We start from the raw sequence: 62,993 nt of genomic DNA on the forward strand, positions 1-62,993 counted from the left end.
TTGAGTCCTATGGGAGACTTTCCTTGGGCCAGGTTGGAGCTGCAGAGTGCCATTGAGCCCTATGGGAGACTTTCCTTGGGCCAGGTTGGAGCTGCAGAGTGCCATTGAGCCCTATGGGAGACTTTCCTTGGGCCAGGTTGGAGCTGCAGAGTGCCATTGAGCCCTATGGGAGACTTTCCTTGGGCCAGGTTGGAGCTGCAGAGTGCCATTGAGCCCTATGGGAGACTTTCCTTGGGCCGGGTTGGGGCTGCAGAGTGCCATTGAGCCCTATGGGAGACTTTCCTTGGGCCGGGTTGGAGCTGCAGAGTGCCATTGAGCCCTATGGGAGACTTTCCTTGGGCCGGGTTGGAGCTGCAGAGTGCCATTGAGCCCTATGGGAGACTTTCCTTGGGCCGGGTTGGGGCTGCAGAGTGCCATTGAGCCCTATGGGAGACTTTCCTTGGGCCGGGTTGGAGCTGCAGAGTGCCATTGAGCCCTATGGGAGACTTTCCTTGGGCCGGGTTGGAGCTGCAGGGTGCCATTGAGTCCTATGGGAGGCTTCCAAAATCATGCTAAGTCTGAAAGTTTCGCCCGCCGTTTACGAGCGCTCAATACGAAAAAGTTGCGACAAGATACGAGCGAATCGTAATGGCTACGAAAAACTCACGTTTTTTCGCGAAAATCGTATTGGTAACGAAAAAGTCGCGACAATTTCCGAAAAGTCGTAAAGGCGCCGAAAAAAATCGCAAAAATACGAAAAAGACGCAAAATGTTTGTTTTACAATCGGAATTTTTCCAATTCGGATTCGAATTCGTGTCTTAGTTAATCAGCCCCCAAGTGTGGAAAGGGTTTTATTTTACTTTGTTTATGCTCCTGAGTCTAATACTAGACTAGACTGTATAATAAATGGACTTTATTCACGCAAAAGAACTGTCTGTACTAGTGATGAGCGAATCTGTCCCGTTTCACTTCGCCATAAAATTCGTGAAACGGCAAGAAAATTTGCGAAACAATGAAAAATTTGCGAAACGCATTTGTCATGCAATTTTTTTGTCGCCCGCATCTATTTTTTGTCGCCTGCGGATATTTTTTTGTCACCCGAGGGAATTTTTTGTCGCCCGCGCCCAATTTTCACACAACCACGCCCAATTTGACAACCACCGCACCCTTTTTTGACGCAACCACACCCTTTTTGCCTCGTCCGCGCCCTTTTTTTAACGAGAACGCGCCCAATTTGACACGACCGCGTCCAATTTGACACACTGAAAAAAAAAAAAAAAAAACACGCAATGAATTTTTCCGCAACGAATTTTCATGGAAGTTTTGCGAAACAATTTGCCAATGGTTAAATGCGGAAATTTGCTGCAAATCCATGCCTGCCGAAAAAATTCGCTCATCACTAGTCTCCCTCACAAAACATATAGGTCATGGACCTCATAAGCAAGGCCAAGTGTAAATAATGGAAGAATTTGTCAGGTTGTTACCCTCAGTATTATTATTATTGTTATATAAATTATTATTATTATTATTATGCCCACTGCAAAATGCTGTGCCCATGGATGTGCACAAGTAATATTATTGGGAGGCTCCATATTATTTCATCTCTTGCTTCCTTTGCAACAGTTTGAATGAATCTTTTCACCAAGTGTTTTTAGAGCAATGGATCAAAGGGTGCATTCTGTATATCCATCTGGAGAGGGCACAAACGGGGCACAAAGGTAATTGACTTGATAGAAGCTGATAAAGGGCAGCTGATAGGCACAAAGCCCAGCAGAAGGAAGCTATTTAGGAACAGTTTGTGCCAGCCATAATGGTACACTTTGGTAGGCAATTCATACAACAGGTATAGGACCCATTATCCAGAATGCTCAGGACCAAGGGTATTCTGGATAAGGGGTCTTTCTGTAATTTGGATCTCCATACCTTAAGTCTACTAAAAAATTAATAAAACATTGATTAAACCTAATAGGATTGTTTTGCATCCAATAAGGATTAATTACATCTTAGTTGGGATCAAGTACAGGTACTGTTTTATTATTACAGAGAAAAGGGAATCATTTAACCATTAAATAAACCCAATAGGGCTGTTCTGCCCCCAATAAGGGGTAATTATATCTTAGTTGGGATCAAGTACAGGTACTGTTTTATTATTACAGAGAAAAGGGAATCATTTAACCATTAAATAAACCCAAAAGGGCTGTTCTGCCCCCAATAAGGGGTAATTATATCTTAGTTGGGATCAAGTACAGGTACTGTTTTATTATTACAGAGAAAAGGGAATCATTTAACCATTAAATAAACCCAAAAGGGCTGTTCTGCCCCAATAAGGGGTAATTATATCTTAGTTGGGATCAAGTACAGGTACTGTTTTATTATTACAGAGAAAAGGGAATCATTTAACCATTAAATAAACCCAATAGGGCTGTTCTGCCCCCAATAAGGGGTAATTATATCTTAGTTGGGATCAAGTACAGGTACTGTTTTATTATTACAGAGAAAAGGGAATCATTTAACCATTAAATAAACCCAATAGGGCTGTTCTGCCCCAATAAGGGGTAATTATATCTTAGTTGGGATCAAGTACAGGTACTGTTTTATTATTACAGAGAAAAAGGAAATCAGTTTCAAAATTCTGAATTATTTGATTAAAATTGAGTCTATGGGAGACAGGCTTTCCGTAATTCAGAGTTTTCTGGATAATGGGTTTCCGGATAAGGGATCCCATAGCTGTATAACTGAGGAATGGAATGAGCCATGGGCACATTCGGGAAAAATAAATACCTTCTTCCACAGATGTTATAAGAACACTACTTTCCCTTTATGATACTTAAAAGCTGGCTATCTGTTTATCTCAACTAAACCAAGCAATATGGCAGCTCACTTATATAAAGGCAGTAATGCAGAGAGTAATAGTCTGTATGGAACAGTAACATAACAATATCTTACTTTCTATTCAATAAAAATGAACACAGGTTAAAAACCCAACTTATCAATGGCATATTTCCCATGAGAATGATATAACAGAGAGATAAGAGTTTTAAGTACAAATTTCCCCTCAGATAACTCCCATATTGCAGCTTTATTGCAGAAAGGGAAGTCAAGGCCAAGATTAGAATTAAAGATCCAAAAATGTATCTGTCAACTCTACATATAAAACTGTCACCCTGTAATGTTATGTTGTCCCCAGAATTCAGTTCCCAGCCTCGGCCCTTGCTCAGTAACCTATAGCCATTGAGAAGATAGTGCTTATAATGCAGTTGCATTAACATGCCAATAAATCATCCCATATATGGCAGATCCAGTAATTATAATTGCAAACCTCAGATCCTGGAAAGTAATGCATCGGCATGTTACTTTCAGTCCCAAAGACCCTCAGCCGTGGGCTTCCCTGCTGTCCCCAGGTCAGTAGACTAGATCACCAAAAAGGACTACAATGGTGGCACCTTGCTCACTAGCATTAAGCATTAGGGTGTGCCCAACAAACTGGAACCTCCCTAGTGACTGAAACTTTCTTTGTCCAAGTTTCAAGTTAAAACGAGGCTAAACAGATCGTTATTGAGTTATTTGACTTCCTTTTTTACCACTTTCCAGCTTTCCAATAGGCGTCACTGACCACAGCAGCCAAAAAACTATTGCTCTGTGAGGCTGTATTGATGCTTTTTATTACTTGTTATCTATTCAGTCTCTCTGCTATACTAATTCCAGTCTCTGAATCAAACCACTGCCTGGTTGCTAGGAAAATAAGGCCACAGCAACCAGAAAGTTGCTGAAATACCAAACTGGAGAGCTGCTAAACAAAAAACTAAATCAGTGCTGTCCAACGTCTGTGGTACCGAGGGCCGGAATTTTCCGGCCTCCGTGGTGGAGGGCCGATAATGGAAGCTAGTTTTGACCACTCCCCTTTTTAAAACCACATCCACTTGAAACCACACCCATGTTATCGCATGACCATAGTCATATTAATGGTGGTAGTACAGCAAAAACCTGCCATACTCTGCCTTCCCTACCCTGCCTGTGTGTGCCATACTCTGCCTGCCCTACCCTGTCTGTGTGTGCCATACTCTGCCTGCCCTATGCTGCCTGTGTGTGCCATACTCTGCCTTCCCTACCCTGCCTGTGTGTGCCATACTCTGCCTGCCCTACCCTGCCTGTGTGTGCCATACTCTGCCTGCCCTATGCTGCCTGTGTGTGCCATACTCTGCCTTCCCTACCCTGCCTGTGTGTGCCATACTCTGCCTTCCCTACCCTGCCTGTGTGTGCCATACTCTGCCTGCCCTACCCTGCCTGTGTGTGCCATACTCTGCCTGCCCTATGCTGCCTGTGTGTGCCATACTCTGCCTTCCCTTCCCTGCCTGTGTGTGCCATACTCTGCCTGCCCTATGCTGCCTGTGTGTGCCATACTCTGCCTTCCCTTCCCTGCCTGTGTGTGCCAAACTCTGCCTTCCCTACCCTGCCTGTGTGTGCCATACTCTGCTTGCCCTATGATGCCTGTGTGTATGGCACACACAGGCAGCCTACAGTGACACAATGCTGGCACAGCTCCTACAGTCTGCACAATAACTATATATTAAAACACTTTTTAATTGCAGTACCACCTCAGTATATGTTCTTTTTATAGTGTGTAGGGTTTATTTGTGGGTTTCTACTGCGGGTTTCTACTGTGGGTTTCTAAGGTGTGAACAGTTGAAGAATGTGGGTGATTACAGTCTGAGCCTGAGGTGTGAACACTGCAGGGGGTGAACAATACAGAGATTAAAAGGTGTGAACAACACAGGGATCTGAGGTGTTAACCATGCAGGGAGCCAGTACTGATACCATTTAAATCTTACACAAAGGTAAGCCATCAAAGCAGCCAGACAGGTGGGGGGCCACACAGAGGGGGGTCGTGGGCCGCCAGTTGGACAGCACTAAACTAAATAACTGAAAAAACACAAAAGATAAAAAATGAAGCCCAATTGCAAATGGTCTCAGAATATCACTATCTGCGTCATACTAAAACTTAATTTATAGGTGGGCTACAATCCCTTCCATATGTTATGCTCATTCTACTCTTGGAGTTTAACATTAACTCCTAGATGGGTAAACATCGGTGAAGTGCAACCCACTTATACCCTTAATGGGACTGCACTAGGCAAATCCATAATGGAGAAGGACCTTGGAGTCCTTGTAGATAATAAACTTGGCTGTAGCAAGCAATGCCAGGCAGCAGCTGCAAGGGCAAACAGGGTCTGAGCTGTATTAAAAGGGGTATAGATTCACGGGAGGAGGGGGTTATTCTTCCCCTTGACAGAGCGCTGGTAAGGCCCCATCTAGAATATGCTGTTCAGTTTTGGTCTCCAGTGCTCAAACGGGACATTATTGAGTTAGAGAGGGTCCAGAGAAGGGCAACTAAGCTGGTAAAGGGTATGGAAAGTCTCAGTTATGGGGAAAGGCTGGCCAAGTTGGGTCTGTTTACACTGGAGAAGAGGCGCTTAAGAGGTAACATAATAACTACTGTATGTATAACTATATAAGGGGATCATATAACAATCTCTTTAATGGTTTTTTTACCAGTAGGTCCTTCTAGCAGACTCAAGGGCCTTTAACATCTCAGCTCACCTGCCTTTGGTTGTGTCTCAGGTGACACCTATGGGGGCCTTAGGCCAGTCCCGACTGACAGCACAGGGCTGCTTTAAGATGCCATAGACCTTACCTGTCATCAGTGAGTGTCTCCAACATGGGTCAATATTATTTTTGTCTGATAGATTAATGTAGAGAATGATAAAGGGAAATCTGCAGCTCATAAGGCCATGTGAAAAGAAACAGCATCTTGGTGTATTTTGCTTTCAAAGCAGTTTCTACAGAATTTCTTATTTTAACCCATGGAGATTGTCACAGCAACTTCCTGTGCTAACTAGCACATGTATTACAGAAAAGACCGGGCTGACTGGTACATCCTGGAGAAGTCATTAAATCCATCTAAAATCATTTTAACGGTGCCGGTACAGGTGGATTTCCATTGTAGTCAATGACAGACTCTGGCTGAGATCAGTTGAGGTGATTTTTCACCCTATCCGCTCTGAGATTATGGTATCCATTTGTCAGGAGCGTGCGGCTTCATAAGAAAGATTGCAGCCCCCATGGCCACATCGTCAAGTTGTGCTTCAATTCAAAATAAAAGGATATTAGTGACCCAGGTTCAATATCCGAAAAAAAGGTATTTTCTCTGAATGTTCCTGGGTGTGCCAAAATTGTTATTTTGACTAGATCTACAAGTTTCTGACCCTCTGCTTCATTCCTGACTATGCTGAATGCCAACTGCCACAATCTTACTTAAGGCTGATGGGCCATGGAGTGATGGTCCAGTAATTACACCAGCATCAATAGGAGTCACCGATGGAAAGGCCTACACATCGCTTGGCTTACTGAAGTCAAATAAAGTTTCCTCCAGGAGGCAACTTCACGTGACTTCGGAAAATCAAATCAATGTGTAGGCCTTTCCATCTGTGACTCCTATTGTTGCCGGTGGAAAGGTATTTTGGATCAGTTTGTCACCACAGAAGCAGAGCACTATTGCTTCATGGGCCATCAGCCTAACCCCTGTGTGTGTTGTGCACAATAGTGATAATGGAAGTGCATGAAAAATAAAAAACAAAATATAGTGCAAAACATACAATTGCAGCAGACCCGGCCCAAAAAGTGCTATAGTAAGCACTTTGGTTCCATGCGATAGTAGATTGAGAGAGTATTCACACACTGCATTTTTTGTCACCCTGCACTTTTCGGGCCGGGTCTGCTGCAATTGTACGTTTTGCACTATATTTAGTTCTTTATTTTTAATGCGCTTTCATTATCACTATTGTGCACGTTTCTGAGGCCCATCCAAAGAGGGTTTTTTTCCAAGAGGAAGCAGCAAATCACCGTGTATTAACACAGCACTGAAGATTTCACTCAAGGTTTAACCACCAGAAAGCGTAAGAAAGAGTAACCAAAAACATGTTTAATAGTGCGTATTGGACTTTCTGAACTCTGCTTCCTCCTTGGTCCTGACCTCGGCTTCCTTCTTGGTTCTGACCTTGGCTTCCTCCTTGGTCCTAACCTCGGCTTCCTTCTTGGTCCTGACCTCGGCTTCCTTCTTGGTCCTGACCTCGGCTTCCTCCTTGGTCCTGTCCTCGGCTTCCTCCTTGGTCCTGACCTCGGCTTCCTTCTTGGTCCTGACCTCGGCTTCCTCCTTGGTCCTGACCTCGGCTTCCTCCTTGGTCCTGACCTCGGCTTCCTCCTTGGTCCTGACCTCGGCTTCCTCCTTGGTCCTGACCTCGGCTTCCTCCTTGGTCCTGACCTCGGCTTCCTCCTTGGTCCTGACCTCGGCTTCCTTCTTGGTCCTGACCTCGGCTTCCTCCTTGGCCTGACCTCGGCTTCCTCCTTGGTTCTGACCTCGGCTTCCTTCTTGGTCCTGACCTCGGCTTGCTTCTTGGTTCCGACCTCGGCTTCCTTCTTGGTCCTGACCTCGGCTTCCTTCTTGGTCCTGATCTCGGCTTCCTTCTTGGATCCGACCTCGGCTTCCTTCTTGGTTCCGACCTCGGCTTCCTTCTTGGTCCTGACCTTGGCTTCCTTCTTGGTTCTGACCTCGGCTTCCTACTTGGTCCTGACCTCAACCCCGGTAAGGGAATCCTGACACTATTTACCTTTCTTTATCTCTCCAGTTTGCAATCCCTGGTCATTTAAATATGATCTAACATTTATTAAAAGTCATTATTTATTCACACCCTTTGGCACAGATCAGAGCTTGTAAACTATTTTTAAACTATTATAAGCTTATGGTAAATTAGCTTCTACTGTTACCACAAACCCTACCATATATCACTCGGGATGAGACTTATTCCCTCAGGCTTGAGTCCTCGCTTGAGGTGGAGGCCAGGTAGTTGTGTTACTGTAACTCTCAATAAACAGGCGCCAGTGGTTCTTAATGTTGAACAATCAACTGTTTATTTACACAGCCACTTGGGAGTAATAACAAGTACATATACATGGAGGTAGTAGCATCTCACAGGTCAGACAATACTCACGACAAATGGTCACAATGACTCTCTCCCCGCAGGACACAATGGGTTAACACCCAGCTTTCAGGTAATGGCTTCCAGTGGAACCTGGGCGATCAACTATCTAGCTCTAGGTCTCTACACTGGTAACCCTACTCTGGGCAGTATTACATCCGGGATAATAATCCCTTTGCAAATCCTTGTTGGAGCCAGAAGCTGCTCACTAGCTAGCCCTGCCTGTTTATCGCACCTAGTGTGATCTATTATAGGAGCTGCCTATTCTGTCTGGGCCTACCTATACCTTGGTTCCACAATATCTCTTCTGTTTGCTCAGGCAGAGAGCTTCACAAAATGGCCTCCAACTTCATGGCTGCTCAGCCTTTTATACTATACCACAGGGCCACCTTATGGCCAAACTGTGGAACTGCAAAAAATCATGCTATGACCCAGGAACAGGGACTTACCTCCCATTACATTACGGACCCTTTATAGCTGTCCAAATAACTAGGGGACTGCCAGTTAGAAAGGGCACAATTTACCAGTTCCCTACACTATTTTTGGAACTTGTAGGGATTCTTTGCCCAGTCTCCCTTGCAGATCATTTCTAATTACAGGTATGGGACCTTTAATCCAGAATGCTTGGGGCATAGGGCTTTCTGGATAAGGGGTGTTTCCGTATTTAGGTCTCCATACCTTAAGTCTACTGAAAAATCATTTAACTATTAATTAAACCTAATAGGATTGTTTTGCCTCCAATAAGGGGTAATTATATCTTAGTTGGGATCAAGTACAGGTACTGTTTTATTATTACAGAGAAAAGGGAATCATTTAACCATTAAATAAACCCAATAGGACTGTTCTGCCCCCAATAAGGGGTAATTATATCTTAGTTGGGATCAAGTACAGGTACTGTTTTATTATTACAGAGAAAAGGGAATCATTTAACCATGAAATAAACCCAATAGGGCTGTTCTGCCCCAATAAGGGGTAATTATATCTTAGTTGGGATCAAGTACAGGTACTGTTTTATTATTACAGAGAAAAGGGAATCATTTAACCATTAAATAAACCCAATAGGGCTGTTCTGCCCCCAATAAGGGGTAATTATATCTTAGTTGGGATCAAGTACAGGTACTGTTTTATTATTACAGAGAAAAGGGAATCATTTAACCATGAAATAACCCCAATAGGGCTGTTCTGCCCCCAATAAGGGGTAATTATATCTTAGTTGGGATCAAATACAGGTTCTGTTTTATTATTACAGAGAAAAGGGAATCATTTAACCATTAAATAAACCCAATAGGGCTGTTCTGCCCCCAATAAGGGGTAATTATATCTTAGTTGGGATCAAGTACAGGTACTGTTTTATTATTACAGAGAAAAGGGAATCATTTAACCATTAAATAAACCCAATAGGGCTGTTCTGCCCCCAATAAGGGGTAATTATATCTTAGTTGGGATCAAGTACAGGTACGGTTTTATTATTACAGAGAAAAGGGAATCATTTAACCGTTAAATAAACCCAATAGGACTGTTCTGCCCCCAATAAGGGGTAATTATATCTTAGTTGGGATCAAGAACAGGTACTGTTTTATTATTACAGAGAAAAGGGAATAATTTAACCATTAAATAAACCCAATAGGGCTGTTATGCCCCCAATAAGGGGTAATTATATCTTAGTTGGGATCAAGAACAGGTACTGTTTTATTATTACAGAGAAAAGAAAATAGGTTTTAAAAATGTGACTTATTTGATTTAAATTGAGTCTATGGGAGATGGCCTTTCCATAATTTGGATCTGTCTCCAGATAATGGGTCCCATACCTGTAGCATAAAGTAATGGCACAGTCCCTTCTATACGTGTGTTGGGCTCATTCTACTCTTGGAGGTCATCATTAACTCCTTTATGACTAGAGGATGGGACACTCTTACCCCTTATTCTGAAACAAATGCCCTACTTAAAGTAGAACTAAACCCTAATGCTGTATTTTATATACTGAAATTACTGAACCAGCCTAAAGTTTAGGAATCTCGGTAACAGTAACGATTCTGGCCTTCGAAGTTGTGCACAGGGGGTCACCATCTTGGATTTGGTTAGAAGTGTCACTGACACTGCACATGCTCAGTGTGCTCTGGGCAGCGGTTGAAAAGCTAAGCTTAGGACAGCTGCCGTTTTATGAAAATCTGAATAACTCACTAATTAACCTTGTATTATAACAATTATATTTTATATATATAGTATAGTGTAAGTGGGTCCCTATGCTCAGGTTATATTGTGCCATTTATATTCTATATATACAGTATATTGTGCCATTTATATTCTGTATATACAGTATATTGTGCCATTTATATTCTATATATACAGTATAGTGTGCCATTTATATTCTATATATACAGTATAGTGTGCCATTTATATTCTGTATATACAGTATATTGTGCCATTTATATTCTATATATACAGTATAGTGTGCCATTTATATTCTATATATACAGTATAGTGTGAGTGGGTCCCTAAGATCAAGTTATATTGTGCCATTTATATTCTGTATATACAGTATAGTGTGCCATTTATATTCTATATATACAGTATAGTGTGCCATTTATATTCTATATATACAGTATAGTGTGCCATTTATATTCTATATATACAGTATATTGTGCCATTTATATTCTGTATATACAGTATATTGTGCCATTTATAGTCTGTATATACAGTATATTGTGCTATTTATATTCTATATATACAGTATAGTGTGCCATTTATATTGTATGTATGTATGTATATCTTTATTTATAAACCGCTACTTATGTACGCAGCGCTGTACAATAGAATACATTAATACAAACAGGGGGCTAATAAGATAGTAGATAAATACAAAGTATAATAATAAATACAGATAAATACAGCGGCAATAAGTTAAGAGTCGAGGACACAAGAGGAAGGAGGTCCCTGCCCCGAAGAGCTTACAATCTATATGGGAGGGGTAACTAACAGACACAAATAGGCAAATATAAGTGCTGTAGGTCACAGTGGGTGACATTACAATATAAGTATATATTCTATATATACAGTATATTGTGCCATTTATATTCTATATATACAGTATAGTGTGCCATTTATATTCTATATATACAGTATAGTGTGAGTGGGCCCCTAAGCTCAGGTTATATTGTGCCATTTATATTCTATATATACAGTATATTGTGAGTGGGTCCCTAAGCTCAGGTTATACTGTGCCATTTATATTCTGTATATACAGTATATTGTGCCATTTATATTCTATATATACAGTATAGTGTGCCATTTATATTCTATATATACAGTATAGTGTGCCATTTATATTCTATATATACAGTACAGTATAGTGTGCCATTTATATTCTGTATATACAGTATAGTGTGAGTGGGTCCCTAAGCTCAGGTTATATTGTGCCATTTATATTCTGTATATACAGTATATTGTGCCATTTATATTCTATATATACAGTATAGTGTGCCATTTATACTCTATATATACAGTATAGTGTGCCATTTATATTCTATATATACAGTATAGTGTGACATTTATATTCTATATATACAGTATAGTGTGCCATTTATATTCTATATATACAGTATAATGTGCCATTTATATTCTATATATACAGTATAGTGTGCCATTTATATTCTATATATACAGTATAATGTGCCATTTATATTCTATATATACAGTATAGTGTGCCATTTATACTCTATATATACAGTATAGTGTGCCATTTATATTCTATATATACAGTATAGTGTGACATTTATATTCTATATATACAGTATAGTGTGCCATTTATATTCTATATATACAGTATAATGTGCCATTTATATTCTATATATACAGTATAGTGTGAGTGGGTCCCTAAGCTCAGGTTATACTGTTACATTTATATTCTATATATATACAGTATAGTGTGCCATTTATATTCTGTATATACAGTATAGTGTGCCATTTATATTCTATATATACAGTATAGTGTGCCATTTATATTCTATATATACAGTATAGTGTGCCATTTATATTCTATATATACAGTATAGTGTGCCATTTATATTCTATATATACAGTATAGTGTGCCATTTATATTCTATATATACAGTATAGTGTGAGTGGGTCCCTAAGATCAAGTTATATTGTGCCATTTATATTCTGTATATACAGTATAGTGTGCCATTTATATTCTATATATACAGTATAGTGTGCCATTTATATTCTATATATACAGTATAGTGTGCCATTTATATTCTATATATACAGTATATTGTGCCATTTATATTCTGTATATACAGTATATTGTGCCATTTATAGTCTGTATATACAGTATATTGTGCTATTTATATTCTATATATACAGTATAGTGTGCCATTTATATTGTATGTATGTATGAATATCTTTATTTATAAACCGCTACTTATGTACGCAGCGCTGTACAATAGAATACATTAATACAAACAGGGGGCTAATAAGATAGTAGATAAATACAAAGTATAATAATAAATACAGATAAATACAGCGGCAATAAGTTAAGAGTCGAGGACACAAGAGGAAGGAGGTCCCTGCCCCGAAGAGCTTACAATCTATATGGGAGGGGTAACTAACAGACACAAATAGGCAAATGTAAGTGCTGTAGGTCACAGTGGGTGACATTACAATATAAGTATATATTCTATATATACAGTATATTGTGCCATTTATATTCTATATATACAGTATAGTGTGCCATTTATATTCTATATATACAGTATAGTGTGAGTGGGCCCCTAAGCTCAGGTTATATTGTGCCATTTATATTCTATATATACAGTATATTGTGAGTGGGTCCCTAAGCTCAGGTTATACTGTGCCATTTATATTCTGTATATACAGTATATTGTGCCATTTATATTCTATATATACAGTATAGTGTGCCATTTATATTCTATATATACAGTACAGTATAGTGTGCCATTTATATTCTGTATATACAGTATAGTGTGAGTGGGTCCCTAAGCTCAGGTTATATTGTGCCATTTATATTCTGTATATACAGTATATTGTGCCATTTATATTCTATATATACAGTATAGTGTGCCATTTATACTCTATATATACAGTATAGTGTGCCATTTATATTCTATATATACAGTATAGTGTGACATTTATATTCTATATATACAGTATAGTGTGCCATTTATATTCTATATATACAGTATAATGTGCCATTTATATTCTATATATACAGTATAGTGTGCCATTTATATTCTATATATACAGTATAATGTGCCATTTATATTCTATATATACAGTATAGTGTGCCATTTATACTCTATATATACAGTATAGTGTGCCATTTATATTCTATATATACAGTATAGTGTGACATTTATATTCTATATATACAGTATAGTGTGCCATTTATATTCTATATATACAGTATAATGTGCCATTTATATTCTATATATACAGTATAGTGTGAGTGGGTCCCTAAGCTCAGGTTATACTGTTACATTTATATTCTATATATATACAGTATAGTGTGAGTGGGTCCCTAAGCTCAGGTTATACTGTTACATTTATATTCTATATATATACAGTATAGTGTGCCATTTATATTCTGTATATACAGTATAGTGTGCCATTTATATTCTATATATACAGTATAGTGTGCCATTTATATTCTATATATACAGTATAGTGTGCCATTTATATTCTATATATACAGTATAGTGTGCCATTTATATTCTATATATACAGTATAGTGTGCCATTTAAATTCTATATATACAGTATAGTGTGCCATTTATATTCTATATATACAGTATAGTGTGCCATTTATATTCTATATATACAGTATAGTGTGCCATTTATATTCTATATATACAGTATAGTGTGCCATTTATATTCTATATATACAGTATATAGTGTGCCATTTATATTCTATATATACAGTATAGTGTGACATTTATATTCTATATATACAGTATAGTGTGCCATTTATATTCTATATATACAGTATAGTGTGACATTTATATTCTATATATACAGTATAGTGTGCCATTTATATTCTATATATACAGTATAGTGTGACATTTATATTCTATATATACAGTATAGTGTGACATTTATATTCTATATATACAGTATATAGTGAGTAGGTCCCTAAGCGCAGGTTATACTGGGACATTTATATTCTATATATACAGTATATAGTGAGTAGGTCCCTAAGCGCAGGTTATACTGGGACATTTATATTCTATATATACATGTAGCCCACTTTATCAGATTCTGTGGCACTACCTGCTGAATTACTTTACTTGGCGCTACAGGAGTCCTGAGCCCCCGCTTACTATGGGGGTTTACAGGGATTTCTCCCCTTAATGGCGTGCCTCCACCCAGGGATGGTCTTGTGGAACTAAAATCCACCCCCTGGGAAACGATCAGGATGCTATGCCCCTCTTGGGACCCACTCACTCCTGGTTGATATACCCCCCTGGGGTTATTCCTTACCAGCTTAGTAGTGGTCCTCTGGGCTAGATAGATATGCAGACACAGCAGACACAGTATTGTATGTGAATCAGATGAATTGGTTTATTTGAATGGAACCTCTCCAGGAGTGGCACATATCAATCAAACAGCATGCAGGGCTTTATCTCCTTACTACTTACTACTGAGACCCTTTTTCTGTTGGATCACTTACGGTACTCACGCCACATGCTCCCATCTAGATGATCTCCCCGGTACTCACGCCAGGAGGCACCCCCTCTTGGAGCCCTCCCCGGTACTCACGCTAGAAGCATCACCACAGGGACCCACACCGGTACTCACGCCTAAGCACCCTCAAAGCCGGGCTCCTGGACTAGCGGTGACCTTGTTCACCTACCTAGCCACTTATGGCCCTGCACTCCAGCAGATGTAATGCTGGGAGGTCTTAACCTCGCTACCACTCCTGGAGGGGCAATATCTGCCCATTCTAAACTCCTATTGTCCTACATATCACTCCTAGAGCGACCTATCACAGAACTACTATCTTAACTGTACCTGGGGTACTCCTTACTGGAGCAGTCCCCAAAATGTCTGGCCTACAGCACATGGCTGCATCCCCTTATATGGGCCTATGCACCACCCTGTGGCCATAACCCGAACTACAGGTATACGCCCTGTTAACTATTGATAACCCAACCATCCCAGTGTTCTGTTAACTATCACCACCCTGTGGCCAGTCCTAGGGGTTCCTGTCCTAATGGCCCATTTTTGGTAAACCCCTACATACAGTATAGTGTGAGTGGGCCCCTAAGCTCAGGTTATATTGTGGTGCCATTTATATTCTATATATACAGTATACAGTGAGTGGGTCCCTAAGCTCAGGTTATATTGTGGTGCCATTTATATTCTATATATACAGTATACAGTGAGTGGGTCCCTAAGCTCAGGTTATACTGGGACATTTATATTCTATATATACAGTATAGTGTGCCATTTATATTCTATATATATATACAGTATATAGTGAGTGGGTCCCTAAGCTCAGGTAAGTGACAGCAGCACAGAGTATGTGCAGGGAATCAGCAGAAAAGAAGATGGGGGGCTACTGGGGCATCTTCAGAGGCACAGACATTCCCTCAACACTTTAGGACATCCCCTTCCGTCTCCCATGACATAAAATGAGCCACACAGACCTCAAAAATTAGAGAGCCTAGAGAGAGAGGGAGAGAGAGAGACAGGGTCGTACTGGGGGGTGCAGGGCCCACCAAGGCTCCCACCCCAGGGAACCTGCCGGTGCCCCCGCCGTCCTTGTCCCCTAACCCACCCCCTCGCAGGGGCCCCCCTAGGGTCCCCCACCCAACGTCCTCCCCTGAGTGCACGTAGAGAGAGAGAGAGAGGGAGAGAGAGAGAGAAAGAAAGGTAACAGTGACAGTGGGTCAATATGATTTTATCTATTAGAATAAAGTAAAGAATGATAAAGGCAAAGCTGTACCTCATAAGGCCATGTGAAGAGAAATCACATCTGGGTTATTCTGCTTTAAAAGCAGCTTCTATAGAAGTTTTACATCAACCCCCAGACATTGTCACAGCAACTTCCTGTTGCTAATTGGCTCATATACTGCAGGAAAGAGGGAGGAACGGGTGGTACCGTGTTTATAATGGAGAGTTTAAAGTCATTATATCCATCTATATCCATCTAACATCAATATGACTGCATTGGAACAGCGGATTTCTATGTAGTCAGTGACGGACTATGGCCGAGAGAGATTGGCCAATTGTTTTCTTTTGGCCAAATTACATATTTACTTAATTTTGTGAGAGAAAAGAAGCGCACGACTACTGTGTAATATACTGTTACATTTTATAACTTAAAAAAAATGGGCACAGCTGAACCGGCGGCATATCGCTGTGAAAGCTCCACATGTAAAAACTACCATAGGCTGAGCGTATTGTCTAGATGGATCAGGAAAGGCACTAAGTAGTGAAGGGCGAAATGTTTCGCCAGTCATGGATTTGTGGCGAATTTCCGTGTTTCGCCATTGGCGGATTGTTTCGCGAAACGGATTAAAAAATTTGCCGCGGAAAAATTAGTTGAGCGTCCACTTAAAAAGAATAGCCGTACGACAAAAGAATAGCCGTGCGACAAAAGAATAGCCGTGCGACAAAAGAATAGCCGCGGGCGACAAAAAAATAGTCACAGGCGACAATTTTTTTTGACGTGCAACATTTTGAAAGATTTGTGAATTTTTCGGTGAAGCGAAATGGGACAGATTCGCTCATCACTAATGGAGAGCTCTTAGCCATGACTTTTGCCTACGTGCCCTGAACGCCACACTGATTCCGAGGAGCAGATTTATTAAAATATGAGGTTAGAGCTTAATACATAAAAACTTAACCACATTCTATTGATTACTATGGTATTTTAAGAAGTGTAGTTAACAATTGGTGAACTCTTACTTTCTCCCATTGATAAATACGCTGCTAAAAATCCCATAGAAGTGAGTTTTTACGTATTAAGCTCTAAACTCACATTTTGATAATTCTGCCCCTGAATGTCCCTTACTAGGGATACGCAAGCTGAATTCCACACAGTCCAACTTCTCAATGTAAACCGAACTCTTAAGCTGGCCATACACATACCGATAAAATCGTACAAAACCTAGGGCCTGATTCACTAAAGGGCGATAAAAATTATCGCACGCTTTTTTGCGTTAAAAAACGCAAAATAATTTGCGCGCGTGCGAAAAATCGCCATTTTCGCATGGGTTATTTATCGCACTAGTTTTACCGCATGCGTTAATTTCTGCGCTGAAAAGAATACGATCGCATGATTCACTATAACTTTTGCGCGCTAAATATCGCATTCGGCTATGTGAAAATTAACACCTACTACAGGCAGGCGAAAAATTATACAAAAGTACAGTAAATGATTTTTTGCAATAAAATATGGACTTACAGTGTTATTTATTCAAGTCTGTGTTTCCCCTAGAGTGACGCAGCCGCCAGTTTGCAGCGAAATGGTCATTTTTAATACAGTAATTTTCTGCAAGTATTGGCGTGTATGGCTAACATGGCGTGTGTTCATTTGCGCGACTATTTATATTTGGCTACAAGTGATGAAATGTTTCGCCAGGCATGGATTCGCAGCGAATTTTTGGACGTGCGGTGAATTTTTTCGCGTTGGATTTTTTCATGCGTTTCGCAAAACAATCCGCCAATGGCAAAACGCATGAAAAAATTCGCCACGCAAAAATTCACCGCACATACAAAAATTGATACAAGTGTAAAAAAATAATAGTCACAGCAACAATTTTTTTGCCCGCACAACATTTTTGCCGTTTCGTGGATCTTTCGAAAGATTTGCTAATTTTTCACTAAAGAAACCAGAACACATTTGCTCATCACTAGTGGCTACTATTTATAAGCATCTACTATTTATATGCTACCATTTATATGCTACCATTTATATGCTACCATTTATATGTGGCTAATATTTATATACACCATTTATATGCGGTGAAAATTTTTATACACTATTTCTAAGCTACCATTCATATGCGGCGACTATTCGCGGGCGTAATTTAGCGCATGTACCAGCAAATACCGCATTGAAATAGTCTTCGCGAGTTAAATAACGCATGCAATATCGCGCGTAAAAAAGCGCGAGTATGCTTATAGTGAATCGTGCGAAAAATCGCCAAAATTAAGACGCGGTAAAAATTTTAGCACACAATAAAAATAGCGCACGTTTTATTACCCTTTAGTGAATCAGGCCCCTAGTTTCATATGATTTTTGGACCATGTGGCCTCTGAATTATCATCCCAATAATTTTCATACAATAGTGATCAGTTGTTTTGTTGATCGGACAGAATAGAAAATTTCGGTCGGAAGACCATAAAATCTGTGGTGCATATTCCTGGGGGACCTACAATGGGAGTCACTTTTGTACAATTGGTTTCTGCCAACTATTTCATGTTCAGAACATCCTCCAATTTGTTATTTTTAGGGCTTTATCCTACAATTTCAGGCTGAATGTGAGTTTTAGATTGCTACATTGAAACAACGTTAGACAGAAGAAGACTAAAATCTGACTTTGTATGGCCGCCTTTAGCCGCAGTGGCTGAATTCACCAGATCTGGGGGACAAGGTGGACAGACTGGAAACTCATCCAACTGCTGATTATTAAATTCTGATACAAATTGCACTGGCTTTTGAGCTGCCATCTAATGAAAATCTGAATTAATAATTACTAGTAGCGAAGGGCAAAGAAATTCGGCAGGCATGGATTTGCAGCGAATTTCCGTTTTTCAGCATTGGTGGATTTTTTCCTAATTGCTAGTTAGTTGTAAGTAATTAGTGATGGGCGAATCTTCACCTCACCTAGATCCGGACTTAATAACAGTAAAGGCGGGCAAACAGCTGATGTGACCCCCCACACTGTTTTCAAAGATCAATGACTGATGTAGGGACCCATAGGGTTGATAACCCCTATGGCTTTAAATCCCTACAGGCTTAGTTCCCTTAGTTACTGGCGAAAGGTCCCGTATCAAAGTTAGTTTATTTATATATGTATACTGTTGGATAGAAGGTAGGGTGACCATTTCCTGTCACGGTTTGATATATTGCTGGGAAAGGGGTGGCACTTCCTTTTTGGCCTCAACCTGGAGAACAAGGTAGATGTCTGCTGGGAGCCTGGGCCTTGGGCTTAGTAAAGGAGGTAGGTCCTTGGTGAAGTCGGGGAACAGAGACCCGGCTGGCAGGTGTAGCTCCCATACCAGTAGGAGTGTAAATCAGTTTTGTTTGAGCTGGAAAGATCAGCCCTGAGCTCCAATGTAGGAGCAGCAGGATGGGGGTTCCTTGTGCATAGGGAATCAGGATAGAGAATTCCCTGCAGGTGATCTAAGCCACTGTGGGGTGTCACAAAAGTGAAATTACATTCCTGCCAAGTCTGCCTTCAGGGGAGTGTTAGCCTGTATTACACACTACATTTGGTCCTGTCTCAGATGAGTAAACTCTGTGAAAGTTAAATAAACCCTTTTTGTTTTGTTTGCAAGAACCTCTGGCACCCTCTGTCTTTATTTTTCTGTATAGCAGCAAGAGACGTGTAGTTGCCCAACTTTCCTATTTCACTTAGTGAGAGGCCATTCTGAGTCCAGTGTGACCCATGTTCTACTAGTATTAGTCTGTTATGCAAAGGCAGCGTCGGACTGGGCCACCGGGGTACCGGGAAAAAACCCTAGTGGACCCCTGACGGCCTAGATCCGATCCCCCCCCCCCAGGGAGCTCCCGTGATCCACTGTCTCCCTCCCCCGATGCATCGCAGGTAATTTTATTTTAGAAGCTCTTACGGGAGGGGGTCGGAGGGTGTTGTGTTGGGGGCCTCTGCGGGGGAGGGGTGATGATGGCAGAGGCCATTGCGGGATGCAGGGGCCCCTGAGGCAGAAGCCCTGGTGGGCCCTGCACCCCCCAGTCTAACCCTGTTTATATTTTACTGCGTTTGGGTTATATTTTTGCTTTACCTGGTTCATGGCAACCATTAAAACATGTGGTTTGGTGGGTTGGGGCCCTGTCCCTCGAATTTCTTGAATGGTAGCATTATTATTAGCTTACAGACTTTACCTGAATGTCTATCAAGGTCTCTAATCTCCAGTTGTAGGAACACCTCTCCCCCAACATAGCTGGGTTCATTTATAAATTAGCACCTGGGCAGTAACCCATAGCAACCAATCAGCTGCAGGTGTAACACTAAAAACAACCATCTGATTGGCTACCATGAGTTACAGTCCTGGTGCAAATTTTTCCCAGTGTTTATAAATGACCCAACATTTTCTACAGGAGATGCATTTTACCAAAAGCTCCATAAACATTACACCACTCATTTTCTCTCTTCCACCATGAGCAAACATAGAGGAGTTTATATATTTCTATAAAAAAAACTCCCTAAATGTGCTCACCAATGTTATTAGACAGCTCCAAGTTTGGACCAAACTGCAACCATTTTGCTTTTGCATTGTTATAGGTTTTATGTTTGATGTATCTTAATACCGCTGCATGAAGACCTGTCATGTTGGCTATTTTGTTCATTGTAATAGTAGGATTGGCCATTTGTAGGTATTAGGGTATAGGTACTGCGTTACTCAGCCTCTCAGAGCTTTGTCCAACGATATCGCTGCCTGGTTATTGCCTACTAAATATAGCAGCCACATCATATGATCGATCATACATAGCGATGGGCGAAATGTTTCGCCAGGCATGGATTCGCGGCGAATTTCAGCGTTTCGCCATTGGTGGATTGTTTCGCGAAACGGATGAAAAAATTTGCCGCGGAAAGATTTGCAGTGCGTCCAAAAATTGTCACGCTCGTCAAAAGAACAGCCGCACGACGAAAGAATAGCCGCGGGTGACAAAATAATAGCCGCGGGCGACGAAATAATAGCCGTGCAACGAATTAATAGCCGCGGGCGACAAAAGTATAGCCGTGGGCGACAGTTTTTTTTTTGATGCGCGACATTTTCGCCGTTTCGCTAATTTTTCGCAGTTTCATGACTCTTTCGAAAGATTCGCAAATTTTTCGCCGAAACAGGACAGATTCGCTTATCATTAATCATACACAATTCTCTGTGTACCCCAGTAACCTTACCTATCACTTTTCTCTAGTCCATAACCAATAAAAACACTTGGTAACAGACTGCTGTGGGCCACGGACTTTAACCTTCCATTTAACCAGGTACAGGACAGGTCTTCTGTTACTTCCCCCTCTTTTCACAAATCTAAAAAAAAAATCTAAAAAACAGAACAAACTATTCCTAACTGATAATTGGAGGGACATTAATAGTAGCAGAAAGGACTACACTTCTCACAATAGCTAATCTAGAATTGACCCCCATCTTGCCATAATCCTGCAGTGAGTACATCTGGTCCTAATCTGATCTTGCAAGGTACCTGGACCTAACTGCTTGTCTTCCTTCTGCCTAGATTGTAAGCTCTATGGGGCAGGGACCTTCTTCCTACTGTGTCTCAGACCCAATGGCACTTAATGTCTGTGAATTAATACTTATTCACTGTATTTATTATAATATGTGTCCTCTTTGTGTGTAATTTTGTACATTGAAAGATTGTACAGTGCTGTGTATCCTTGTAGCACTTTATAAATAAAGTTATACAAACATAAAAACATATATACTATAAAAAGTTTCAACAACAGCTTGTTCCAAATCTGCATTTACTTTACCACCACATCATTGCTTAATATAAAGATTTTAGCCCCAGTACTTGCCTCCAATTAAAAAGGTGGTTTACCTTTATTACAGTTTGAAAAATAAAGCAATATGGTCATTTAAATAATATTTTTAATCAAAAAAGGGATGGACCGTTTTCTAAATATCTATGTAGGGGTTTACCAAAAATGGGCCCTTAGGACAGAAACCCCTAGGACAGGCCACAGGGTGGTGCTGGGTAACAGGGACACTGGGATGACTGGGTTGCTAAATAGTTAATAGGGTGTATACTTGTAGTTCGGGTTATGGCCACAGGGTGGTGCATAGGCCCATATAAGGGAAGCAGTCATGTGCTGTAGAGAGATGTTGGTCAGTCCAGGGACTGCTCCAGTAGTGGAGTGAGTGCCCCGGGCATAGTTCTTAGATAGGAGTCCTGTAATAGATCGCTCTAGGAGTGATATGTAGGACAGCCTAGTTTAGAATGGGCGGACATGGCCCCTCCAGGAGTAGTAGCGAGGTTAAGACCTCCTAGCCTTACATCGGCTGGAGTGCAGGGAACTAAGTGGCTAGGTAGGTGGAACAGGTCACCGCTAGTCCAGGAGGCCGGATCTGAGGATGCCCAGTGAGAGTACCGGTGTGGGTCCCTGTGGGGTAACGTCCTAGCGTGAGTACCGGGAGAACTCTTAAGAGAGAGTGTCTTTGGCGAGAGTACCGGGGAGAGCCCCTAGAGGGGAGCACATGAGCGCGAGTACCATTGGGTAGGCCAACAGGAGAAGGTTCTCAATGAGACGTATGGAGATATACCCTGCACTGTATACAATTGATAAGCTGCTCCTGGAGAGGTGTTCGTCCAATAAACCTTTTCATTTACTTTATTCATATTACCGTGTGGTGAGATCTATTAGCCCGGAGGGGCATAACAACCTATGAAGTTCCCAGGGGGTGGAATACAGATCCACACCACCATCCCTGGGTGGAGGCACGCCATTTAAGGGAGAATCCCGTGTAAACCCCCATAGTAAGCGGGGGCTCAGGACTCCTGTAGCGCCAAGTATCGTGCTCCAGTAGGTAGTGCCACACAACCATTTAACAAGTGGGCTACATCTACAGTGGAGGAAATAATTATTTGACCCCTCACTGATTTTGTAAGTTTGTCCAATGACAAAGAAATGAAAAGTCTCAGAACAGTATCATTTCAATGGTAGGTTTATTTTAACAGTGGCAGATAGCACATCAAAAGGAAAATCGAAAAAATAACTTTAAATAAAAGATAGCAACTGATTTGCATTTCATTGAGTGAAATAAGTTTTTGAACCCTCTAACAAAAAAAGACTTAATACTTAGTGGAAAAACCCTTGTTTGCAAGCACAGAGGTCAAACGTTTCTTGTAATTGATGACCAAGTTTGCGCACATTTTAGGAGGAATGTTGGCCCCACTCCTCTTTGCAGATCATCTCTAAATCCCTAAGGTTTCGAGGCTGTCTCTGTGCAACTCTGAGCTTGAGCACCCTCCATAGGTTTTCTATTGGATTAAGGTCCGGAGACTGACTAGGCCACTCCATGACCTTAATGTGCTTCTTCTTGAGCCACTCCTTTGTTGCCTTTGCTGTATGTTTTGGGTCATTGTCGTGCTGGAACACCCATCCACGACCCATTTTCAGTTTCCTGGCAGAGGGAAGGAGGTTGTCGTTCAGGATTTCACGATACATGGCTCTGTCCATTTTCCCGTTAATGCGAATAAGTTGTCCTGTGCCCTTAGCAGAAAAACACCCCCAAAGCAAAATGTTTCCACCCCCATGCTTGACGGTGGGGACGGTGTTTTGGGGGTCATAGGCAGCATTTTTCTTCCTCCAAACACAGCGAGTTGAGTTAATGCCAAAGAGCTCTATTTTGGTCTCATCAGACCACAGCACCTTCTCCCAGTCACTCACAGAATCATTCAGGTGTTCATTGGCAAACTTCAGACGGGCCTGCACATGTGCCTTCTTGAGCAGGGGGACCTTGCGAGCCCTGCAGGATTTTAATCCATTGCGGTGTAATGTGTTTCCAATGGTTTTCTTGGTGACTGTGGTCCCTGCTAATTTGAGGTCATTAACTAACTCCTCCCGTGTAGTTCTAGGATGCTTTTTCACCTTTCTCAGAATCATTGACACCCCACGAGGTGAGATCTTGCGTGGAGCCCCAGAGCGAGGTCGATTGATGGTCATTTTGTGCTCCTTCCATTTTCGAACAATCGCACCAACAGTTGTCACCTTCTCTCCCAGCTTCTTGCTAATGGTTTTGTAGCCCATTCCAGCCTTGTGCAGGTCTACAATTTTGTCTCTGACATCCTTGGACAGCTCTTTGGTCTTTCCCATGTTGGAGAGTTTGGAGTCTGCTTGATTGATTGATTCTGTGGACAGGTGTCTTTTATACAGGTGACTAGTTAAGACAGGTGTCCTTAATGAGGTTGACTAATTGAGTAGAAGTGTCTAACCACTCTGTGGGAGCCAGAACTCTTAATGGTTGGTAGGGGTTCAAAAACTTATTTCACTCAATGAAATGCAAATCAGTTGCTATCTTTTATTTAAAGTTATTTTTTCGATTTTCCTTTTGATGTGCTATCTGCCACTGTTAAAATAAACCTACCATTGAAATGATACTGTTCTGAGACTTTTCATTTCTTTGTCATTGGACAAACTTACAAAATCAGTGAGGGGTCAAATAATTATTTCCTCAACTGTATGTAGGGACCCATAGGGTTAAGCTCCCTATGGCTTTACTTCCCTACCTCTTCATACCTTTACTGTTATTGGGCAGAAGCCCCTGTACTCAGTTTACAGTGTAAAGCTATCCCTTATAGGTTTAGCCTGGTAGTACACGCCCCCTGCAGGCTGATATAGTGTCTGGCAGGAGGGTGTGACTTCCTCTTTTGGCTGCATGCTGTGTCCTAGGCAGAGCCCCAACTGAGCCTGGGTACAGATCCGGCCCAGTAGCCACATATCCATCCAAATTAAAGTCGGGGACAGGGCCCCGTGAATGAGGAAAAGATAGCATAGCAATATATGTAATAGCACCCTCTAGGAGGTGTGAGTTCAGACAGAATTATATAGAAAGAGCAGCCATTTGCTCCATCCAGGATAATAGCAAAGGAGTAGTCTTCCTAACAGGCATTACTGGCCTTAGCTTAGGGACACAGAAGTGCTAGGGAAATAGGTTAGCAAATATGCCTTGCCCTAACCTCCAAAAGAGCATGGGACTATGCCGGTGAGCTTTCCTACCTATCACACTGTTGCTGTTCTACCTGCCCAACCTCTTGATGAGAAGGGATATCCAGGGGAGCATCATATTTCTGCTATTGATCCATCTTTACATCAATTGTATAACTGCATGCTGATCTATGTAACATCTGAGTGAGTATATTGAAATACCCTAATTACCATTGTCTTGGACAATAAAGTACTATCCAGTTATTCTGCAAGAGCTCCTGGCGTCCAATTACTTTAACCTATTGCACAACACCAGTGTGAGTTGTAGTTCAACAACACCATCTAGCCCCTGACACAGCTCCCATATAGCGGAGGCCCATCCTGGGAAAGGGGGTTGCATGTAACACATGCTCTAAGTCCAAACTAGCCTGGTAATAATACCCCTATTAAGCCAAACAAGTGTTACATCTACCTGCAAAGGTATTGCTGCATAGATCTATAGGTCCCTGCTCTCTGCCCCAACCAGGGGGATTGTCGACACTCTGGCTAAGTAAAGTCTTGTCTACAGCATTCTGACATTACCAGCAGAGTGAAGGAAGCTACTGTGCCTGCGCCATTCATTTGCATTTCCCTGATCTGATTGGCTGACACAGTTCATCCATTTGCATCAATTAATAGCAAAAACGAAAGGGTCGCGCACAGTAGCCATCATTGCCTGCACCTCCATGTGATGTGAGTCCTCTGTCTGGCAGAGCGAAGAAACTTTATGCAGTAATACCTTTGCAGGTAGACATTTTGAAGACTATCCATTTTTTTTATATTAAGCCAAATATCATTTAAATGGCCATATCTCTTTATTTTCAAAACTGTAATAAAGGTAAACCACCCCTTTATAGGCTGGAAAACTTAGTGTCCTATGCTAACAAATCTAATACAAATCTCATGAATCAAAGCTTTAGGGTCCAACTCAACTAATTCTCCACAAACTCCCCAGGCCACATTAACATCCAACGCGGCACACTGCAGGGGTGCCCACTTTCCCCAGCGCTTTTTGCCCTTGCCTTGGAGCCATTGGTGAAAGCTAAATGGAAAACATTAATATTAAAAGCCTTATGGTTTGCTAAAGATTTGCTGGTACAAATATTCACTAAACAGATTTAGCAAATTGTGTGTGTGGTGTGTTTCACCATAATTGGCAATAAATGGAAAGATGGGCACAGCAGTGCAAAATGTAACCCTTTAGAGGAATACCTGCTCAAAACAACCATACGCAAATAAATATGCGCTGCGTGAACTTTATAAATGTCCCCCAATGTGTAGATCAGGGGTGTGGCCTAAAATATGCTGCTTTTACTTTTAATAGGGAATTTGAAAATGATGGAAATTGCTGGATTTAGTGATGGGCGAAATGTTTCACCAGACATGGATTTGCCGCGCGTCCAAAAATTGTCGCAGGCGTCAAAAGAATAGTCGCACGTCAAAATAAATAGTCGCGCATCAAAAAAAACTAGCGACGTCAAAGAATAGTCGTGGGCATCAAAATAAATAGTCCCACGTCAAAATAAATAGTCGCGCATCAGAAGAATAGTCACGGTATCAAAATAAATAGTCGCGCATCAAAAGAATAGTTGCGGCATCAAAATAAATAGTCCCACGTCATAAGAATAGTCGCGGCGTCAAAATAAATAGTTGCGCATCAGAAGAATAGTCACGGTATCAAAATAAATAGTCGCGCATCAAAAGAATAGTTGCGGCATCAAAATAAATAGTCCCACGTCAAAAGAATAGTCGCGGCATCAAAATAAATAGTCGCGCATCAAAAGAATAGTCGCGGCATCAAAATAAATAGTCGCGCATCAAAAGAATAGTTGCGGCATCAAAATAAATAGTCCCACGTCATAAGAATAGTCGCGGCGTCAAAATAAATAGTTGCGCATCAGAAGAATAGTCACGGTATCAAAATAAATAGTCGCGCATCAAAAGAATAGTTGCGGCATCAAAATAAATAGTCCCACGTCAAAAGAATAGTTGCGGCATCAAAATAAATAGTCGCGCATCAAAAGAATAGTCGCGGCATCAAAATAAATAGTCGCGCATCAAAAGAATAGTTGCGGCATCAAAATAAATAGTTCCACGTCATAAGAATAGTCGCGGCGTCAAAATAAATAGTCGCGCATCAAAAGAATAGTTGCGGCATCAAAATAAATAGTCCCACGTCAAAAGAATAGTTGCAGCATCAAAATAAATAGTCCCACGTCAAAAGAATAGTTGCAGCATCAAAATAAATAGTCCCACGTCAAAAGAATAGTCGCGGCATCAAAATAAATAGTCGCGCATCAAAAGAATAGTCACAGCGTCAAAAAAAATAGTTGCGGCGTCATAATAAATAGTCGCGAGTCAAAAGAATAGTCGTGGGCGACAATTTTTTTTATGCGCAAAATTTTCGCCGCTTCGCAAATTTTTCGCCGTTTCCCGAATCTTTTGAAAGATTCGCAAATTTTTCGGCGAAACGGGACAGATTCGCTCATCACTAGTTGAATTCTGTGACTGTTTTTACATAATAACAACTAACTCATGATGTTTTCTTCCAACCTGACCCTTCAGATCTCAATAAACCCAACAAAGCACAAATGACATATAAGTATACTCTATTTATTTACAATTATTTATAAACAAACATGTCTGAAAAAAGTGCGGAGTCTTTGCCACGGGCCACGGGGAGGTTACGCTCAGCCCCCAGTTCCTTTCTTCAATGATCTGATATCTTCAAGACTTACACCATTCAGTCTTACTCATTTCAGAGTGATGATCTATGACAGTATCAGATTTTATCACATCGGACACAGTTACCTGCAGAGAGATATGAAAGGTGCAATGAGCAGAGTAGCAGCACTGAGAGCAATGGCTGTAAGGGGAAGGGTGAGACTTACCGATTTCAGGGTCATAGGAACAGTGCTGCCCGATACTCCCTCCGACTCTGGCTTCTGAACATGCAGCCGATGGAAAACTTTGCGATATTCCTCCCTTACCTACACGCAAAGAGAAAGCAATGAGTCTTGCAGCTTAATCAGTGCCATCTACAGGAGGATTAGAGAATAGCACCACCTGGTGTAGTAAACTCAAGTTCATCCTCTGTTAGACACAGAGAGCAGCACACTGGAGCGCATTGGAGGCAAGAGTAAACTACAGGCTCCATTAGTGTAGTGCAGCCTCTTTGCCCTATCTGAAGAACGCACATATAAGGGGCCTGCATGTAACATTATGACTCCCACATAGATCTCACACTAATTAGTCACCCTAATTATGATAATAAATGTTTAACCCAAATCTCATCCTAACTAGCATCCAGGCTGGGCTTTCTGGGACATCCAGGCCAACTAATAAGCACTTGGATCAATTTCCTTCTAAGTAATTTTCAGGTTGGAGCCCTAAAACCACTGTTCTGAGTCATTCAGTATCTAACAATTCTGGAGTTAGCCTCCCTAGTGCTGGGCTGGAGTTACACTGACTAGTGAATAAGTGGAAAGGATTTAGTGACCTGGTGATTGAGCAGGCAGTGCACAAGGAAGATGAACGCCCCCTGAAGGCTGTTGCAGATGGTGAACAGATACGATGCCACAATGGCCCCAGGTCCACACTGGAAGAAGCCAAGGATCCAAGTAGATCCAAGTATGAACAGCTGAACCAGGGCCTTGAAGGCCAGTAACCTGTAGGGAGAAGGAAATAAACCAGCTTCATATCAGTAATACATTGCCAGCTCTGAATCATTTATTCAATCGTTAGACTAAACTAATTATATCATAATAAAGAAATAAATAATAGAACCTTCCATATTTGTAGTGACTTTGTTAAATGTTTTCTTGGCATATAAAAACACTTTCTATTTTTATTTTTAAACTGCACCAATCAGAATTATACAAGCACATTATAAGGGATTAATAAGTTGCTTTTGTGACCAATGATCAGGACCTCAAGACCCAAGATGGGGAGCATCAGATATATATCAGATATTTACCCTCTCATAACATATTATTCACTTACTCACCGGGTGTTCTTAAGACTTGAGACATTTGCGTTTAGAGATGCAAGCTTCGCTCGGAGAATCCAGAATGTTAAAACCAGGAGTGTGGTATTTATCTAAACAGTAAAAGAGAGAACGGTTGGAAAGGAGAAAGTGAGGTTCCTGAGATTAAGGGGCAGATTTATCAACATGTTAGTTTAGAGCTTAATCCATAAAATCCTCACAAAACCACGTTCTATTCATTCCTATTGGATTTTTAGAAGCGTATTTATCAATGGGTGAATGTTAGAGATCATCATTTGATAAATACGCTTTTAAATATCCCATAGGAATAAATAGAAATTAGGTGAACTTTTCTGTATTAATCTCTAAACTCACATTTTGGTAAATCAACCCTGTTATGATTTTTAGGGGGTACTTTTATTTCTAAATGACACTGTTTACATAGCAAATAATTCACTCTGCCATTTAAAATGTTATTCTTGAACCAACAAATGTATTTGTAGCTGTAATATTGGTGTGTAGGCGCCATCTCAGTGCATTGTGCCTGAGTCTGAGCTTTCAGCCAGCGCTACACATTAGAACTGCTTTCAGCTAACCTATTGTTTCTCCTACTCCCATGTAACTGGAGGAGTCCCAAGCCGGACTTGGATTTCTTACTATTGAGTGCTATTCTGATACCTACTGGGAGCTGCTATCTTGCTCCCTTCCCATTGTTCTGCTGATCGGCTGCTGGGGGTGAGGGGGGGGGGATATCACTCCAACTTGCAGCGCAGCAGTAAAGCGTGACTAAAGTTTATCAGAGCACAGGCAGTTAGAGAAGGAGGATGACAGAATTTGTTTTTTATTTGGAAATATCAGGTCAATGTAATCATAAATAAAAAAAATTTGGTCAAGTAAAATAATAAAAAATATAGAAAAATGACAGACGTAGACACAAGGCACATTATAAAAATAAACAGGGAAACAGAAAATTCATATTTCACGTAATAAAATGTGTATTTTAATATTTCTGGTTGATACATTTTGATTTTTAAAAAATCACAGCTCTAAATACATTCTAAAGAAAATAAAAAAACATAATATTATGTTGATTAAGCTTGTACTCATGTCTTTTTACCTGCTATAAAAATTCAATGGGACAAAAAAGAAAAGAAATGAAAAATAATAATGGATGGACAGTATCTGTGTGTGTGTATGTGTGTGTGTGTATAACTGTCACTTTAGTACAGTAAAGTTATTTCTTCCTCTCTATTATAGGTTATACCCAGTGTGCATTAGTAGAGAGATATTAAAGATCAGATAATACATTGTTAGAGCTTAAGAACTCACAGTGATGAAGACACAAACTGGGCCGAGGAAACTCCAAATGAGATTTAGACTGAGCCAACAACTGCAAGGAACCAAACAGAGAATCATATCATTCCCAGTGACTTATAACTATCACACAAGTTGATATAAATAGTCATTTACTTATATGGCTGTCTGTCCTTATTAGGGTCCTGCCTAGATCTGATATAAACATAAAAATAATAAGGTAGATGGTTTAAGTCAATAAAGCATCAGTTTGGACTTCATTGTGACCTCATTAGCTATGGGCCTTTCGTAAACTGGTTTCACAGCAAAAATAGTTGACTTCTTTGGTGTTATATTAGACCATAGATGAACACTCTACCTTTGTGTTTATAATAAGTCCCTTTTTCAGCACTGTACTTCATGAACTCAAAAAAGTTTGTATATATATCTATATATATAGTTAATATATAGTTAATAATGTACGTGTTTGTACCTTTTCCCTGTACCATATCCATCATAACGAACTGCTGCTGAGATGGCCACTATAACTGCGGGAACCCCAAACCCAATGATACAGGCAGTTGGGAAGTGAGAGCGTCGGGATGTCAAGTAGTTCATTGCATTCAGGTTTCTCACAGTGAGGAAGAGGAGGACACTCTCCAGAGTCATCCAGCAGAAAGCACAGAGGAGAATGTAATGGAGACAGCCAGCAATGATAGAGCAGAGTATCTGTGAAACAGAGCCATTGTGAGTGGGAGAACAACCTAATATAGCATATTATACAATTGCATGGGTACACACAGGGCAAGCACAGAGCTGTATTGGATCCATACTGAGTGATAAGATATAAAACAGCAAGTGATTGCTGTCTGAGGAAACAGGAGAAGTTTACTCAACGCTGGAACTTCTAATGAAAGAATGAGTTTAATAACTTACTCTGAACTGGGTTTGGGGTAGGCCAAACAGGATGATCAGCTGTCCCAGAAAGAGACATCCGCATAGTGCTATCAACATGGAGGTGTGAGCGCTCCTTAGGGACCGGCACAGGAGGAATGTGACAAGAGACAAAAAGAGGCAGAGAACAGATACACCAAGACCAATGCGAGAGATGTAGAGAAGGCCACGATCAACCTGTTCAAGAGAAAAGTAATTACAGTATGTTGAGATTATAGTAAGTCAGTATGATTTGATATTTATATGATGTATATCTCTACTTAATTCCTTACATTATTCAAAGTGCTGTTGTGTTTTCCGTTTGTGTACCACAGACAATACATTTATATTTTCTGAGCGTTTCTTTTTTTAATTATCTTATCTTATTACTACCATACACTTGTATAATGGTGGCCATACACAGGCAGATTTCAGCTGGCGATTCGGGTCCTTCAGACCAATTCAGCAGCTTATCTACCTGTGCTTGAAGACCCGTAATGGGCCTACCTGACAATATCTGGACTGTTAAGGTGGCCATACACGAGCAGATCCTCTCGCTCGGATCTTCCCCCGATATCCCCACCTACGGGTGGGCGATATCGGGGAGCATTTAGGTAAAAAAAAAAAATAATCCGATCGTTTGGCCCTGGGGCCAAACGATCGGATTATGTGGGCGGCAATGGGGCAGTCGGATCGGGGACCGCATCAACGAGCCGATGCGGTCCCCGATCCGACCAGATTTTCTAACCTGGCCGATCGAGATCTGGCCAATTTCAGGCCAGATATCGGTCGGCCAGGCCGCTCTGTTCTCCCCATACACGGGCCGATTAGCTGCCGAATCGGTCCAAGGGACCGATATCGGCAGCTATAGTCGGCCCGTGTATGGGGACCTTTACTCAGGCAGGTCTGATTTTCCTGTTGGGTCAGGGACTGGATCAACTCATTGATGTTGTCCTTGCTCCGAATGGTCCTATTCCCGTTGTAATTAGATCGTTAGAGCCGAGGGCCAAATGATCGAATTACTCCGATATCCGATACTCCGATACCTTAGGTGGGCATATTGGTGGGAAGATCCACTCGTTTGGTGACGTCACCAAATGAGCAGATCTTATGGTGCATGGCTACCTTAAAACATATCTTTAGAGAAACTTAACCTCATGTAGCTGAGCATTTCTTTAGCATACACTATTTGCCACTGCCCATTGCTACAAGCAATATTAAAAGCCACACGGGCAAAATCATGATATTGCCAATTTCTACATCTTGTGTCTCCTACCTACCCTCTTATAGTTTTAGATTGTAAGCCCTTAAAAAAGGGGCCCTTTTGAAGCATACACTCGGCCATTGGCCTTGTGCTTTTATAGGGTCATGGAACTCCTCAGTGACTTATAAAATCAATATATTTTACAATAGGGGGTACTCTATCCACTATATCAGTGCTGTCCAACTGGCAGCCCGCATTGTGTCACTATATGTACTGTCTGCCTTATGGTGCTTGTGTGTATGGCGCACAAAGGCAGCATAGGGCAGGCAGAGTATGACACACAGAGTAGCACAGGGCAAGCAGAGTATGGCACACACAGGCAGCATAGTGCAGGCTCTGTGTGCCATACTCTGCCTGCCCTGTGCTGCCTGTGTGTGCCATACTTCGCCAATTCTATGCTGCCTGCGTGTGCCATACTCTGCCTGGCCTATGCTGCCTGTGTGTGCCATACTCTGCCTGCCCTATGCTGCCTGAGTAGCCATACTCTGCCTGCCCTTGAGGGAGGTGAACCTGGCAGGAGTTTGTACTAGAAGTTTGTTAGCATTTGGAAATAGTCATTATATGGTCCCCAGAGTGTATAATTATATGCTGGCGGTTGCTGTGCTATCCACAGGGAAGGAGGAGCCATATGGATATAAGGGTGTGTCTTAATATGACCTAATATAATTCTTTTATATATGAATGAAAGGTGATATCCCTACAGGGAGCACCAACCATTTGGGTTTTTGCTGCGCTACCACCATTAATGTGGGTTTGGTCTTTAAAGCTCTTGTGATAACATGAGTGGGGTTTGAAGTGGGTGCAATTTAAAAAGGGGGAGTGTTCAAAACTGGCTTCCCTTATTGGCTCTCCACCATGTAGGCCAGAAACATAGGCCCTCAGTACCACAGAAATTGGAAAGCACTGCACTATACAAATACATAATAACAATAAGAATAATTTTCTAGCAACCACCACCCAGCACACATGTCAGCTGCCATTAGTATAGCCTGAACCAAAAGTACCATTTTAGAAGCCCAGTTTTAGTTAAGATCTTTCCCAAAGTCCAGGCGTTTGAAATGGTCTCACCAAAAGGCCTGTTGATATCCCAGTGCTCAGGAAGAATAATGGTTTCTTCTACAGAATGGCGCATTTTAGTGTGGTTTTTCAAGATATAAATGGAATTTCATTGTCACTGGAGAGATATATACAGTGACACAGGATGGCTCAGTGTGTGGATAGTTGCTGTTAGTAGGACACACAATCATTGGGTTTGGTATTAAGACACAATCAGGGAAATGGAGTTACCTTTATATCACAGGGAGCAATGATAACCGCAAAGGTGGAGAGATGATCACAGGAGCAGAGGGTGTGGGAGATATTGGAAAATATGATGTTGCAGCCTCTCTGGGACCATCCACTCAGCTTGGGATCCCAGTATACACACAAAGATATTTTGGAAGTGTCTGGGGCCTAAAAGAAATACAAATCAACATTTTTAACATAAACATAGTATTTCTACAACAATACCAACTGACTTGGTAGGGGGGATACATACTGGCAATGCATTACACCCTATAGGGTTATATTCAGGCTACTAGCGGGATACCATTTAGACAAATTTAAACACTTTACTGTAGGTATAACGTGGAACTACTTTGAGAGATATATCTTTAGGGAATGAAAGAAATAATTAGGTAGATGCCGTGTTTTGCATTTTGAAAATATAGCACTATGGAGTTAGAGTTCCAGATATTTTACTACAGTACATTATAGAAATGTCATCAATGTGGGCATCATCCAGGTGAGAATTGCTAGTTTTCTGCTAGAAAGCTCACACTACAAAGTTCTTCCACTGACCTGCAGATTATTCAGGTAGAAGGTTACCGGGGGGTTCAAGTTTTCCTTATTTTGGCTTGTGATGCTTCCAGTCACCACCTGTGAATTAATCAATACAGTGCGTTCTTCCTCAGGGTCTTCCAAATCCAGCAGGGAACTCCCACTTAACCTGGAGTCGAGGTTCCTGTATGAAATGAAGACAGCTCCGTCTGGAGAAAAGAGACTCAACGTTACAACGTCATAATATGTTTTAGGGATGCACAAAATCCAGGATTATGTTCGGGTTTCGGCCTCTTTCAGCAGGATTCAGATTTTCACAAAGGATTCGGGGTTCGGCGAATCCCAAAATAGTGGATTGGGTGCATCCCTAATATGTTTAACACCCTCAGCACTAGATATAGTGTGTCTGACCTTCGGGTTTAGGAAGGAGGTCACATGACACTTGCATCCTGTTGAGTCCCACCGTTATGGTTAGGAAAGAACAGTTTTCTTGGGCCACCTTGGTAGCAACATCTGGAAAAAAAAACAAAATTAGTGTTAATAATAGCTGTAATGTAATGCAAGGTTTTGAGCTGTATTAAAAGGGGCATAGATTCACGGGAGGAGGGGGTTATTCTTCCCCTTTACAGAGCACTGGTAAGGCCCCATCTAGAATATGCTGTTCAGTTTTGGGCTCCAGTGCTCAAACGGGACATTATTGAGTTAGAGAGGGTCCAGAGAAGGGCAACTAAGCTGGTAAAGGGTATGGAAAGTCTCCGTTATGGGGAAAGACTGGCCAAGTTGGGTTTGTGTAATGTATAAATATATAAAGGGATCATATAATAACCTCTTTAATGCTTTATTTACCAGTAGGTCCTTTCGACTGACACGAGGGCACCCACTCTGTTTAGAAGAAGGGAGGTTCCATTTAAATATTTGGAAAGGATTTTTTACTATGAGAGCTGTGAGGTTGTGGAATTCCCTCCCCGAATCAGTCGTGCTGGCTGATACATTATATAACTTTAAGAAGGGGTTGGATGGCTGTTTAGCAAGTGAGGGAATACAGGGGTAGGGGAGATAGCTCTTAGTACAAGTGAGGGAATACAGGGTTATGGGAGATAGCTCTTAGTACAAGTTGCCCCAGGGACTGGTCCGATTGCCATCTTGGAGTCAGGAAGGAATTTTTTCCCCTCTGGGGCAAATTAGAGAGGCTTCAGATGGAGTTTTTGCCTTCCTCTGGATCAACTAGCAGTTAGACAGGTTATATATAGACATTATGCTTGAACTTGATGGACTTATTTCTTATTTCAACCTAACTTACTATGTTACTATGTATATAATGCCAACGAATTTCTGTAGAAACTTTTTTATGTGTAAAACAAAATGTTTTACACATAAAAATCCATTAGTGACAGCTTAATCAAAAAGGTGCAGAGATAACTGAGGAGATGAGGAGGGTAAATGTATACACAGGTCGGTATGATCCACAAAAAAAGCCTTACTAAGAGGACCATTCTTTAGCAGTCTTATTATACTGGACAAAAGGTTTCTATATTTTCTGGATCCCTTTATGGTCTAACATTTATCTAACCACTCCATAACTACCACTAAGTAGCCTCCATGTTTGGCTGCCAGAAGTATGTAGCACAGTATATAAACAGGTACACCCCATCCCACCCCTATCCCATTCAGGTTAGAGCGCCTATACATTGTTATTCTAAAAACTCAATGGGGAGGAGAAGCCCCAAAGTGAGTGGAACTTATACATTATAGTATTTAATGAATCAATATAAACAAGAAATAACAGTTACACACAGATTAGAATATCTAGGTGCTTCTGTTAGTTCTTTTTTGCCTCAATGATCCTAAAATGATTTAGGGAATGTAACTTTATTTACAACCTGATAGGGTGGGTGAAAGTAAATCCTGTAATTGGCTAACTCAGTAGATTATAAAATGCAAGCTTTTGGGATTACATAAATCCCTACTTCAGCTCAAAGTGTATTAATATAACTTACAAAATCTGAATTATTTACACAACTGTTTTGCACCCTACCTACTTCAGACTTTGTTCTGCATGTTCTGCTACTGCATAGTGTATGCAGCTTTTCTGTAAGTACACATTATATTCTTACCTATCTCAGGGGTGCTGAAATTGCGATTGGTGGGATTTATAGAAAATAATTCCAATACTGATAATTCCACATTCCCCAGGAGTCCATTGATAACAGTTCTGACTTCAGAAGAGTTGAGATTAGACCAAGAATCGTTGCTGAGGATCTGAGAGGCAGAATTTGTGATGTTCTGTGGATAGATATTGAGGAGGATGGAGAGAAAATCAATAAGTCACTTACAGAGATGAGTGAATAGAAGGGGAGAGACTGAGAGTGAATAACAAGAACAGCGATCCCCAACCTACAACCTACATTGAGGCCACTGGGACATGTTGCTCCCCATCCCTTTGATGTTGCTCCCAGTGGCCTCAATGTAGGTGCCATTTTTAAATTTCTGGCCTGGAATCAAGTTTTGGAAGCACAGAGATACAGTTTTACTCCAAGCAGTCCCCATGGGGCTACCAAAAAGCCAATCACAGCCCTTATTTAGAATCCCCAAAGGACTTTTTCATGCTTGTGTTGCTCACCAACACCATCTGTGACTCACAAATAAAAAACGTTGTGGATCTCTGAACAAGAAGAAAGAAAAGGCAGAGCAAAAAATAGAATGAAAAAAAAATTGTGGTCGGTCATTGTTTTTTCCCCATGTTTAACCATCTCTCTCCAAACCAAACTTCTCTCCCTTACCTCAATGTCTAAATTGGTTCCATTCTGGCAAGAAGATTTCAGGATGTGGTAAATGGACCTCTGAAGATGGCAATGGGGATCCTGAAAAATATGTAAGAAAAATTATTCCAGACAGATTACAAGAAAGCTTTTTTTTTTTTTTTTTTAAATCTGTTAAATTGCATTTTTACACACAAACAATAAAACCCTATTTGGAAAAGGGTATTTCAGTTGTGTAAAATGCATGAATGTATGACAAAAAAAAAATGCAAAAATTAATTAATTAATTGTTCTACTACCCATAACAGTTTTGGAAGAATTGTGTTTCAACATTTTACTTCTTTGACTTCGTTTTCTGCACTAAATATACATGTATTTTAACATTGCTTTGACTCCAGTGGAAACATTTTGAAGCTTTATAAATAGGCTTTGAAAATATTGATAGAACCCTGCAAAGTGCTTTGGAGTATTAGTAAATAAGCAAAATACAAAAATACTAGCTTTGCCTGTTTGGAAATGATAGTTCTGGAAAACATGATTTGGCCTTCGTAAAAAGAATAAAGGATGCATGGATAAGCCCCAACACCAGGCAGGGCAGGCAGAGTATGGCACACACAGGCAGCATACGGCAGGCAGAGTATGGCACACACAGGCAGCATAGGGCTGGGAGAGTATGGCAAACACAGGCAGGGTAGGTCAGGCAGATTATGGCACACACAGGCAGCATAGGGCAGGCAGAGTATGGCACACACAGGCAGCATAGGGCAGGCAGAGTATGGCACACACAGGCAGCATAGGGCAGACAGAGTATGGCACACACAGGCATCATAGGGCAGGCAGAGTATGGCACACACAGGCAGCATAGGGCAGGCAGAGTATGGCACAAACAGGCAGTGTAGGACAGGCAGAGTATGGCACACACAGGCAGTGTAGGGCAGGCAGAGTATGACACACACAGGCAGCGTAGGACAGGCAGAGTATGGCACACACAGGCAGGGTAGGTTAGGCAGAGTATGACACACACAGGCAGCATAGGGCAGGCAGAGTATGGCACACACAGGCAGCCTAGGGCAGGCATAGTATGACACACACAGGCAGCGTAGGACAGGCAGAGTATGGCACACACAGGCAGGGTAGGTCAGGCAGAGTATGGCACACACAGGCAGCATAGGACAGACAGTGTATGGCACACACAGGCAGCACAGGGCAGACAGAGTATGGCTAAATATGACATAATATAATTTTTTTACAAATGAAGAAAGGATGATATCCCTACAGTGAGCACCAACCATTTGGGTTTTTGCTGCACCATTAATGTGGGTATGATCTTAATGGTGATATCATTTGTGTGGTTTGTGGGTGCAGTTTAAAAAAGGGGAGTGGTCAAAAGTGGTTCCATTATTGGCCCTCCGCCATGTAGGCCAGAAAAATCCCGGCTCTTGCTACCACAGAGGTTGGACAGCACTGGCCTATATGAAGGCTATGATCAAGGTACTAATACTAATGATAACCAAGCAAGTCCCATTCAGGGAAGGGGACTTTCTTTAAGCAGATTCAGATGGGCACAGGAAGTCTAGTACCTGAGGTTGGTAAAATTTGATCATTTTAGTGCAGAGAAATTTGCATGCATTTGCATTTTAATTAACATTTGATTAAGTTACTCACCTCTTGATTACAATAACTCAGAGTTTTGTTTTGCTCTTGCAGATATGTCTCACATAAGTTTTTAATTGCTGGAAAGCAAGAAAAAGAAAATGAATACTGAAATATTATAATTATAAAGAATTTCATTATTTCAAAGCCTGCAGTATGCATTGTACCAGGAGTGAATTACAGAGAAAATGGCAGCGCAAAATGCTGGTGATGGACAAGACCAACAAATCTGATACAAAGGCATCTTTGTGATGGAAGTGGAACTGCAGTTGGCTGGTAGTTAAAGAGGTTGTTCACCTTTGAGTTCAAATTTAGTATGATGTAGAGAGTAATATTCTGAGACAATTTGCAATTGGTCTTCATTCTGGTTGCTAGGGTCCCAATTACCTTAGCTACCAGGGAGAAGTTTCAATGAGGGCATGGTAAATGAATAGGAGAAGACCTGAATAAAAAATAAGTTATAAAAAGTAATAGGGATGCACCAAACCCACTTTTTTGGGTTCGGCCGAACCCACCCTGACGGATTCTGCCGAATCCCAAACCAAATCCTAATTAGAATACGCTAAATAGGATCAGAAGGGGTTAAAAATCGCTGCACGCCAAAAAAATTTTCCCCTGACCATTTAACCCTTTCCAAATTCTAACTAGCATATTGGGATTTGATTTGGCCGGGACCGTGGATTCGGCCGAAACTGGATCCTTCAAAAAAAAGCCTGGATTCGGAACGAATCCCAAACTGAATCCGGGATTCGGTGCTTCCCTACAAAGTAACAGTAACAATAAAATTGTAGCCTCACCGAGCAATAGTTTTTGGCTGCTGGGGTCAGTGACCCCCATTTGAAAGCTGCAAAGAGTTAAATAATGAAGGCCAATTGAAAAGTTGCTTACAATAGGCAGTTCTTTAACATGCTAAAAGTTAACTTAAGGGTGAACTACCCATCAAATGTCTGCAGAATTTCAGGCAACTCTGAGCAATGAGTAGGAGAAAGAACGACCCAAGAATTATTTCTGCCCTCTTGACATACTAAATATAACTAATACAAATATACATAAACAATGTACTTACCTCCATATCTACAACAGCAAATCAAATATAGAGCACTAATGTAACAATGAGACCGGCTCACTCAGTGCACTGCCTCAGGCTGGGCCTTCCCCTACATCGGGGATCCCCAACCTTTTTTACTCGTGAGCCACACAAGCATGAGAAAAGTTCTTTGGGGGTGTCAAATAACGGCTGTGATTGACTATTTGGTAGCCCCATGTGGCCTGTCAGCCTGCAGGAGGCTCTACTTGGAGTAAAACTGCATCTCTGTGCTTCCAATAATTGCCCCCAAGCCAGAAATGTAAAAATGGCATGTACTTTGTGGCCACTGGAAGATTACTGCCTTACATTTGTTTTGGAACCTCTGCTATAATTAATCCTTCAGTTTAGCCTTGCAACAAACAGGTTTATCCCCCCCAAATTAATTTTCCCACCTTACCGTTTGTCCTTATGCTGGTGATCTTCCTTCTATATAAGAATAGTAGCATGAATAGAGCAATACATTGTAAAAACTCCCATCCACCTGCTCTAATGCTATTATGGCTCCCAGTCCATATGGGCTTGGATTGCATTCTATACAAGGTGAGAGCTACTGAATGCTTTTTATTGGATGCCATATTGCCATAATATTTCCTTATTTAATTTTGAAATTTCACATATGGCTAGCCATATTCTTCATTTCCCAGGGTGCCACAGCCATGTGACCTGTGCTCTGATAAACTTCAGTCACACTTTACTGCTGCGCTGCAAGTTGGAGTGATATCCCCCCCTCCCAGCAGCCGATCAGCAGAACAATGGGAAGGGAGCAAGATAGCAGCTCCCAGTAGGTATCAGAATAGCACTCAGTAGTAAGAAATCCAAGTCCGGCTTGGGACTCCTCCAGTTACATGGGAGTAGGAGAAACAATAGGTTAGCTGAGAGCAGTTCTAATGTGTAGCGTTGGCTCTTTCTGAAAGCTCAGCAAAGGAGCTTAACAACATGTTCATTGTATTCAGGGATGTGCTGTAGGGAAATGAATTGTTCATCTAATATCCTAGTGGTTTATTGTACCTGAGCACTCCATGCCTTTCCCTGTGGAACTCATCACATACCCAGCAGGGCAGGTAATAGGGTCGGTGGCTGGGAGGATAGTGGAGGTGATGACAGTGGCTGGAGGAGAGGTTCTTCTGAAATATCCTTCTATCTCTGCAATATAAAAATATTATGGACCAGATTTGAATTTAATTTTAATTTAATTAATTAATTTGATTAATTTTAATTTAATTAAGATCCTAATAAGTTGATTAACACAGACAAACATTCAATTTTAACTTGGGGTGTAGGTCTCTATATAAATATATTGCATAAACAGCTCATATGTAAAACCTGCTTCATCTAAATAAACCATTTTTATAAAAATATACTTTTTTAGTAGTATGTGCCACTGGGTAATCCTAAATAGGAAACTGCCATTTTAAGTACTAAGGGCCGCCCCCTGGGATCATAGGATTCACATTGCACACAAACAATCCAAGGCACATATACATGCTAGGCCCCATCAGCCAATGAATGGACAGAGTTATGCCTTTTGCTCCCACACTACTTCCTGTTACAGTTAGAGCTGCATCACTTCCTGTCAGCTGATCTCTGAGGGAGCACACAGCCCATCACTAAATGGCGGCTCAAGGGAAAGGATATAAAAGGGCAATATTTACTGATATATATATTCCAGTTTGGTGAGATTCTTTAATAGGTCACTTAACATAATATAAACTATCTGTTGGTTAAGTATTCATTCTGGGGGTATAGTTTTCCTTTAAAGCCTCCCTGCCTATAAGAAGTTTCTGGAATGCCAACCTCGCTTTATCCAAGACTTAATCTTTATCTCCTCCTTCCAAGACCTAATCAATAGATACCCTAGACCAGTGATCCCCAACCAGTGGATCACAAACAACATGTTGCTCACCAACAAATATTGCTATAACCTTTTACAAAACCCATCAGTTAATAGAGCTTCTCCAGCAGAATCCTGCATTGAAATCACAGATTTTTTTTTAATTTAATTTTGAAATTTCCCAATATTCTTCATTTCCCAGGGTGCCACAGCCATGTGACCTGTGTTCTGATAAACTTCAGTCACACTTTACTGCTGCGCTGCAAGTTGGAGTGATATCCCCCCCCACTCCCAGCAGCCGATCAGCAGAACAATGGGAAGGGAGCAAGATAGCAGCTCCCAGTAGGTATGAGAATAGCACTCAATAATAAGAAATCCAAGTCCGGCTTGGGACCCCTCCAGTTACATGGGAGTAGGAGAAACAATAGGTTAGCTGAAAGCAGTTCTAATGTGTAGCACTGGCTGAAAGCTCAGACTCAGGCACAATGCACTGAGATGGCGCCTACACACCAATATTACAGCTACAAATACATTTGTTGGTTCAAGAATAAGATTTTAAATGGGAGAGTAAATTATTTGCTATGTAAACGGTGTCATTCATGAAAGCAAAGGAGCTTAACAACATTTAAATATATTGCATAAACAGCTCATATGTAAAACCCTGCTTCATCTAAATTTTTTATAAAAATATACTTTTTTAGTAGTATGTGCCATTGGGTAATCCTAAATAGGAAACTGCCAGTTTAAGTACTAAGGGCCGTCTCCCAGTGGCCTCAAAGCAGGTGCTTATTTTTGAATACCAGGTGAACCTGTAGGCTGCCAGTCTGTACAGGGGCTACCAAATAGCCAATCATAGCTCTTATTGGGCACCCCTAGGAACGTTTTCATGCTTGTATTGCTCCCCAACTCTTTTTACATTTAAATGTTGCTCATGGGTACAAAAGGATGGGGGTCCCTGCCCTAGAAAATAGACAGATGTCTCCAATGGTTTTTACCCATGAGCCACATCCATATGTTTGGAAGCCACACATTCCTGAAACTGCTGAACAAGGGCTATGATTGGCTAGTTAGCCCTGTGTGGATGGTCAGATTGTATGAGGCTCTGTTTGGTTTATATTCATATTCTTCATTTCCCAGGGTGCCACAGCCATGTGGCCTGTGCTCTGATAAACTTCAGTCACACTTTACTGCTGCGCTGCAAGTTGGAGTGATATCCCCCCCCCCGTCCCAGCAGCCGATCAGCAGAACAATGGGAAGGGAGCAAGATAGCAGCTCCCAGTAGGTATCAGAATAGCACTCAATAGTAAGAAATCCAAGTCCGGCTTGGGACTCCTCCAGTTACACTGGTGTAGGAGAAACAATAGGTTAGCTGAAAGCAGTTCTAATGTGTAGCGCTGGCTCCTTCTGAAAGCTCAGACTCAGGCACAATGCACTGAGATGGCGCCTACACACCAATATTACAGCTACAAATACATTTGTTGGTTCAAGAATAACATTTTAAATGGGAGAGTGAATTATTTGCTATGTAAACGGTGTCATTCATGAAAGCAAAGGAGCTTAACAACATGTTCATTGCATTCAGGGATGTGGTGTAGGGAGATTTATTGTTCATCTAATATCCTAGTGGTTTATTGTACCTGAGCACTCCATGCCATTTGCTGTTGAAATCACAGCATACCCAACAGGGCAGGTAAAAGGGTCGGTGGCTGGGAGGATAGTGGAGGTGATGACAGTTGTTGGAGGAGAGGTTCTTGTAAAAAATCCTTCTATCTCTGCAATATAATAATATTATGGACCAGATTTTGATTGTAAGATCCTTACAAGTTGATTAACACAGACAAACATTTATATTTACCTTTGGGGTGAATGTCTCTATTTAAATATATTGCATAAACAGCTCATATGTAAAACCCTGCTTCATCTAAATTTTTTATAAAAATATACTTTTTTAGTAGTATGTGCCATTGGGTAATCCTAAATAGGAAACTGCCAGTTTAAGTACTAAGGGCCGCCCCCTGGGATCATAGGATTCACAGTGCACACAAACAAGCCAAGGCACACATACATGCTAGGCCCCATCAGCCAATGAATGGACAGAGTTCTGCCGTTTACTCCCACACTACTTCCTGTTACAGTTAGAGCTGCATTATTTCCTGTCAGCTGATCTCTGAGGGAGCACACAGCCCATCACTAAATGGCGGCTCAAGGGAAAGGGTGTAAAAGGGCAATATTTACTGATATATATATTCCAGTCTGGTGAGATTTTTAATCAAAAACATAATATAAACAATTTGTTGGTTAAGTATTCATTTTGGGGGTATAGTTTTCCTTTAAAGCCTCCCTGCCTATAAGAGGTTTCTGGAATGCCAACCTCCCTTTATCCAAGACCTAATCTTTATCTCCTCTTTCCAAGACCTAATCAATAGATACCCTAGACCAGTGATCCCCAACCAGTGGATCACGGACAACATGTTGCTCACCAAGCCCTTAAATTTGTCTCCCAGTGGCCTCAAAGCAGGTGCTTATTTTTGAATACCAGGTGAACCTGTAGGCTGCCAGTCTGTACAGGGGCTACCAAATAGCCAATCATAGCTCTTATTGGGCACCCCTAGGAACGTTTTCATGCTTGTATTGCTCCCCAACTCTTTTTACATTTAAATGTTGCTCATGGGTACAAAAGGATGGGGGTCCCTGCCCTAGAAAATAGACAGATGTCTCCAATGGTTTTTACCCATGAGCCACATCCATATGTTTGGAAGCCACACATTCCTGAAACTGCTGAACAAGGGCTATGATTGGCTAGTTAGCCCTGTGTGGATGGTCAGATTGTATGAGGCTCTGTTTGGTTTATATTCATATTCTTCATTTCCCAGGGTGCCACAGCCATGTGACCTGTGCTCTGATAAACTTCAGTCACACTTTACTGCTGCGCTGCAAGTTGGAGTGATATCCCCCCCCTCCCAGCAGCCGATCAGCAGAACAATGGGAAGGGAGCAAGATAGCAGCTCCCAGTAGGTATCAGAATAGCACTCAATAGTAAGAAATCCAAGTCCGGCTTGGGACTCCTCCAGTTACATGGGAGTAGGAGAAACAATAGGTTAGCTGAAAGCAGTTCTAATGTGTAGCGCTGGCTCCTTCTGAAAGCTCAGACTCAGGCACAATGCACTGAGATGGCGCCTACACACCAATATTACAGCTACAAATACATTTGTTGGTTCAAGAATAACATTTTAAATGGGAGAGTGAATTATTTGCTATGTAAACGGTGTCATTCATGAAAGCAAAGGAGCTTAACAACATGTTCATTGCATTCAGGGATGTGGTGTAGGGAGATTTATTGTTCATCTAATATCCTAGTGGTTTATTGTACCTGAGCACTCCATGCCATTTGCTGTTGAAATCACAGCATACCCAACAGGGCAGGTAAAAGGGTCGGTGGCTGGGAGGATAGTGGAGGTGATGACAGTTGTTGGAGGAGAGGTTCTTGTAAAAAATCCTTCTATCTCTGCAATATAATAATATTATGGACCAGATTTTGATTGTAAGATCCTTACAAGTTGATTAACACAGACAAACATTTATATTTACCTTGGGGTGTAAGATCTGTACTTGAAGGGGTTTTTCACCCTTTAGTACAATGTAGAGAATGCTATACTGAGACGGTTTGTTATTGGTCTTCATTTTTTTATTATCTGCATTTTTATTTAATTATTAAGCTTTTTATTCAGCAGTTCTCTACTTTGGAATTATGGCAGCCATCTGGTTGCTAGGGTCCATTTTAACCTAGTAACCAGGCAGCGGTTTAAAAGAGAGACAGGAATATGAATAGGAGAGGACTTTCATAGAAAGATGAGTAATAAAAAGTAACAATAACTGCTATTGGGTGCAAGAAATGATGTGCATCCCCTCATAGCAAATGACCCCTCTGTTCTCCTGAATTACTAAATTGTAGTACAGGTATAGAATCCCTTATCTTAAAACCCATTATCCAGAAAGTTCCGAATTACGGAAAGGCCATCTTCCATAGACTCCATTATAAGCAAATAATTCTAATTTTTAAAAATGATTCCCCTTTTCCCTGTAATAATAAAACAGTACCTGTACTTGATCCCAACTAAGATATAATTACCCCTTATTGGGGGCAGAACAGCCCTATTGGGTTTATTTAATGGTTAAATGATTCCCTTTTCTCTGTAATAATAAAACAGTACCTGTACTTGATCCCAACTAAGATATAATTACCCCTTATTGGGGGCAGAACAGCCCTATTGGGTTTATTTAATGGTTAAATGATTCCCTTTTCTCTGTAATAATAAAACAGTACCTGTACTTGATGCCAACTAAGATATAATTGCCCCTTATTGGGGGCAGAACAGCCCTATTGGGTTTATTTAATGGTTAACTGAGTCCCTTTTCTCTGTAATAATAAAAAAGTACCTGTACTTGATCCCAACTAAGATATAATTACCCCTTATTGGGGCAGAACAGCCCTATTGGGTTTATTTCATGGTTAAATGATTCCCTTTTCTCTGTAATAATAAAACAGTACCTGTACTTGATGCCAACTAAGATATAATTACCCATTATTGGGGCAGAACAGCCCTATTGGGTTTATTTAATGGTTAAATGAGTCCCTTTTCTCTGTAATAATAAAAAACAGTACCTGTACTTGATCCCAACTAAGATATAATTACCCCTTATTGTGGGCAGAACAGCCCTATTGGGTTTATTTCATGTTTAAATTATTCCCTCTTCTCTGTAATAATAAAACAGTACCTGTACTTGATCCCAAATAAGATATATTTACCCCTTATTGGGGGCATAAAAGCCCTATTGGGTTTATTTAATGGTTAAATGATTCCCTTTTCCCTGTAATAATAAAACAGTACCTTGTACTTGATCCCAACTAAGATATAATTACCCCTTATTGGGGGCAGAACAGCCCTATTGGGTTTATTTAATGTTTAAATGATTCCCTTTTCTCTGTAATAATAAAACAGTACCTGTACTTGATCCCAACTAAGATATAATTACCCCTTATTGGGGGCAAAACAGTCCTATTGGGTTTATTCAATATTTAAATGATTTTTAGCAGACTTAAGTTATGGAGATCCAAATTACAGAAAGATCCCTTGTCCGGAAAACCCCAGGTCCTGAGCATTCTGGATAACAGGTCCCATACCTGTATTTTATAAAGGTTAGTATTTTGCTGTAACGGGTCCATCTATCTGCCTGTGCAATAGAATAGGTGCCAGTGTGTAGCACTGCCCATTACCTGTGCATGAAGTGAGATTCCGGCTCCCTCTAATTATGTCGTACTTGGTATAACCCTCAGGGCAGTCACAGGAAAAGCTGCCTGGGATATTATTGCAAACAGCTGGGTAGGCACATGGGCTGAGAAGACATTCATCTCTATCTGCAATACATCAACAGGACAAGTGTAGCACAAACCCACGGCCACAAAAAGCAACATACTGCCAACTACACTGTTAGCCCTTACATTTATTTCCCATGAATATATCACAATAATCTCAATAAAAAGGGTGGCAAACTGTGAAAAACTAAAGCTAGATTCCTAAAAGCAGGGACGTTTATATAAATGGGCAAAAGGGGCATTTGTCCAGGGCCCACCAGGATTATTATTATTAACATTTATTTATAAAGCGCCAACATATCCCGCAGCGCTGTACAATAAGTGGGTTTCATACATTGGACATACAGAGTAACATATAAAGCAATCAATAACCCATACAAAAGGTGAAGAGGGCCCTGCCCAAAAGAGCTTACAATCTACAAGGAGAAAGGGTTGAAGCACAAGGTGTGGGAATGGGCATGAGAGAGTTGTGAGAGGTTGGGCACAGGGTATTGCTAAACTAGATTAGGGTAAGCTTCTCTAAATAAATGTGTTTTTAGAGATCTCTTGAAGGCAGGATAACTTTTGGCAGAAGCATCCTGCAGAGATGGAAGAGCTCTACACTTTGTTTATTTTCATTACTTTGCCTTTTCTCCTTGTTGCGCCATGTTGTCATTTCTCTGCTCCCAGGGCTGTTGGTCTGGCACACCTGGGAATCATGTCTACTGTTTCTCCACTGCCTGCCTTACTATATTGAACTTCATGTGCTTGGGTTATTCTAGCACAAATTTATTGGAGCAGTGGGGTCCCACCAATGAAATGTTTCCCAGGGCCCACTAGTACCTTGATGAAAAACTATTCCCCCAAACAATGTAGGTATCTATAAAAATATATTGCTTAAACAGTAAAACCCTGCTTCATCTAAATAAACCATTTTCATATAAATATACTTTTTTAGTAGTATGTGCTATTGGGTAATCCTAAATAGAAAACTGCCATTTTAAGTACTAAGGGCCGCCCCCTGGGATCATAGGATTCACAGTGCACACAAACAAGCCAAGGCACACATACATGCTAGGCCCCATCAGCCAATGAATGGGCAGAGTTCTGTCTTTTGCTCCCACACTACTTCCTGTTAGAGCTGCATTATTTCCTGTCAGCTGAGGAAGGATGTAAAAGGGCAATATTTACTGATATATATATTCCAGTTTGGGGAGATTCTTTAATAGGCCACTTAACATAATATAAACTAACTGCTAGTTAAGTGTTCATTCTGGGGGTATAGTTTAAAGCCTCCCTGCCTATAGGAAGATTCTGGAATGCCAACCTCCCTTTATCCACTTGCAGTAGATCTCTTCTTCCTGAGACCTAATCAATAGATATCTTAGAACAGATGATTCCAATAGTTTTTACCCATCAGCCACATCCATATGTTTGGGAGCCACACATTCCTGAAACAGCTGAACAAGCTGTTAGCCCCAAGCTAGTTAGCCCTGTGTGGATGGTCAGAGTGCATGAGGCTCTGTTTGGTTTATGTCTTCTCTAAAATTCCTTTAAAAAATTAGCACCATCTTTGATTAACAGGGGCTGACATGTCTTTCATAAGGCAATGGTAGTTTCCAAAATATCGGGCTACCCCATGGGGGTGGGAAGTTGCAGGGGGGACTCTGCTTTGTTAGGTTGATATATAATCCAATCAGGTAGATATTTGGTGTAAAAAAACATATTTCTTGTCGTAGATATTTTTGAAAATGTGGTTGATTTACTGATTTATTTCCTTTATCTGCAACTTTGTTATGAGCAGGGTGCCTGGACCAGAGGTTGTGCTTTCAGCCTCCAACCACAGGGCTTGAACAGCAAAGGTCTAGTCTATACTCAGGGCCACCATGGGAGGGGGGGTACAATTGTGCCAGGCCCTGAAAAAAATATTTTTTAAGGGGGCCCAGTCACGTCACAAAACAAACGCTAAAACATATGCAATTTATGTAACTTATTTGAAAAATTGCCTAGAAAATTACGTAACTTGCCTAGAAACTTAAGTAACTTGCATACCAAGCAAAGGACAATGCAGAGAACGGACAAACTCCACTGACCCCCAATGAATTATAAAACTTAAGGTAAATTCCACTTTCCCCAATGAACTGACTGACATTAATTATTCGTTTTAACTATTTATATGAACTGCTTATTATAGAGTAACATCAGCTGTTTATATTGGGATCCATTTACTGAGTTATATGAGCGTCTCCTACATGAGCTTTCCAGCAGGGCAGTGACTGGTTATTGGGCCCCTACGCTTATGCAATTTACGTAACTTATGCAAAACTTACGCTACTTTCAAAGAAACTTAAGTAACTTACTTAGGAACTCCATGGACCCCCCCAATTAAAATACTGACTTATTAGCACATTAATTAACTGTGCTATTTTTATGAACTACTACTGACTGGTTATTGGGCCCCACAGCAAGATCACTGGGCCCCTAAACTTATGCAGTTTACGTAACTTTTGTTAATACTTACGTAACTTCCAGCACAACAACAGGGGCAGGAAGGTGGTAATGGGTTAAACTTAGGGTGAAATCCACTGACCCCCAGTAAACTGAATGACTTATGAGCACATTAATCAATGGAACTCTTTATTTGCACATACAAGGGGCGTGGCCAAAATTTGGGTACTGCTGGCTTGTGTTCATGGGGGGGCCCCATATAAATAACTTGTGTGGGGCAACAACGTTTCTGATCTTCACTTACCTGCACAGTTCTCATCACGCCTGATATTCGTTCCTCCTTTTGGGTTATTAAATCCCCTCTCACAGTAGCAGCTAGACCGTTCACACTTGGAATTTGCAGGACAGTCAGTCGGTCTTGTGCATTTGGTTACATCTACGTGATGAGAAGAGTATTAGTGACATAAGCATTTCATTTTTGGCTGCAGTCCTGTTGAACATACAGGGTGTAAATGTATTAATCACAGGTTTGCTGGAAACCAAATAGATGGTGAATACAGTGGTGCCAGTGTTTGACAGAGCTGTATTCATGGGGGTTGGGGGGGAGGCATGTAGGCACCGCCCCCTTAGTCATACCTCAGCTTCAAATGCAAATGTTCAGGAGCGGCATGGGACCCGAGCCACAATGGCACCCTGTACTTATAAGGACAAGGCCGTACACCATTGCTTCAGTCTTCACCTCACATTGGATTTTTAATCGATTCAAGGTGCAAGCAGACCCCAGGCACTTCTGCCCTGACTCATAGTAAATTACCCCCTCCTCATTCACTTTTCACCTGACAAAAGGCTGAGCCCAAAACACTCAAGTTGGCATTTACTATAGCGCAATTTTTCTGGTTGGCCTTTTTATCGACGAAAACCTGAACTTTTCCTGCACTTATACAACAAAACCGGCCCCTAAGGGGGCATCTACTAACTGTGTGATATTTTTTCTTTCTGATTGGGATTTTTAGCTCTAAAAGTCACAACTTTGCATTTGAATTGCACCATTGGCATACTGTTTCGTAATTTTTCGGCAAAAACTCGGCGCAGAAAAATTTGTTGCGCATCAAAACAGCCGCGGTCAAGTCAAAATGGGTACAGTTGCGGCTAAAAAGGGGGAAAGGTGCGTCTAAATAGGCGCGGTCGCGTCAAAGAAGGGCGCGGTCACGTAAAAAAAGGGCGCAGGTGACAAAAAAAGACACAGGCGACAAAAAAAAGTTCATCAAACACGTTTCGCAGATTTTTTGCTGTTTCATAAATTTTGCTGTCATTTTGTGAATTTTTCGGCAAAGCGAAACAGGACAGATTCGGTCATCACTATTTACTATGTGACAAAACAGCTAAAAATCCAGATCCGACAATTCGCCAGCTAAAACTTGTCGAAATCATGTAGAAGTCAATGGCAGAGGTCCCTTCCCTGGAGGATCCTCCTTTTGCTTTTACATAATAAATTAGGTTAAGGAAGGGAATCTAAAAGTTATATCCCACTGATAGGTCCCGAATCAACATAACAACAACATTTATTGGCTCAAATTAAACAAATCAACAAAAAACTAACATATAAAACATACTATACCAGACAATGGATAGGTGCATCCCAGTGCCTCATGGTACCCACTCTCCTAATGCGTTGCGCACCATGTAGTGCTTCATGAGACGAGGTGTGGTATGTTTGTGTCACTTCCTTTATATACCCCCAATATTTCATTTATACAGTGTGCAGGGTTACTATCCAACCCTGTAACAAGCTCATAGTATATCAAGAGCTTAAAATATACATATCCACAGAGCACAAATCATAAAATTATACAAAAACCTCAAAAACAAGGTTTTTGTATAATTTTATGATTTGTGCTATGTGCAGGGCTGACTGAAAGTTAGCGTTTTGCTTAATGTGCCCCTTAGTGTGCCACCTTTACTGCTTTAATTACATTTTGCTGTTAAAAATACTGCTGTGTTGCTTCTGGGATGCTTATTAGATATGTTGCTATAGACTTCTGCCAAGGTGGCGCACAGACACCATTAGACCAGAAGCCTTGCTGCTTTCTTCAATTAAGATGGCAGAGACAAGTCCCAACTACTGTAGGTTTGGTAAATTACCCCTCATGTCCTACCACACAGGGAATGTCTTGTCCCTTATTAAATTTGTTCAGGCACCTCGCACAAGCTTTGCCGGAGACTCTGAAGCATGTGGGTAAGACTTACTTTTAACTTTTACTAAGGGTTAACACAGTAACATATAATTGCACATTGCAAAATGGTGGCTCTTAGACTTCCACACACACAGTACAGGAAAAGGAAGAAGAGAACATGTGACCAGCTGCTGTCCCGGACAGCACAGTATATTACTGGGAATATATGATTCTTTGCAATTTTATGTTGCACAGTTCTATAGTTTATACTTGTTGAAAAAGTCCAAAGTTCAGTACTGTAAATATATTTACCAAAAAAGAAGTACCTGTATAACTATGAATAGTAAAAGCATTGTGATTAGTGTAGTAGAATTGTCAGTATACCAACAACTATGTCCATTGTGGGAATTAGATCCAACCCCATTAACCCCCGGCTATTCGCTGCTGGATATTTCCCTCCGACTGATCATAGTGTTCAGCCCTGGGCTAATTTCTTACCTTCACAAATGACATTTTTTCCTGATTGGTTAATATCTTGCTTGATGTATCCAGGGAGGCAGTTACACTGGTAACTACCCACGGTGTTAATGCAGGTAGCTTGCTTGGTGCAGGCGTTAATCTTGGTACATTCATCGATGTCTAAAACAGAACAAAAATACATGACTCAGTCTGAGCAGGAGTAGGACTAACGGCACCCTATGTACCAGTATAGGTTTAGCTGTAAGACAATGGTACCCCAAGCATATAATGTTATTCTGCTGCATTACACATTAAGGTTCTGGTTTGTTTTTAAACTGAGCAAATAAAATATACTATTTTGTATTGGAAGATTGGCTGAAGTTGACCTTTTTTATTTTTGTTGCACATGTAAGATCACTTTGTTACTTTGTTTAAGGATTTAGTTGTACATTAATGCGATTGGTTCTTTAACATAGGACAGGGGTCAGTGTCTGGTAAATGCACAGCCTCCTCGAAACGGCCAAGACTTGACTGACCCTTTAATTGTGTGACCCCAGCTTGCTTAATCCTGCCTCTGGTTATTGGCTTTATTTCCCCTGCCTGCCCACCTACCTACCTGCCTTATAATTTACCTGTGTTGCAGTAAAGCTTATTTCAGTCTGCAAGCATCAGTCCTTCCCCCTACTGTGACCCCTAGGTGTTACAGAATAATGCCTGAATTGTACCAGCTCACAGACAAGCAGTTACATTAACACTGGTACTGATGTATTTTTCACAAATGTATCGTTGACAAATGTGCAAAGTTGGTGGCCTGAATAACAGAACAGAAATAATTGGCCCCCCCAATGAAGATGACTTTTGTTTTCCTTTAAAGGAGAAGGAAAGGTAAAAACTAAGTAAGCTTTATCAGAAAGGTCTATGTAAATACAGCCATAAGCACTCACAGTAATGCTGAGTCCTCTATCAAGAGAAACACAGTATTTCTTGTCTCCTTTTATGTAAACATGTTCTTATCTGACTTCCTCAATCAGAAAAATCCTTCATTCCCTGGGCCAGAGTCTGCGCAGTTCTCTCCTCTCTCCCCTCTCCTGCTCCCCCTCCCATCAGAATTCATAAAACTCATTTTTTTGATAAATTTGCAGCACTGTGATCAGTCACAATGACATTGTGAGTATAAAACATGGCAATGAATGAATAAATGAGCTCTTGTGTCTCAGGTTTACAGATGGGGAGTTGATTATACAGAATATTTCTTGTGGGCTGTAAGTTGTGGATTTGTAATTTGCATTAAGACATCTCCCAATAAGGCAGAGCTTGGTAAGCTGCCATAAAGTGATCAGAGCACCACAGAAATTAAGCACTGTCTGAAAAGGATAATTTTGTGACTAGCCAGCACCGCCAGTTTATTATTCTACATTTGGTGCATTTGGGACTGAAGAATTCCTTACCTGCCTGGGCTCAATAATATTTGTATTTAGCATTCTTTAGTACAGTGGCCACATACCAGTCAAATGTTCCCAAAAAGTGGGATTTGGCCAAACATGCATAGACAAATATCATTGGTTTGAGTGATACAATCATTTTGGAAGAAGGAGGGAGGTGGGGGGGGCTGTACCTTCTGCACCATAATGTGTAGAAGCCCAAGTTCTAGTAATAACATAGACACAAGGACATCCATACCTGTACAAGATCCATTTGGGTAAGAAACATGAGTATCTTCGACCTTATTATAAAACCCGGAGTTACAGATGCAATATTTGTCAGTTCCAGATGCTTCCTCACATCTGGAATTATTCGGGCATAGACTTGGATTCTCGCGGCACTGCTGGAAGTGTTGAGCTTTTGAAGGTATATTCACAGCACCTGTGGGGTAAGAGAAAGCACAATGATCAGCCATTGAACCCTATCTCTGCCAACCACCTTCTGAATTAAAAAATATATGAACCCTTTCCTGATGAGACACCAGTAACATTTACCCTTATCTACCCATAAACATGAATTCATTTACTCATCACGTATAAAGTAGTATTCTTCAGTTATTATGAGAGGATCATTTTTTGGCAAGAGCTTGATATGGAATCGTGACTAATGTGACAAGTTAAGGAAGCCTGAGGGAAAAACATCAGCAGTTGGAGATAATGGTGCACAAAACAGGTTCTACTAGAGAGTGATGTCCAACCACTGGCTCAACGTGCATCATAAAACACACAAGCAGCTCCAATCATTTGACTTCATTTTGGTAGGAACTAGTGGGTGTGTCTTAATACATCAAAGTGTTTCAGTGAAATTTTATTGGTTAATTGCAACTCACCTTGAGCGCCACAGAAGATAACCAATGCACAGAGAGCTGAAGAAGACAATACAGACAGTGTTACTATGCTGAAAGTATAACATTTTGTGCATTTAAAGATATTAATTTCATCTTGGTCAATAATACCTTAGATATAATCCCCAAGCATTACATGTATTCCCTAATGAAAAGAGTCCCTTTATCAGTCCACTGGATATTTGCCACCATGAGGGGTAATGATTGAGAGAGTATGGAAGTTGGAGGCACTGATGCTGTAGTAAGAAATCTAGCTAAGCACCCTACTGAGGAAGAGGAGGGGTTCAGCTGCAGATGTAAAACCTGGAGGGGTGACAGTACCCTACCTAAGGAAATGTTCCCTTCTGGAGATATTAGTGAACTTGACTAACTCTTGCACTCCATGCTCCATGATCCATGATCCATGGCTGAAAGTTCCAAGTATTTAAGAGAAACTATAGCCACAACAAGGAGAGTAAGGTCCTAGGGCTCAATATGGTACAGAGTAGTAACAGGCATTCATAGGGTAGTACTCTCTGGACTTTAGTTAGCTGGTGGGTTCTTTAAAGGGATTCTGTCATGATATCTATGGGCTACTTTTTATTTCTAAATTACACTGTTTACATAGAAAATAATTCACTCTGCCATTTAAAGTTTTATTCTTGAACCATCAAATGTATTTTTTTAGTGTTGGTGTGTAGGCGCCATCCCAGTGCATTGTGCCTGAGTCTGAGCTTTCAGAAGGAGCCAGCGCTACACATTAGAACTGCTTTCAGGTAACCTATTGTTTCTCCTACTCCCATGTAACTGGAGGAGTCCCAAGCCGGACTTGGATTTCTTACTATTGAGTGCTATTCTGATACCTACTGGGAGCTGCTATCTTGCTCCCTTCCCATTGTTCTGCTGATCGGCTGCTGGGAGGGGGGGGATATCACTCCAACTTGCAGCGCAGCAGTAAAGTGTGACTGAAGTTTATCAGAGCACAGGTCACATGGCTGTGGCACCCTGGGAAATGAAGAATATGGCTAGCCCCATGTGAAATTTCCAAATGAAATATAAAAAAATCTGTTTGCATTTTTGAAAACCAGATTACAATGCAGGATTCTGCTGGAGAAGCTCTATTAACTGATGCGTTTTGAAAGAAACATATTTTCCCATGACAGTATTTCTTTAAGGGCTACACCAGGTTTGTGTCTACATGGAGGTCATTTAGCTCTATAATAATGCTGGGTTTGGGTATCTAAACTGATGGACAATACATCTACAGTGTCCAATGAACCATCTATAGCTTTAACCCATGTCCACCATGAAAATCCCTTACCACAGAAGGAAGCACAGCAATGAACACATAAGCTTTACGTTTAATAAACTACCAAGTCCAAATGTAATTCATCCAAGTGATCACGGCAACAGTTACTGAGGGTTCTGCCAGTCATTTTCCGGCTGTTATGCACATTTATTGGTTTGACCATTCCCTTCCAAAGACCGTTGGACTGCTGACGCACCTTCCTATAACCACCTTTTATCAGGGTCGGACTGGGCCGCCGGGACACCGGGAAAAATCCCGGTGGGCCCTGGCCTTAGTGGGCCCCCGGCGGCCCAGTCCGACCCTTGCCGGCGCTCCCCCAACTGACTGTTCCTCCCCTGATGCGTTCAATTTATACACGCTCGGGTAGGACGTCGGGCGGGGCCCTGCGGGGGGGTCAGGGGGGCCCCTGGGGGGGGTAGGGGACACGGCTGGCTGGGGCACCTGCAGGGCCCCTGGGGCGGGAGCCCCGGTGGGCCCTGCACCCCCCAGTCCAACCCTGCCTTTTATAGGGAAACTTTACAGCTTTTATTTTGTACTTGAATATTGAAATATTAAGAGACATTTGTATATTCGTCTTTTGGAACTTTTCCATAAAGACATTTCTGATTTACCCTTTGCTCGCTATTCCTTGTCCCCTCCCATAACTGATGCTGAACACAACATCCTCATTGGGGCAGAACAATCCTATTGGGTTTAATTACTGTTTAACTGTTTTTAACAGACTTTAGGTAGGAGATCCGAATTACGGAAAGACCCCTTATCCGGAAAACCCCAGGTCCCGAGCATTCTGGATAACAGGTCCCATACCTGTACTTGTATTTAGTTGTAACCAAGTGATAACCTTAAGGCTAGAATCTAAACCATCTCTCAAAGTTTGTTAATTGGATATAATTGTGAAAAAAGGCATTCAAATATTGGGGAAGGGTCTGAAATGTGGGATTTCTTCTCTAGAGATGAGGCCCCTGTAACCTGACGCAGTAGTAACACATTATAAATATATTTAAGGCCAGTAAAGACAACTGGAAGTGACCTGAATATTCATGGAAACTTAAAAAAAAGCATATTAGTTATTTGTAGGGACCCATAGGGTTAACAGTGTCTATGGCCTTGTCGCCTACCACTTCCTAGTTTGCTTTACTATGCAGAAATACATGTTACCGCTTTTTCTATTTATATATGTGCATTTATTGGTCCTTAGGTAGGATGACCACTTCCTGCACGCTGTAATATAGTGTCAGGCAGGAGGTGGGCACTTCCTGTTTGGTCTTCATCTTTCCAGCAGAAGGTTGTGTGCAGGGAGCCTGGACCAACTAGGCCCAGAAGCACTGAGCCCTAGAGGAAAGCCATAGCTCTAGAGATACAAGTCGGGGAGCAGGCTGAGTTAATTCAGGATTATTTAGAAAGAGCAGTTGTGTGCTCCAACCAGGACATATTAGTAGGGTTAGTACTCCCAAGACTCTGCTGCTTTAGTGAAGGGACCACAGTAGGTACAGGGAATTCAGGTATAGCATCGCTCCCTGATTGTTGGCTGTTGGGTTCTGGGCCATTTAAGGTGGAAACGTTTGGGACTTCGGTCTACTTTGCCACATTGGTCTCTACAGTGGTGCTACAACACTCTGCATGTATATTTCCTGCACCTGATATTGCAAAGGTTCACACCCACACCCATGTACAGCTATGGGATCCGTTATCTGGACACCCGTAATTACCCCTTATTGGGGGCAGAACAATCCTATTGGGTTTATTTAATGGTTAAATGATTCCCTTTTCTCTGTAATAATAAAACAGTACCTGTACTTGATCCCAACTAAGATATAATTACCCCTTATTGGGGGCAGAACAGCCCTATTGGGTTTATTTAATGGTTAAATGATTCCCTTTTCTCTGTAATAATAAAACAGTACCTGTACTTGATCCCAACTAAGATATACAGTAATTACCCCTTATTGGGGGCAGAACAGCCCTATTGGGTTTATTTAATGGTTAAATGATTCCCTTTTCTCTGTAATAATAAAACAGTACCTGTACTTGATCCCAACTAAGATATAATTACCCCTTATTGGGGGCAGAACAGCCCTATTGGGTTTATTTAATGGTTAAATGATTCCCTTTTCTCTGTAATAATAAAACAGTACCTGTACTTGATCCCAACTAAGATATAATTACCCCTTATTGGGGGCAGAACAGCCCTATTGGGTTTATTTAATGGTTAAATGATTCCCTTTTCTCTGTAATAATAAAACAGTACCTGTACTTGATCCCAACTAAGATATAATTACCCCTTATTGGGGGCAGAACAGCCCTATTGGGTTTATTTAATGGTTAAATGATTCCCTTTTCTCTGTAATAATAAAACAGTACCTGTACTTGATCCCAACTAAGATATAATTACCCCTTATTGGGGCAGAACAATCCTACTGGGTTTAATTCATGTTTAAATGATTTTTCAGTAGACTTAAGATATGAAGATCCAGATTAAGGGTAGACCGCTTATCTGGAAACCCCAGGTCCGAGCATTGTGTATAACAGGTCCCATACCTGTATTGCTATTTGACTCCACATTGTGTATAACAGGGATCCTATTCAAAGGCTGAATTCAGAATTCATGGTTTATCTGCCTCATCAAAGAGTGAATCAAATGTTAATAAAATCCATGTAAAACAGTCGTGTTCACCACAAACAAACTCTTATCTTACAAAACAGGAAGATCTAAGATAAAACTGATACAATACACTGCCTGCTTAGCAATGTGCATAATTGTACCAGAGTGTGTTATTACTTGCCCAATGGATCTAATATTTACAAACTTCCCTTTGTGGAGATAACAGTGCGTGCATATCAGCTGGCTTCTCATTGGTTGGTATCGGGGGTCCAATCATCCTCAGCTCTCCTACATTCTCACCCACAAACATGGTTATCGGATGCATCTAAAGATGGGCGGAAACACTGAGACCCTCTATTTGCAATGTAATAACTCTTTAATAAAGAACATTACATTGCAACTGCACTTTTTTTTAATAACATGCCCTCTAGGAGAGGTCCCATTTTGGGTTTCATTGACATTTTGCTCCAATGTTCTTTATCAGAAAGGTCTATGTAAATACAGCAATAAGCACTCACGGAAATGCTGCATAGAGAGAGTCCTCTATCAACAGAAACACAGGATTTCTTGTCTCCTTTTTTGTAAACATGTTGTTTGGATGTCTGACTTCCTCTCTCAGATATATCCTTAATTCCCATGGCCAGTCTGCCCAGCTCTATCCCCTCTTCTGCTCCCCCCTCCCATAAGAATGCTAAGCACTCCCTCCCCCCTCCCTTAGGAATGTGTAATCTGAGCTATAAGGGCTAGAGCTGCAGCAGGAAGCTATTTAAAATGGCAGCTGCTATCCTAAGCAAATGGAGAAAGCTTCTAAAGCAGGTTACTCAGGTATGGTAAAGCTTTCTGCAGAATAAATATAGTGTTCTAGGCGGCAGTAATGCAGCAAATCTATTGGCAGTATAATGCCAAAATGACTTTCCTTCTTCTTTAATGGTTTATTATGGATCTTTTTTTAGTATTTTATATTAAAAAAGCCACATGAGCATTTTGCCACAATTGTTCACACCTTGGCCGTGAATAAAATTACAATTACATAGCTGCTAACTTCATGAACAGAAATGGAACATTGCTAAGAAAGGAAAGAAGTGCAGCAACCTGGAATGTTATTTAGATTGTAAGCTCTATGGAGCAGAGACCTCCATCCTCTTGTCTCTCTGATTCTTAACTTATTGCAACCATACCTTGTATTTATTATTTATTATCATGTATTTGTATCAATCTACTGTACAGCGCTGCATATATACAGTAAGTAGCGATATATATAAAGATATACATACATAAGAACCCTGCAGCTAGGTGCAATGCTCTGCTACAGGGGGGCATTTATAAATTGTAAGCTGATAGTGTGCATAGAGGCCCCTAATAGCCAATCTTAGCCCTTATTTGGCTCCTCCATGAACTTTTATGGTGCTTGTGTTGCTCTCCAAGTCTTTTTAAATTTGACTGTGGCTCACGAATAAGAAAGGTTGGGGACCCCTGCTGTACAATATAGGAGGTCATTTATAACGACTCGGGAAATTTGCACCTGGGTAGTAACCTATAGCAACAAATCAGAGATTAGCCTTTTTCATCAAGCTGGAGGTTGAGCAGTGAAAGCAAATACCTGATTGGTTGCCACGGGTTACTGCCCAGGTGCTAATTTGCCCAGTCTTTATAAATGACCCCCTATACTGTACAGCAGGGGTCCCCAACCTTTTTCACTCATGAGCCCCAGTCAAATGTAAAAAGACTTGGAGAGCAACACAAGCACCATAAAAGTTCATGGAGGTGCCAAATAAGGGCTGTGATTGGCTATTAGGGGCACTCTATGCACACTATCAGCTTACAGGGGCTTTATTTGGTAGTAAATCTTGTTTTTATTCAACCAAAACTTGCCCCCAAGTCAGGAATTCAAAAATAACTACCTGGTTTGGGGTCGCTGAGAGCAACGCCCAAGGGGTTGGGGAGCAACAAGTTGCCCCCGAGCCACTGGTTGGGGATCACTGCTGTACAGTATTCAGGATGAATTGCTCCAAACTGACAAATTATATTTACTTTATTTTTTTTGTTAGCTTCTAAAATTCAAAGGGTAACTTAAAACCTTGACTAAATTGAATCCGTAGCAACCAATCAATCAGCTTTTACCACTAAGATGAATAAAATGAAAGCTCTATAGGTAACTAGTCTAGTTTTCTGTATCCCTCCTCTTGGTCACAGAGAGATTTGGAATGGAAATGATCCCTAAGGCAAGACATCGGCACTACAAGGGTTCCTGCCGACCAGCAAGCTTTAGAATAACCGCAGGTATAAATGACAGTTGCACTTACCTATCAGCAACGATCTGCCCCGGGTCCTCATTCTGACAGGGCTGTGCGGCAGGTTAGTCCATTAGAAACAGAGTGAGAGAAATAGGGAAGTGACACAATAAAAACCCCAGAGGGATAAGAGCAGAGATTATTAGTCCAACCCCTATATTACATAACTAGTTCACTAGTACAGTGAGGATCATTTACTAAGAATAGCATTTTTTTCTCCAGGGCAGTGACTGATAGTACCCAAAAATTTGTCAAAGATAATCATTAACCAGTAATTGAGCCCTTATATTTTATTGTATAGAACAAGAACGTGCCATCGTATGGGACAACGAGCCTCATAGACCAAAATGGAATCAACCATTTTTACTGTCTTTTCTCCAAGGAATCCCTGATACTTGTGCCACTGCAAAACTTTACAAGCACCAACAGGCAACAAGTTATTGTAGAAGATTTATTGCAGGCTGTTTGGAAACAGTGCCCATGTTGCATTATGGGAATCATGAGTTCCTTGCATCTTATTCTTAGTAATGGTTGCCGTGGAGCAGGGCAGTCCAACTGGAGGCCTGTGGGCTGGATGTGGCCCTCCAAAGGATTTTTATGGCCCCCAGGCTCCATAGATTTCACTATATAACATCATCACTTTAAATTAATCTGGCCCTACAACATGCTGTATGGCAGTGATCCCCAACCAGTGGCTCAGGGGCAACATGTTGCTCCCCAACCCCTTGGATGTTGCTCTCAGTGCCCCCAAACCAGGGAGTTATTTTTGAATTCCTGACTTGGGGGCAAGTTTTGGTTGAATAAAAACAAGATTTCCTACCAAATAAAGCCCCTGTAAGCTGATAGGGTGCATAGAGGCCCCTAATAGCCAATCACAGCCCTTATTTGGCTCCTCCATGAACTTTTATGGTGCTTGTGTTGCTCCCCAAGTCTTTTTACATTTGCCTGTGGCTCATGAGTAAGAAAGGTTGGGGATCCCTGCTGGATGAGATATCATTGGCCCACTGCATATAATAAGTAGAGATGTAGCGAACTGTTCGCCGGCGAACTAATTCACGCGAACATCGGGTGTTCGCGAACGCGCAAGTTCGCGAACTTTCCGCGTATGTTCGCAATTTGGGTTCGCCGCGTTTTTTTTGCTGCGTTTTTTCTCAGCCTAAAAAACGCTGCACAACCACACATGGCGTTTTTCAGCCTAGTACTGGTGTAAGCAAATCCCGTTTCCATGGTGCCAATAGTGCGAAATAGCAAAAAACGCCGCGTATTTCCGCTAGGTCTGCCTGTTTTTACGCAACGCTTTTTCAACAAAGTATTTTTTAGAGAAATTTTTGCCCTTGATCCCCCTCCTGCATGTCACTGTCCAGGTCGTGGCACCCTTTAAACAACTTTAAAATCAGTTTTCTGGCCAGAAATGGCTTTTCTAGGTTTTAAAGTTCGCCTTCTCATTGAAGTCTATGGGGTTCGCAAAGTTCGCGAATATTCGCGCTTTTTGTCGTAAGTTCGCGAACGTGTTCGCAAACTTTTTTTTTTAGGTTCGCTACATCCCTAATAATAAGCTGGGCAGCAAATGGAGCATTATGGAAAGGATCATGAGAACAAAGAGGAAAGTAGACACAATAGACCTTGTTTTTTGTACTGACTTTGGACAAGGTGCAAGGAAAAACTCAAACACAACCCGCCATTTTTTTCCCTACAATTCTGACATTTTTAGTCATATCTCCAGGATAATGTACCTGCTGGAAACCACCACACACTATTCTGCAGACGATTAAAGTGCAACATTCTAATCAGTAAGTGATTAAAATGCAAAGCAAGCAAGTGGTATATGATAATTAATTATCATTAGTTTAACTTGATTATTTTTTAATAATTTTATTAGGTGGAATAAGTAGTGAGTTTTATACAGGGATGGGACCTGTTATCCAGAATGCTCGGGACCTGGGGTTTTCCGGATAAGGGATCTTTCTGTAATTTGGATCTCCATAATTTGTCTGCTAAAAATCATTTAAATATTGAATAAACCCAATAGGGCTGTTCTGCCCCCAATAAGGGGTAATTATATCTTAGTTGGGATCAAGTACAGGTACTGTTTTATTATTACAGAGAAAAGGGAATCATTTAACCATTAAATAAACCCAATAGGGCTGTTCTGCCCCCAATAAGGGGTAATTATATCTTAGTTGGGATCAAGTACAGGTACTGTTTTATTATTACAGAGAAAAGGGAATCATTTAACCATTAAATAAACCCAATAGGGCTGTTCTGCCCCCAATAAGGGGTAATTATATCTTAGTTGGGATCAAGTACAGGTACTGTTTTATTATTACAGAGAAAAGGGAATCATTTAACCATTAAATAAACCCAATAGGGCTGTTCTGCCCCCAATAAGGGGTAATTATATCTTAGTTGGGATCAAGTACAGGTTCTGTTTTATTATTACAGAGAAAAGGGAATCATTTAACCATTAAATAAACCCAATAGAATTATTTGCTTATAAT

The 62,993-nt window shown here is 41.1% G+C and overlaps 1 protein-coding gene across 3 annotated transcripts; it reads right to left on the reverse strand.

Moving 5' to 3' along the window:
• Positions 1 to 27,578: 27,578 nt before the first annotated feature.
• On the reverse strand, positions 27,579 to 60,564 carry LOC100490939 (adhesion G protein-coupled receptor E1). 3 transcript variants are annotated; one of them, XM_031899355.1, is made up of 22 exons: positions 60,508 to 60,564; positions 54,300 to 54,335; positions 53,669 to 53,851; positions 52,028 to 52,168; positions 49,660 to 49,791; positions 46,830 to 46,970; positions 44,925 to 45,059; positions 43,192 to 43,326; positions 40,732 to 40,866; positions 38,649 to 38,716; positions 37,005 to 37,085; positions 36,339 to 36,507; positions 34,636 to 34,737; positions 34,246 to 34,433; positions 33,694 to 33,858; positions 31,146 to 31,340; positions 30,703 to 30,938; positions 30,246 to 30,306; positions 28,938 to 29,029; positions 28,431 to 28,599; positions 27,823 to 27,921; positions 27,579 to 27,742 (listed from the first exon to the last, which is right to left on the reverse strand). In XM_031899355.1, the coding sequence occupies exons 1-22, from the start codon at positions 60,536 to 60,538 to the stop codon at positions 27,659 to 27,661; spliced, it is 2,778 nt and encodes a 925-aa protein (XP_031755215.1). In that variant the 5' UTR covers positions 60,539 to 60,564; the 3' UTR covers positions 27,579 to 27,658. The 3 variants fall into 3 exon arrangements, with proteins under 3 accessions (XP_031755215.1, XP_031755216.1, XP_002935467.2); XM_031899356.1 differs by lacking the exon at positions 46,830 to 46,970; XM_002935421.5 differs by lacking the exons at positions 43,192 to 43,326; positions 44,925 to 45,059; positions 46,830 to 46,970.
• Positions 60,565 to 62,993: the final 2,429 nt, after the last annotated feature.

This window comes from Xenopus tropicalis, chromosome 3, assembly GCF_000004195.4.
Source record: "Xenopus tropicalis strain Nigerian chromosome 3, UCB_Xtro_10.0, whole genome shotgun sequence".
In the NCBI taxonomy this organism is placed as follows: Eukaryota; Metazoa; Chordata; class Amphibia; order Anura; family Pipidae; genus Xenopus; species Xenopus tropicalis.

Coding starts and splice junctions, on each gene's coding strand:
- LOC100490939 (XM_031899355.1), bottom strand. CDS start 60,538: ATGAGGACCCGGGGCAGATCGTTGCTGATAG. Junction 34,434..34,635: donor CCTCCTTCCTAAACCCGAAG/GTCAGACACACT, acceptor TCTTTTCTCCAG/ACGGAGCTGTCTTCATTTCA. Junction 27,743..27,822: donor TTCCTATGACCCTGAAATCG/GTAAGTCTCACC, acceptor ATCTCTCTGCAG/GTAACTGTGTCCGATGTGAT.